Genomic DNA, 71,855 nt, shown 5'->3' with positions numbered 1-71,855 from the left:
TTTCTATCTTAAAATCTTTTCATGTGGTCAATTATGTTCACTGACTTACATATGTTGAACCATCCTTGCATCTCTGAGATGAACTTGTTAGTGGGTTGTATTTTTTTAATTAGAATATAATGTCATTTTTTTTCCTCTTCTATTTTTCTTCTTCCAGTTCCTGCCATGTATTCCTCTATCCCCTCTCAAATGCGTGGTCTCTCTTTTTTATTGTTATTGCCACAAAAATGTATAAATATATAAATACAACCTGATGAATCTGTTTTATGTTGGTTGTACGTATATGATTCAGGTCTGGCTACTTGCTCCTGGACAGACAATTAGCGTGCTCTTCCCTGAGGAAGACTATTTCTCCTACTCTCAGCAATCCTTAGTTGCCTGTAGTTCTTTATCTAGGAGCAAAGTCCTGTGAAACGTCCCCTTTCCGTGATAGCATGTCTATTGGTGTCTTCATTGTTCCATTCCTGTTTAATCAAGCTAGCTTTTTAGTCATAAATATCTTTAATCTGATTTTATCATAGAAAGATTTTATTTCTCTTTTAGTTTTGATAGATAGTTTTTCTGGGGTTAATAGCCTGGTTTTATAGTTTATATGGTTATACTTGTGGTGTTTGAGGGCTTGAAAGGTATCTTTCCAGGCCCTTTTATAAGTGACTTGACCTTTCTGCCATGCATCTTTCAATACCATTTCTTTACTCTGTGTTTTTAATGTTTTAACTACATTATGCTGCAGAGAATTTCTTCTTTGATTTTTTTGACTACAGTTACAATCATTTTGAATTCTTTTTAAATTCCTCTAGATTATTTTCCTTTGGGGTCATTACTATTAGATTTGTAGGTTTTCTTTTGTTGTTGTTTTTTTTGTTTGTTTTTGTTTCTGTTTTTGAGACAGGGTTTCTCTATGTAGCCTTGCTTGTCCTGGACTCACTTTGTGGACCAGGCTGGCCTCAGACTCACAGAGATCTGCCTGCCTCTGCCTCCTGAGTGCTGGGATTAAAGGTGTGAACTACCAAGCCTGGCTTAGATTTGTAGTTTTTGTAGGTGATGTTATTTTGATTTTTTTTCACTCCCCCCTGCCCCCGTACTGGAATTTGTCATCTTGATTTAGTTTGTTGCTTGAGGTTTTTTTTCCTTCAGTAAAGGTGTTTACAGTGTTCAGGATGGGGCTAATTCATACATTTGTAGCAGGGTTGAATTTTCTCTGTCTAGTATTTGGGGATATAGCCTTTGTTCGGGTCTTCTGTTTCTCTGCTACAGTTGGGTGTCTTTGGCAGTTAGATTAAAGATCCTGGAACTAGTTTTCCCTGGCAATGTGGACTCAAGGCCCTACAGGGCTACTACAGTGTTTCAGTCAGGAAGTGGCATGGCTCTGGGAATCAGGATAACATGTGAGGCTGGAAAGTCCTTGGTGGACTTCAGGAGTGAGATCTAGTGAGTCCTAGGAGAAGGGAGACAGCCTGAGAAGATGGGGGCTGTTCCTGGCAAGTAGCTGAGGGATGTGGGTGACCCAAATGGTGGGACAAAGAGCAGGAGCGCAGGTAGCCTACTTGAGTCCTTGTTATGAGTGGTGGCTACAAGGCCCCAGTAGCCAGTGTGTTGGAATCAGATGAGACCCAAAGGAAGAGAGATGGACAGAGAGGAAGTAGCTCTCTCTGGCAAGCAGCCAAGGAACTTGAGCAACCTGAATGGAGGAGAGGAGGAGGGGGTACATCCCACTTGCATCTACACTGCATATGGTGGTTAGAGTTTTAAACAGTTGATTATTTTGTATCAATTTGTTGATTATTTACTTGTTTTGTGACAAAATGTCACTATATAGCTCAGGCTAGACAGAAAGTCACAGTCCTCCTACTTCAATAATGTCTTGGGAATTCTTTATTCATATATTTTTCTTTATTTACTTGTTTGTTTATTTTCAAGTAGGATGGTGGATACATACGCTGTTACTACTTCTTAGCCAGATGAAAACATTTCCATAATTTTAAAATTGAAGAAATTGAAACCAAAGGCAGTTAACAGTTTTTTGGTTTTTTTTGTTTTGTTTTGTTTTGGTTTTGGTTTTAATTCACACACGTTGCTGGCAAACTCAAGAAATTAGCTGGAATTGTCTATTTCTAGTTTGAGATTGAAACAAATGTCTTCCTTTTTAAGTCAATAATTTATTGCATTTGTTTTGTATGCATGCTTGTGCATGTGCATACATATATGGGGGGTTCTCACATGCCACTGCACACATGTGGGAGTCAGATGACAACTTACAGTTGTCAGTTCTTTCCTCTCACAATGTGGGGTTCTAGGGACTGTAGCTCACTGAGGTCATCAGGGTTGGTGGCAAAGGTTACACTAAGTAAATGTCTTTGACTTGAAAGTCCCTGAAAGGTTTTGATCAATTCTCTTGTAATCTCAGTCTGTTCACTTATATGGCAGTGCCTCATTCCTGAGTAGGTGGCTACATCTATGCCATTCAGGACCTCAGAGTCTGTTTGGGAGAAAACTATGCATGAAACCATATCTGTGACTCAAATGGCTCGGGCATATTTGCCTGTAATATCATGAGTCACTCATCTATGCAGCCAAGGGAGTCAGAAGAGGGTCACAGCCAGCATGTAGGCTTGCCTCAGGAATTGCTCCTCAGAGGACAAAACAACTGGGCCTTTGAAAGAAAAGCAGTGTTTCTTGATGGGGGCAGAAAGGCAGGCCACCATCTCTGCAGGCCCATGGTAAGGTGTGCACAGGTCCTCATGGGTCTTTGGTTGTAGGAGAGGGATGGAGATGCTGTCCTGGATAAAAGGCAAACAGAAGAAGATGTGGCCAGTTCTACTTGATATGCCAAGGCGGGTCGATAGACATGGGAGGTCTCCCCTTCTCTGAGAAGAAAGGAAGGGGAACATGCAGGAGGGGAGGGGGAGAGAGAGGAACTGGGAGGAGAGGAGGGATGGGAAGCTCCCATGAGAATGTAAAGTAAATAAACTGATTAATAAAACAAACAAAGAAAATTTGATGGGGGTTCTGTGGTGATGAAGAGTGAAGAATGGCAACCTTCTTAACTTACCACACCACTGAATCCTCCTGGGGAGATTGCTTTTGATAAGAAAGCAAGTTTCTGTGCAGGTCGGCAAACGCTGTATTGTCCACTTAAGGCAGTGGGGCAGACATTTCAGACACTAGCAATGCAATCATGCAGTGAACGTGTATTGAGCACCTACTGTATGTGTGGATTTTGCCTTAGTTCACAGGCTCAATGAGAAGACACATGGATATGATAACAGGCCTCCTTAGGGAAGGGTCTTCTTTCCCACCCCATTCCCTCTGCTGCTCGCTGAAGTTGCCAAAGGTAGACCTACCTTCTGGCCAGGGTGGAGCAGGGAAGAGATCCCAGAGCATACAATGCAGAATACTTTCCATATAGTGTCAGGAAAGACAGGGAGCAAGCCTGGAAGATCAATTAATTGAAGCCCCTCTTTTGTAGCATGGCTGAAAACAGACCAGGTTTGGCAGACTTTCCTGCACATGCTCAGTCCTCCTTGCTATATTGAATTAAGAACAATGTGATTAGGTCAATGTTTCACTTCTCTGGGAAAGCACAGCCCTTTGAGGGGTCATGCCCAAGACTTCATCAAGGTTTGTATCACCTGTGGCACTTGTCATGGTACTCTGCACAGGATGAAACGTTTTAAAATGTGCCTTGAATAAATCTGGGGCTTTGGAAACTCTATCACCCTTAGTGTTCTTTCTCTTCCACCTGCACAGGGCCTAAGTGTGCACACAGACCTTCCTACGCCATTTATTATTTCTTTAGATGCCTTCAGGCGTGTCAAACGAGATGAGTGCCTTTGCCCTCGTGACTAGATATGATTGCCCTGGGAGGCTGAGACAATGATGATGTCATGCTTGCAATGTGAGCCTGCCTCCACACACGGCAGGAAGTCACTTGACCTTTTGCTGACTTTCTAGTTATCATGCTTCAGCGAAAGGGCACTGGAGGTGCTCCTCAAAGAGAAGCACGCGTACAGGGGGAGGGGCTCCCCAATAGAAGGGAAGTAAAAGAGCCCAGGGTTCTCAAACACAGCCTCTCCTGCTTCTCATGCAAGCCATGGTAGGGCAGCAGACCTTAAGAAACGCTGGCTTCTTCCAAGACTCAACCTTGATTCTCATATTCCAAGGACACCACCTTCACAGGCTCTGTGACCTATACATCTCAACTGCTGGGAATGTTGCTGCATTTGACTGCTTCATCCTTCCCATTGAGTGGGAATTGCTACCCCAGCACTTTGTAGTCCTGTGTGGCTTGTATCACCCAGATCTCCTTTTCACTCACAGACTTTCTTAGCTGTGAAAGAATAATGCTGCCATCATCATCCTCTGCTTGGGCCGTGTCTTGCCATTCACTCAGACAGTAGTCCATCATCTTGATGCCTCAGGGTAGGTACATTAGGTGGAGATTCTGTAAGTGAGAACTTTGCCTCCTTGTTCATTTTTCTTCTGCCGGTGAATTTTTCATCCTTGCCAAAATAAAATCTCCTTAATACAAGTGTCCCAGATAGAAACATACCTATGTATCTTGGTTGACAGTTTGGGTTTGATAACACCATGCTCAGCAATTCCAGGACGGGGACATAGTCCCAAGTGAGCAAACAGTAGAGTTTCAGAGAAAATCCCTATCAACTCCAAGGGCATTAGAGAAGGAAGCCCATTTGCTGAGCAAACTGATAGACGAGTATTTACTCAGTTTGAAAGCACAATTATTTTTAAGAAGCCTTCATAAAGTTATTGAATTTGAGTGTCTTTTTGGTCTATTCTCCCTTGGTTTTTCAGCTAGGAATCTATGAGGCAAACATCACTAGCTGTATCTCACAGTTATTTGTGGTTGAAGCCAACTTTTTTTTAATATAAATTTTCCATTATCACTTCTTGGCCTTTTGGCTACAATCAAGTGATCTCTTGTGTTAGTATCTATTTATTGTACATTGTGATGAATTTCATAAAGGCTTTTTCATGCACAGAGTGCTTTGACTAGTCTCCTCTGCCCTTTCCCCTCCCCCTCCCCCTCCGATTATTCCTAGTCATTTCCCTTCAGCAGCCCCATTTCTGTTCTCAGGTTCTATATTGTACATGCGCGATTGTATATAAATTGGTGAAGGGATGTGATGTTGGTCTATGTATGATTTCACTTAATATAATTATTGCCAGTTGGGTCCATCTTCCTGCAGATGACATTATTTTATGCTTTCTGGCTTTTCCCAGCCTGTTTATCTGAGCCTCCCTCAGATGGAAAGGTTCTCTTGTAGGCTTCTTACTCACTTAACACTCAGTTAGATGGAAAGTCAAAGAGTGATCTGAAGGTTAAGGCTTCAAAGCCATAGCGCACTGATAGACAATCAACAACTTACATTAAATCCCTTCTGAAATGACATCGTTTCACAGCAGCCACTGGGGAAACGAGGCTTGGGGACTCAATAGGGATTTACACATGCACATCTAGGCACTTGTCTGCCAGCGTCATCTCATGAATTGAGTGAGCGATGTCAGCATGCAATGTCAGAGCTCTATCTGACAGAATGGACTTTGTACCAGCTACTTGGCCTTCCTCAGGTCCCACTGCTCAGCTTGAATGAAACTGGAATAAGTCTCTAACTCCAAAAGTGTCATCCAAGGCCATCCACTCAGTCTCCCAACTCTGCTCCTGTTTATTTGAAATGTCTCTTCTTTCTCTTCTCAGCTATATTCTAGTCTCTCCACAGTGACCAATGAGATCTTTCTAAAAGAGAAAAAAGTCGTAGCACTCCTTTTTAGACAGGATAAGCAAGTCTTCAATAGTTCCTGCCTCACAAATATGTCTGTCAGATATATTGGGCCAGAAGGATGAAGATGATGCTCCATCATTATTGAGAGTTTTGGGTGACTGTTCAGGTAGAAAACTGTCTCAGTCATCTTTTCATTTGGAAAACTACTAACCTGTACTCCCGGCATACTCAGGTAATCAATTTTATTCCTTCTCGGGTCTCCGATGGAGTTGAAGACCAGGTAGCTTAGTTTTACAATGAAGCTTAATTGTTTAAGGGTGAAGATGTTTTTAGGTCTAGATAGGTGTTCTAAGTTGATAATGACAATACGTGATGGAGATTTATTTACATTCCGAAATTTAGATGCATCAAGATAGGAAAAATGTCTTCTTCAAGGCTGTCAAATACAAATAGCCAAAACACTAAGAATGTAACATTTATATAATTCCTGATTGTATCGTAGCTCTTCTTGCTATAGGTAATCTATGCTATGTATGTGTAATAATATAAATGTATGTGTAAAAAAAATTCCAAATCCCATAGCTGAATGTAGCAGCTCATGTAGGCTCTTAGAGGATCACAGTAAAGGCCAGCTTGCCTTACCTAGTGAGGCCATCATGTTTTAAAGAGAACAAAAAGGTTACAACCTCATACTCTGACCTAAACAATTTTTAATGACTGACAAATGTTTCACTTTTTAGGTTCACCTACACCACTCTTTGCTTAACTTTTAGACTGCAGTCATGACAAACTAATAGTTCTTTGCCAAGGCAGCTTCTTTCACCTCTAGCCTGTGTGCTTGCTGTACCTAGAACACTCAGTTGTTCCAATTTGCCCGTTCTTTCCTTTAGCTTTTGAATTATGCAGAGTTCTGTGCCTTTATTATCTTCCCAGGATGTCCTCTTCCAATCAGAACTGTTTTCCTTTGTGCTTCCTCCCCATTCGTGCTTCTGTCTTCTTAACTGTCATCAACCTGATTGAAACTGCCCTTTTCCTGCTTTATTTCTCCCACTCAGCTCTGTAGAGCTGTGTCTTATTCATGATTATGTTCTCATCAGAGCTTGTTGAATGAATGATACATGTTTAAATGTTTTTAAAACTGCAACTTGCTATACTAGTATTGAGCATTACATAATATTATTGTGTTCAATCTGACCAAAGAAGACCGTGTACCGCCCACTTAGCCTTCTGCAAACCCCACTGCTCAGCCTGAATGAAACTGGGATAAGCCTCTAACTCCCAAAGGCAATCACTCTGCTCCCAACTCTGCTCCTTTTTATTTGAAAGGTCTCCCAAGTACTATGCTTCTTTCTTTTCTCAGCTACCTTCTAGTCTCTCCCCTGTGGGAAAAGAGATGGTTCTTTAATATTGGCTATTTAATATCATTAGATAGTAGAAACTTTTTGGTAGTAACAAATGTCCCATTTGGTTATGTCATTCTGGTTTTTTCTGAAGTTTGATACTAAACAGGCCTTCCAGTTATTGAACATTTAAAGTGGACTGACTAGGTGGAGGTAAGATTTGATGTGATGCCATTTATTCATTATATCAAGAGTATAAGCCAGGTTCTCCTCTAAGTAACATCCCAATTTTTCAGATTAAAAAAAAAAAAGCTAAAAAATAAATAAATAAATAAAAAGCTAAGCTCACAAATGTAGGTTCAAAAACATTGAGACCATTACCCAGTGTCTTATATCTAGGTGGTTGTTGTTGTTGTTGTTGTTGTTGTTGTTAAGATAAAGTCTGACCCTAGAGGCCAGGCTAGCCTCAAATTTACTCTGAACTCCAGGCTGGATTTGAACTGGCAGTGTTCCTTGTGCCCAATCTCCTAGATTCTAATTACAGGCACACTCCACCATGGCCAGATTCATAGCCAGAGTTTGCATCTAGCTATTGAAAGTTCAAAATCCTAGTCCTGACAAACTTTTCAAATAAGGAAATCATCAACCTAGTGAAATGATCAGGAAAATATCTGTCAATTGTGTATTTGATGAGCTATTGATAGGCTGCATAAGTACTGTAACTCAATAATTTGAGACAATTCCAAAATGATATTAAAAATTAAAATAGAAACCTGAATATATATTTCTGTAAAGAAGACGCATAAATTTCCAAAAGCATATGAAAGTATGTTGAACATCATTGATAATCAAAATATTAATTCAAACTAGAAAGAGATAACACTTTATAGCCATTAGGGTGGCATCTATTTTTAAACTGTGTTGATGAGGAAGAGGAGAAATTAGAGCCCTTGTGCATTGCTAGTGGGAAGTGTAAAATGGTTCAGTTGTTGTGTAAAACACTATGGAGGTTCCTGTAAAAATAGAAGTACCTACCACATGATCCAGCAATTCCATTTGCAGTGTTAATCACGGGATCTCAAAGGGACATTTGTTTACCTCAGTTTAAGGGCATACTATATGCTCAAAGGTGGTGTAGTGTAAGTGTCCATTAATGGAGGAATAGATAAATGTGAAGACAGCCAATGGAATATCATTCATCTTTTTAATGTTAGGACATTCTTATATAGGCCATAATATGGATAAAATCAGAAGACATGGTGCTAAATTGAAATAATTCAGCCATAAAAGAGAAAGTCGTATGAGCCCTTTTATAGGAGCTACTATCAATACAGTAGATGAAGACAGATAATAGAATGGTTATGCCAGTAGTAGGGGATGCGGCATTAAATGCTATGTGTAGTACTTTTCACAGTAGGGAAAACTCTAGCTATTGATAGTGGTCATGTTTTCTCAACAGTGTGAATGTACTTATACCATTGACCCACGTCCTTTCAAATGATTAAAGGATAAAACTTTACATGTCTATTTGACTGCAATTAAAAAAGCTAACCCCTAGTTTAACCATTTCCCAGTCTTGGCAACGTTGGGAAATTTACTCCTGATCAATCTTTTTTCTTTTCTTTTTTTTCCTTTTTCTTTTCTTTTCTTTTTTCTTTCTTTCTTTTTTTTTTTTTTTTTTTTTTTTTGTTGTTGTTGTTGTTTGAGACAAGGTCTCTCTCTATGTAGCCTTGGTTGTCCTAGACTCTCTTTATAGACCAGGCTGGCCTCAAACTCACAGTGATTCGCCTGCTTCTGCCTCCCGAGTGCTGGGATTAAAGGCATGCTCCACCACACCTGGCTCTGATCAATCTTTTAATCTGAATTTTATTTCTTCCCTCCTATTGCCAGAAGGTTTTCTGCCAGGGCCTCTGGAGCGTCCACATTAGTCACTGTTCTACTGTGTCCTAAGGTAGAACTGAGCCGTAGAAGTCTAGTTCCTTCTCTTCTTGGAAAAAGACGTTTATTCTGAAGGTGGTACACATGTGTTTTTCTCATAACCATTGGCAGATGGCTATGGATCCCTTCTGTTCCCAGGAATGACATCAGGACTGCCTTTTCCATCACAGGGAGCTAATCCTGACAGTGACGTTGGACATCATTATTAATAGGTAAAGAACAGTCAAAGAGAGGGGGAAAGTAGTTTGGGCTGAGTCACACAATGAAATTAAAACAGCAAGCTCCCAGCAACAAACCTCACTGGTGGCTTTCCTATGTGGCTACAACCTTGCTCCCTTTATGTCGTTTGGACAACAGATTCACTGGCTGTGGAAGCAGGTCTGAATTGTCTTGTGATAGATGAAGAAAACCTTCCTTGGTTGACTATTTTATGAGCTTGCTTTGTTTCCTGCTTGGCAGGAGGCCTCACCATTGAAAAATCTCTAGACTTTGAGTTTGCCCTCCACTCAAATGTAGCAAAGAACTCTTGCTATCCCAGGGTCCTTTGGGGGATATTGAGGATGAAATGGGGGAAAGACAGATCTGCTCCATCCTTTCCAGAGACTAAATGGAGAGCTTTTAAACCCTTGAATGCTTGGGCAGGGAGCGCAGTGCAAAGGTAGAGCACCTGCTGAGCTCAGCTTGGAATGTTACCCCCTGCCCCCAGGAAACCCAGCTCCAGATGGCAATGGAGCCCCCTTTGAGTTCAGAAACAGCTGTTCAAATCCTCTGTCACCTAGCTGCCAGGCACCTTCTTCGTGAGATGAGAAGTGCCGCCTTCTGTTGTCTTTGAGCATTCCCATGAACACAGTGTTCCCCCAGTCTTGGTACTCTTTACATCCCGCCTGCCTGTTGTCTTCCCTTAACTGTTGCAGATCTTTGCTTCTCAATTCCTCAGGGAGTAGGGAGTGTGTATATCACATCCTTCTATTATTGCTAAAAAAAAAAAATACCCAACAACAACAAAAGAAAACTGCCAGCTTCTTTAACACACTGCGCACACTCAATGCACATTGGTTGAACTGATGAAAGTCTTGTAGATGAGAAATCGGACATAATTTCTTATTTGGATGGATACTCTGTGTCCTCTGGAAGCAAAACGGTCACATAGGAAAACCCACATAGAGACAGCAGCCTTGGCTTCCTCTCCTGGCTCTGTCCTAAACTCCCATTGTGACCTGTAGTAAATAACTAGTTTTCTCTGGCATTTACTTTCCTCATTTGTGAAACGAGGGCTGATAGTTAAGCTTCGTGTTAGTGCTAGGCTTGGGCTATTCTACAGAGCAATGGATAGTCTTTTTGTTATGTGAAGGTGTGACCATCTTAAAAGAGGATAAATTCATCCCAGGTTCTGAAATGAGAAACTTGGCTAGAGAACAAAGTATGTGATTTGGCCAAGCTCCTATGCATTGTGGTGTGTGTGTGTGTGTGTGTGTGTGTGTGTGTGTGTGTGTGTGTGTAGAGGAAAATACTGCTTATTTCTCATCTATGCCCATGGCTTTGACTGAACTCTTCCTTCCCAGGAATGTCAAATGTTCACTATCTACATGCTTGCTCTGTCCTTTTTATGAATGAGCTAGTGCAGAGGTACAATTCCAACTGGATTTCTGCTCTCCCCTCTGTATGCTTCTAGTCTGGACTAACATGTTCATTATCAGGTTCGATAAAATGTATTCAAGTAATGTGTTCTGAAGAGGACAATAAAGACACAAGATGACATCATCATCATCATCATTATTATTATTATTATTATTATTGGTTTGTTTTCCCCTCATGGATCATCTAGTTTACTCAGAAAGTCAGTACACAGACATTTGGGAAAAAATGCACTACTATCCAAAAAGAAATGCCTGGGAGCTAAGGGTTGTTTAACAAAAGCTCCAGTACCTAGCATAGAGTCTGCTACATAGGCAATACTCAATGTAAATATATGAAAATGTCCATGACTCTCAGATTTTTACTGTAAAAAGAAAATTTTAATGAAATTGTATCTTGAAGCTCACTATATGAATGAGGTGGGTGTGATGTTGCCTTGGTTGAGGGGAGGAGCTAGGGGGTCCAGTTCTGCTTAGTTTCCCCTCTGGGACCCACAGAGGTTCCTCAGGGCCCACCTGGAAAACTTTCCTTGTGATCAGTAAAAATGAAAAGTCTTTCAATTCTCCCCCTGCCTCCCCAGTTCATTTTGGCCATGTGCAAACTTCATAAAATCAGTAGAATGTGATCTTTCAGTGGGGATTTGTGTATCTGAAAAGAAAATGTTGTCAACTCCCTCCACCCACCCTCACTCCAGGCATCCCCCCCAGTTATTGCTAAGAGCATGGAAGAGGTTATTTTCAGTAGGAGGCTTTCATCTTCATCCACAAACATATATGAAACTAGTGTTTGTTTAACTTAAATAAAAAAGGAACAAAAAACACTGTGGTAGTTTCCCCAGAATTCAGTAAAATGCTCATTGGTTGCAGTCTACTACAGTGGTAAAGCTCTTCTGTGGAGTCCGGTCTGGTCATCAACCAGCTAGGCAGAACTATGTTTTAAACCAGAGCCCCCTGTATTGCCCGGTCAATCAGAAACATGGTCAGCATCCTGTATACACAGGTGTCCACCAGGGCCCTGGAGAGCGCATCCTTCCCCATGCATGCAAGACTGTGACCCTCTGCCCATCCTGGCAAGACATCCTTGTTTCCCTACCACCAATAAGTTAAGAATGGATGAATTCTAGGAGCTTACTTGATAGAGTGGTCTGAGAAGCAAGGCACATCCTCATCTCTGCTTTGGGAAGACAATTTGGGCTTATGCTTTGGAACTATCAAGGGGAGGATGCTTTCAAATTAGGAATTTTTATTGTTACCAATATCCTGGCCTTGTCATATGACTCTCTTCATGTCCCACAGATTGTCCTTCCTTATAGAAGTAGTAGGCATATTCTGGGAATTCCATTTGACAGCAGAGTAAACTAAGGGTCAGGGAGCATCCCAGTCAAAGACAACAAGCCACCAGAAACTGCAGCTTCTTCCCTACTTACTTGTCTCCACCTCCTCAGGCTCCTAGTTAGTCTCCTGATGGGCAACCCTAGCTTCAAATCTAGCTCTGGCTGGACTCTGATAGGGGACAGCCTTCCAGTCACCTGCCCTTCCTCTTCTGCTATGCTGCTGCATTCTGTCACTAGTCCCAAGCATGCTCCGACCTCCTACCCCGACACAGAACGTAGAAGAGTTATTTGAGATTCAGTAGGTAAGACCTGAAATTCCATCTTAGGAACAAGAAGACACAAGGTTAGGGCTGGCGGAAGCTATAGGACCCCAAGAATTTGTTCAGGGTCCTGTCCGGCAGCAAATGATGACAAAGCTAAAACTAACTAGACCAAGTTCTTTTGCTTTCCTTGTTGGACCCTGAGCCCACTTTCATTTCTTGCTCTTTTTCTAGTTTATGAATTACATCGTGCTCTTCTCTGCCCCTTCCTGTCCTGTCTGGTGGGGTGGGGGAGAGGAGGGTGGGGGGGCAGTGGTGGTGGCTGGCTCTAGAGTGTGTTTCACAGTATCCATACTTATTCTCTGGAACCTTGGTGTGTGTTGTTGGCTTAAGGCTGGATTAAGGACCTCAATGCTTGGAGAGAGTCTATCATGCCAGCTCTGAAACAAGATTTAATTCCAGCTAAAACCACCCCAGACATTTGTTTAGAAGTGAAAACAACGGGTATAGATGATATTGCCCAAGATCCCAAGGCTAAAATGGCCACCGCAGGAGCCAACTTGGTGGCACTGGGCTGGGAATCTTACTTTGAGCACTGTCCAGGACCTGTAGGCACTGGAGAGGGTGGGGGCAGTTGAGGGCAAGCCTGAACTCAGCCTTCCTTCTCAGAGCAGTGCAAAAGTGAGGTACCTATCTCCTTTATGTCTGGAACACAGTCTCTTCATTTTGTTCATGGCTTTTGTCTGAAATGCAGGGGCCAGCAGTAAACAAACGTCGGTGTGGTTTGTAAACAGTCTGACATTTCTGAGGGGTGCCTGGTGGAGAACTCCCGGCCTCCAGCCCAAGCCAGGTACTATAAGCAGTATCCAACCTAGCCTGAGAATGCAAACCCTATCTATAGCAAAGCACCACCGCCAGAAGAAGTCAGCTCTAGTGAGCCCGCAGGCTGTTTGGTAGCTGGGCTGCGACTGAATTCTCTGACTTTCTTCTGGATTTGTTCTGCCTTGGACCTGTATCTTCTGCCTGTTACTCTCTCACGTCCACTGAACTCAGCAAAACTCAGCTCTTAAAAGTTGTGCCCATCAGCAGCCAGGTGTGGTGGCGCCTGCCTTTAATCCCAGCACATAGGAGGCAGAGGCAGGTGGATCACTGTGAGTTTGAGGCCAGGCTGGTCTACAAAGCAAGTCCAGGACAGCCAAGACTACACAGAGAGACTCTGTCTCGAACCCCCCACCCTCCAAAAAAAGTTGTGCCCATCTGGTCTCTGGGTTCTGGCACCAGTGAATCTCAGGCTGGGTGACTGCTGCCTGCCTTAGCAATAGTTCCTGAGTTAGGAGAAGATAAAGAGGAGGGGGGCAGAGGGTGCCTCCTTGGAGTCCAAGTAGGCAATCCTAACTTCATTCTTCCTTGCTGCTCAGCACAGGCTACCTAACTTCTTTCATTCACTGGACCCTCTGCTCCTAAGAAGGAAAAAAGGAACTCTCTCCAGATGGTCCTAAGTCTCATTTGGGGGAATCACCTCAGGAAACCCAGGAGCTTCAGTGGGGGCACTTAGGGCTCTTCTCGAGAACGAAGGGTGGGGGCTTTTGGGGTACCCCTCAGCCATAGCTTCCCTTTGCAGACCGCAACCATTGTCCCCCTGGAAGGGAGTCTGGCATTCTAGGCTCCTGTGCCTGGAGCCTATAGGGGCCGGCTTCTACGGGGCAGGGGACTCAAGCAAGCGGCTGGCAGAGCGGACCTGTTTGCTGGCTACTTTGGAGGTGGGATGGGCTAGAGTTTAGAGACGGAAAAGCGTGGAAGAAGAGGTTATGTTCCTCGCCCCAGTCTAGAAAGGACTCAAGTGGCGAGTGGGAAAATAAAAGTAAACACAAACAACCTCAAAAAAGAAGCCAAGAAACGCCAAGCCAAAAGAAGCAAGCACAACGCTGTTACAAAACTGTCTGGTTTTGTAACAATTTTCCCGCTGCCGGCCAATGAGCGGCGTGGTGGGCCGTCACGTGGTGGCATTTTATGTAACACTTTGCTGAGACAAGACAGTTATTAGGCGGCGCGGGGCAGCCGGCATGGAGCTCCCTGAGGCGAGGCAGAGTGGCGCGCGCGCGGCAGTCCCGCGTTCAGGGCAGCGCAGACAGCTTCCAGCCAGAGCTTCTTCCTGGTAGTTCCCTGTTCGTAGACGCCTCTCCTGCCCCCTGCCCCCAGCCCGCCCCCTACCCCCCAACTTCCGCAGTTCCCTCTCTTGACGGATTCGCTTCTGACCGCACAGATGTTGAGCTTGCCTGCCGAGCTCGGCAGCAACAACTTAGAACTGGCGGCGGAGCCGGAAGAGCGGGCGACAGCAGTGGCTGGAGGAGACTCGGCAGCCCACCGGGAGGCGACTCCTGAGGGCTCCGACGCTCCCCCGACTCCAGAGCTGGAGCAAACACAGCCTCCTCCAGGGACCTCCGTGCCGCCGCCAGAGTGCAAAGTCCTGCTCACACAGGCGGATGCCCTGGCGTCCGGGGGGCGCCTTCGGGAAGCCCTTGAGGTGTACCGGCAGCTCTCTGAGAGGCAGCAGCTCGTAGCTGAGCAGCTGGAGCAGCTGGTGCGCTGCCTGGCGGAGAGCGTCCCGCAAAAGGCGCCAGATGCTTCAGCCCAGAGCGGCACTTCAAGCTGCTGCAAGGCGGCTGTGGAAGAGGCTGGGGAGGCTGCCGCCGGAGTCCCAGAGGTATGGGATGGCTTTAAGTGTCGCAAATGTCACGGATTTCTCTCAGACCCCGTGTCCTTGTGGTGCGGCCACACTTTTTGTAAGCTGTGCCTAGAACGTGGGCGGGCCGCCGATCGCCGCTGTGCCCTGTGCGGGGTCAAGCTCTCCACCCTCATGGTGGTCAGCGGGAGGGCACGAGAGCCACGACGGGCTGGGCAGCCCGTACCACTGCAACTGCGAGTCAACGTGGTCCTCAGCGGCCTTCTGGGCAAGTTGTTCCCGGGCCCGGCACGGGCATCACAACTCCGGCACGAGGGCAACCGGCTGTACCGCGAGCGGCAGGTGGAGGCGGCTCTTCTCAAGTACAACGAGGCAGTTCGTCTGGGTGAGTCCTCCGAGCCGCTGGCGGGCCTTGGGGGCTTGGTCACGACGTGAGGGGGCGGGAAAAGGAACCCGGCTGGGCCGGGAGAGGACGGGTATGGACTAGGGCAGAGTTGGGTGCGCGCGCCTGGGGCTGGGGGTGATGAGGTAGAGGTGGGGAGGGAAGGGTCGGCGGCTCAAGAGGAGGAGAAAGGACATTTCTAGGAGTTTTTCTTCCCTAGTTTAGGTTTCTATAGCTAGCTGTGCCTAATCAATCAATCTCTCTCTCTCTCTCTCTCTCTCTCTCTCTCTCTCTCTCTCTCTCTCTCTCTCGCTCTCGCTCTCTTTCTCTCTCTCTCATTTCCTCCTTGCTTTTCTGCTTCTATGCCTCCTAATCCCAGTTTCTATCTGTTTCATGCCGTCCCCCCTTTTTTCTTCTCAGCTTTGTCACTGTTTCTGTCTCTCTCAATGTCACCATCTCTATTTCTCTGTCTTTCCCGGACACTTTGAAGCTCCCTTATACACCTGCCGGTACCTTCTTTGTCAGGAGAGAAACTTGGCACTATTTAACAAACTCCTGAGCGGTCCTCCTGGCTTTTGCCAGCCAGAGATGGCCCGCTGGCGCCCGAGTCTGAGGCTCCAGCCTCTGGGAGTTGTCCCTTCCGGGGCCGCGGCTCCCCGTGGGGTGGGTCCGGCCTGGAATTAGGTCAGGAGAGCACTGGTTGCATAAGGACCGAGCCGCCCGGGCCGGCTGCCCCTCCTCCGCGCGGGCGGGCGGGCGGGCAGGCAGGCGGGGATTGTGTAACGCTGAGGTAACCGAAGTGGGCCACGCTCGCCTCGGAAACCATCCCGCGAGCGTGTGCGGGGGGCGGAGGGGGGGCTCGCTCCCCGCTGCCCTGTGACTCATTGTCACTGCTTCCTATCACAGGATCCTTGGCTGAAATAGATGCAGTTGCCCCGCCCCCTCCACCCGCCCGCAGTCAGACAGCCTGTACCCTGACTTCAAACCCTTTGACCCCTCTAACCAAAAGGGTAGCAGGATCAGGCAACTGCTCAGGATCCCCAGGGAAACAAGGGGCTGGCTACAAAGGTCGGGGGTGGGGCGTCGGGGCGGGGCAGGGCGGAGGCATGGCTCTGTCTACCCTTTCCAAGAGTTGCCTGAAGAGGTAGGGTGGGCTTTGTAGCTTCAAGGGCAACCAGGACAGTCCCACACATCTGCTGGACTAGAGTTCTCTCAGAGACCTGGTCTGCACTTCCTGCCTCCTCCCACTCTGACCCAGGAAGTGGCCTTGAAACCACAGGCAGGTGCCAGCACCTCTGCAGGCCGGCAGGGCACCTTGTCCAGGGAAGCTAGCTGGGGTAGAGGCAGTGGGGCTAAGCCTAACCTGGCTGCGGGATCCTAGGGCCTTCTAGGCCAACTCTGATGGGTGGAGGAGGGATGGGGTGGAGTCTCCACATGTTGAATCCCACTCAAGCCAGCAACAGGTGATGCAGACAGGGTGCAAAACCAGGCCTGACATGATGACTGAGAGACACAGACCTCCTCAGGATACACACCCTGCCCGCGCCTAAACAGAGCAGGCTGTGAGCTGCCAATGGGCTGGGTTGTGTTTCAGAAAGGTGACAGAGAAGACCATGAAGTCTATGCTAAAGTCAAGAGCAAGTAATGGGTACCCAGGTCACCCCAGAGCATAGTCCTGTGGGATGGGGTAGAGGCTGACATCAAAACCTGTTTCTGGGGGGGGGCAGAAGCTGTAGCCCAGAGTTTGAGAAAGAATGCAGCTGCATGAATGGAAGGTCACTTAAGTATGGAATTCTAAGCGAAACTGAAGTCCTTTCACCCAGTCCTCAAAGGCAAGCCAGAAAACCCCCTTCCGACCTTTTTCTTCTATCACTGTCACCACCTCTCCTAGGAGAATCTTTTCCTATACCTTTGTTAATTTCCTCCTCAGTGCAGTCAGGGTCAATGTGTCGATACCACTTTCACCATTCTCAGAGGAAAAGGGGCCTTTTTAAACAGACTATGTTTATCCCAGAAATGGCTAGTTTTCTATTATTCTAAAATGCTGTAGGCACACTCAGAAAAAGGAACTTTCCTTCACCCAAGCCTCAAAACTTTAACATCAACTAGTGATGTCTCTAACCAGCTGTGCGACCTCTCACTTCACCTCATTGGCCTTGTTTTTATTCCTATCTAAAGAATGGGTGGTCTGCATGTCCCCTGGAGGGGGGACCTGGTGGCACTCAGAGGAAGGATAGCAGGATACCAAGAAGAGACTTGATACCCTATGATCATATACAAGGGGAGGAAATCCCCATCAGGAACAGTCATAGGGGAGGGGGAATAAGGGGAAAATGGGAGGGAGGGAAGAATGGGAGGATACAAGGGATGGGATAACCATTGAGATGTAACAAGAATAAATTAATAAAAAAATTTTAAAAGAAGAAAAAGAAAGAATAGGTGGTCTGAAGACATGTTCAGGGCTGGACTCTAGTGATGGTGAGAGTAAGACTCTTATGAGTCTTGTCAAGGTAATTTCTCATTTGGCCATCAATAAGGGGATGGATCTTATACATGCATATCTGTTCCCTCCAGGAAAGCTTCATATGCACTGGCCACTAGGGAGAGGGGGAGGTATTGCTAATGGTGCAGGTCATCTCACCTGGGAGACTAACACGGACTTGTCTTGTTGAGGTTGTCAAGATAGGGATTGCATCTGACTGCCTTTCTTTCTCTTCTCTGGCCTCATTCTTTTTGGATGGTAGCTCATTCAGAAGCCAGGATGCTGGGAACTAGCAATGCACATCTTCAGAGCAGTGCCAGGTCTTCCTCTAGGTGAAAATTTCTAATATAGCATGGACACTACACCTCCTAGGAACTGCTTGAAAAAAAGAGGGCAACATTACTGCTTTGTGTGGAGAAGCTAGGCTGTTGGTCAGTACAATATGAGGAACCAGAAAGGACACTTAACTCTTTGGGTCCAGTAGAAAGAGCTTAGATAACTTTTCTTTCCTCAAGATCCATCCTCATATAAGACATGTCGTGTGCTTGTGCTGTGGGCCATTAATGAGGGCTTTTTTTTTTTCTCATTTCGGCAGCTCCAAATGACCATTTGCTTTACAGCAATCGGTCCCAAATTTATTTCACCTTGGAATCTCATGAGGATGCACTGCATGATGCAGAAATAGCATGTAAACTCCGGCCAATGGGTTTTAAGGTGAGTGTGGGTCAGGAGGGATGGAAAGGGGCTATATTGCAGACAGGGATTGGCAGGAAGGGCTGCCCCTTTGGGGCAGGAGGTGCTAGAGCTCCAGCAGAACAGAGAGAAGGCTTTCCAAATTAGCTAGATGGTGCAGGGCAGCAGGGAAGGCTAAGTCTGCAAGGGATTGCAATAAATTTACATTCAGTTGGTAACCTTCAGGATAGCCTGGTCTTCATATTTCGGTTTTTCAAACATGGACTCAGTAGCAAGACAGCCTTACTTCATGTCTCTGCTGCTTTTGTCTGTGTCTAATGCCCTCATCTATAACATGCTTATATTCAAAGCATCTTCTAACTAGGGTTTATTGTGAGGATTATATAAGATCATGGAGGGAAGATGCTTGGAACAGTGCATGTAACATTATATGAGCATTATATACCACCACCATCATCACTCATAATTGTCTAGGGATAATAGGGAGAAGAATATGAGAGAGATATTTCTACTATGGTCCTTCAGAGTATCTACTGATAGCCAGGCTTCTTGAGAGCTTAAACAGCTTTTTTTTAAGAGAGGGAGAGGGAGAGGGAGAGAGAGAAGAGGGGGGGAGGGATCTTCATATTTACACAACTTGGTTGTGCCATTTTGAATAATTAATACAGTCATCTGACATACCAGTATACCCCAAAAATCTAGGTGATGTGGGAGAGATGGGAAGAAAGACAGGGTAGAGAAGATCAAGGATACCTGGATACAAAATCTCAACTTCAGCATCTTTGCCTGGCCTCAGGACCAACCTCTTCCTCCTGTCTGCATTTTGTTTAGAAGATTAGAATTGGGTCCCAGCTTCAGTGTTTGCAAAGTGTGACTGTGGGAAAATAGTTACACTCTCTGAAACTCAACTGTTCTTATTTATTAAATGATGCTATTGCTATCTGCCATGATTATTTCACAGGTTTGTATAAGGATCAAAGGTGAGAATGGCAGAGAGACCATGCTTCGAGCTATAACCATTGCAGTAAACGGTTTGCAACAGTTTAGTTCAGATGTTGCTGCCCGTAAAAGCATTGGATAATCAGAAGTTTTCCAGATCTGCGAACTTCAGATAAGGCCCTGTGAAGTTCGGTGTGGTAGCATGAGCCTGTAATCCCAGCAGGACCATGAGTTTAAGGCCAGCCTGGAGTATTACAGAGAGCTCTTCTGGGGGAAAGACCATGTGGACTGGTATACTCTGCCTAGAATATTAGAGTGAATCTTATTGGACTTTCATGGATGGTGATGGATCAGTGTGCTCTTTTTCCCAAGGAACACATTTACAGCTTTATACAAGTCACCCAAACCTTAAGTTGCCATGGGGATGGGCTGTCTAACATAAACATCAGGTAGATGGCTTGGGACAACAGAGGCTTCTACTGCAGCTGTTTCCATTGGAAAACTAAATCTAGATACCATGATGGGAAGAGGACTGAGGAACATGTTCTGGGTACCACGAGAAAGGGGATTTCTATAGTGAAGGAAGAACTAGTGTGAGTACTTGGCAGGGGTGTCATTTCCCACAGCTGGAGAGAACTCTGCCATCCTAGGGGCTGAAAGGGTCTAATGCATATACCTTCATGCTCTGATTTTTTTTTGTATTTCCCACTATTTCTGTATGAAATGCCATAGAGGAGCAAGTCCAGTAGGCAGCCCAATTCCATCAATCCATCCAGGGTTTAATATCATTCATCATACCTTGCTGGTAGTATAGCTGTCAGTGGGGTAAGCTGGCCACCCTGAGAAAGTGAGGTGTGTAAGTTGCTACTGTGTTGATGACTAGGGACCCAGAGGCCTCTCCAGTTTTCCAGTACCTATTAGTACTAGCCTTTCTCCAGAAGGCCACTGGTAGCAGGAACAAACAAGGGAGTGTGACAGCCAAGATTAGACTTCAGAAAGAAGTGAGGGCATGGAAAGAGGCCCACAAGAGGTTTGTGGCTGTGCATTATTCAAGAAGGCAGCTCTTAGCCAGGTCCTGGTGCCATACGGCACATGTTAGAAGAGGGAGCAGAGAAATCCCGGTCAAGTGACAAGTAGGCCTTTTCATTCATAGGAGCCAAGAAGCACAAAGAGAAGGCAGCCCTTTATGCTCTTCTGCTTTCTTGCCTCTCTCAGGATGCTGCTTAGGCTTTTCCAAAGAATTTATCCCAGAGCACTTGGGTTTGATTCCCAAGTCCCTAAAACTTCCTGATATCTGTAAATTGTGCAGCAACAGAGGGAAAGACAGCTAAGTTTCTCGAAGCAAAAGCCCTGGCTCAATCACTGGCCAGCCTTCTGGAAGGTGGTCTGCTTTTGTGGGGAAAGATTGCTCTAGAAGTTCTGAGGCCACAATTCCAGTTCTAGATTGCTGCTAGTGACCTTTGAAATTGTGGAGGGCCCATGTTCCTTCTCTCATGCCTTTGTAGAAATGACTGGCTCACTCAAGCCACTACTGTCTTACCGACCAGTTCAAAGGCAGCGGAGTCATCTCTGGATGAACACTGAAAACTGGGTTATTATAGTCTGTGGTTAAATGGAGACTGGCATGTTTGTGATTCTCATATGGTTGTGGGGTGGACAGGAGGTAGCAAGCACTGTAGCTAAGTAAGGATGTGGGCTTGGTATATCATCGGTCCCAGGTTTAAACTCTGACTTCATGGCTTACCAGCTGTTATACTGTGGTCAAGCTGTCTTTCTAGATCTCCCTTTGGTTTCTTCAAATAAAGATTTAAAATAGTTTGCCATTATTATTGGAGAGGGAATAAAAATCTTTTTGACAGCACTCCACCCTATAGTGACTGCTTGGTAAGTACTCAGTGATTGCTGTTAATAGTAGCTACATTTTTAAAAAGTGACTAAGATGTGCTTGACTGCAATTGTTTTCTTCCAGGCACACTTCAGAAAAGCACAAGCTTTAGCCACCCTAGGCAAGGTGGAGGAAGCGCTCAGAGAATTTCTCTACTGTGTATCCCTTGATGGAAAGAACAAGAGAGCCAGAACTGAAGCTCAAAGGGTGAGTTGCGTGACTCAGTGTCAGCTGCCTAGTGGACCCCCACCACTCTGTTCTCTCTAGGGAAAAGGATGCAGATGCTACCCTACCCTCCTCTGTATATGTTGTCCTGAGTGGGTGCTTTTCTGGGCTTAAGGTGGCAGCTAATTGCCCAGAAGCCCCGTCATTCTGGTATGTACTATCAAATTGGCAGGTGCTACCTTTTTTGGAGGAGTCAGTAATGAATGCTTTGACTTGGAATCAGTGGTATATGAAACTAAACTGGATCATGTAAGCTAACCCAGGGATGAAGGCTCACTGAAGAGCATCTGCTGGTCCATAAAAGATCAGGGCCAAGGAGGTAGGGGCTGCTTGCAGCTGTATAGCTTTTCTTTGACTTAATTACAAGTTTCACCAGCTACACATGGAGGACAGCTCCTGGGAAGGGACACTGATGATTTCCATATTGCTTGCCACATACAGAACTCAAACCTTCACTTCTTCTGCTCGAAAACTAAACCTACTACTATCTCACAAATGCAAGTCAGAGACCATTATGAAACAATCTAAGTAGTCCTTCCAACATTTTGGTCTGAGGAGACTGGGGTTGTAAAACAAATATCATGAGAAATACCAAAAACTTAATTGATGGGTCAAGCATCCTCATTTGATGGGCTTTGTCGTTTATTTATTTTAAAATTTACTCTTTTGGTGTCTAAATAATTGGCCTAGAAGTTGGATGCTGTACCCATACACTATTCAATACCAAGCAAGCCACAAGCCCTTCTACCCCTGTGCAGTGGTTTGGTAGAGGAGGGGAGGAAGAAAAGGAGAAAGAGACAGGACTGGGAAGGAATACCTAGCAAAATGGATAAATCTGGCAGAGGCTGGACTCTGGATTTTCTGACTGTGGCAGAGAATTTCCTGTCTGGAAAAAAATTTGACCTGGGTGTGTGTGTGTGTGTGTGTGTGTGTGTGTGTGTGTGTGTGTGTGTGTGTGTACGTGTGTGTACATGTGTATGGTTTTATTAAAAGGGGCATGGATTGGGCACAATTGTTAGCAATCTATGGACCTTTCTTAAAATTTTAGTGTGCTAAGGTCATGGTATAGCATTACCTGAGCATTGCCTATATACTAGCCACTTGCTTGGTTATTTCTGTAGAAGGTTCCACTTAGTGCCCATAACCTCACTGTTATTTCTCACCATTTTATAGATGAGACAAATAGTCAAGAAATCTGGCTCAGTGACTTTCTTGAGGCCACCTGCTTCTTTGCCTTTCTTTTATTGATCCCTCAGGAGACTCAAGAGGTTCTGGTATCATCAGTTGAGCTACCACTCTGTCCAGTTTGCTTTTATAGCTAGGCCGTTGTTGTTTCTATACTTGCCTGATGAAAGGCAAGGCAGTGTGTGAAACTCTGGAGACCAAGGAGGCCTAAGTTCCCAGTGGAACTTACAATCTGTTGTTGGTTAAGATGAATGCCAGGCAATTCAGGTGAAAGTGTGCTTACAGTAATTGTTACAAAATTCTGAAATTAATGTAAGAATTTGGAGGCATGTTTCTGCTGAGTGTGATGGAGCTATGACAGCCATTTAAACAGACTGAGAGGCCTCAATTGTGTGTATTAACTGGATTATTCCCATTTTAGGGCTAAACATTTGACATATAGTCCAGGTGCACTAGGTATTAATAACCTTCTCCCCGCTTCCTTCTTGACCCAGTCAGGCTTTTCTATGGCTGAAGTTATAGCAGAGTTGACTTTCATTCATGTGGAATAATTATTCTCACTAACTGTTGTTTTCAAAGCCATGGAGAAGGCCTACAGAGAGATCATTGGCAGTAAAGCTAAGAAGGAAACTGCTGCATTATTCCTACCTTGTTTCTTTTGGTTTTGACTCCTAGCCTCCTTTTCCTCATGCTACCTTTCTGCTTTTTCAACCTTGTACTTGGAAAGTAGGGGTTTTAGCACTGCAAGGAAACATAAACATCTTTCTGAGGATTTGAGATACCTAAGTGCTAGACTTTTTTCCTTGATCCCCTGGCTGCATAAATGCCTTCATGATTTCCATGAGTATGATGCATACTAATTAGGCACTTATCTCTTGCTGGAGAGAAAGAATTACTCCATAACACACTTCCAGTGCAAAGTAAGATGATGGAGTTTAAGGTTAGGTATCCTGCTCTGTAGAAAACGTGAAAGAGCAGGTGAGATCAGAGGGATGGGAGTGTTGAGGCAAGTTCAGCAAGGCAGCTGAACTTTAAAGGCTGAATAGGGCTCGGATGCAGGGAAAGTGCTGATGCAGGAAGGAGCACCATGAAGAGACCTCAGAAGACAAGCAGGAGAGTAAATCAAACTTTGAGTTTAGTGTTCTTTCAAACTCTTTTGATAAATTAACACTACTGACTATGGGGTCTGAACAACAGTGTGGAACATTCTCTAGTGGGATTCCAAACATGGCAGGGTCTCCTAGGTGGGAAACATTTGAGTATGTTCTAGAAGCCCAGTGATCTGTCCTTTTTCTTGGTGTTACACACACACACACACACACACACACACACACACACACACACACACACACACACTCACACACTCACATACTCACCCTTATCTGGACAGACAGACAGACAGACAGATGCATGCATACTTACATACAGTCCCTAACCCCTGATGGCATAGGGGAGAATTGAAACAAGAATGTAGAGAGCAGCAAGTGGTGCAGCCAGCAGTTAAATGTTTATCTTTGACTCCTAGAACTCTTTGTTCTTCTCTCTTCTCTCTTCTCCCTTATCAGTGTATCCAATTGGAAGGGAAACTGCCTGCCCCTAGGCACTTGAACTTAACCTGACATTTTCTGCAGAGATGACCAAGATGATAAAGAGGCTGGAAGGGGAAAGGTAGTTTGAGCTCTGCTTTCTTAACACTTCACTGCTTAGGCCTCCATCCCTGAGGTGATTAAAGGCTCAGGGGTGAAGATCTAGGGGAGGGGGAACAAAATGGATAGATAGAGAAAAACAGCAGCAAGGAACCCAGTGTGGATTTGTTGCCTTCTCTGCCCTTTGAGTTGTTATGGACTTGATTCTCCATTCTTCAACTGAAGAGTCCTAGTTTGCTTCTGTCTTGCTGTGATAAACACCATGACCAAAAGCAACTTCGGAAACAGAGAGTTTGGTTTCCTTACACATCCCAGATCACAGTTTATCACTAAGGGAAGTCAGGGCAGGAACTCAAGATAGGAATCTGGAGGCAGGAACCTGGAGGCAGGAACTCAAGCAGAGGAATCTGCTTACTGGCTTGCATCACAAGGCCACATTCAGCTATGTTTCTTATACACATCAGGACCACCTGCCCAGGGGTTGTACTACCCATAGTGTCCTGGTCCCTCTTACATTAATCATTAATCAAGAAAATACTCACACAAACTTTCCTACATGACATCCTAATAACAGGCATTTTCTCAACTTAAGCATCTTCTTCCCAGGATGACCTAGTTTGTATCAACTTGACAAAAAAACTCAGCAGTACATGAGGTATCTATTCTGATTTCACCTCTGATTCCTTCAGATGGATTTTTGGAGCCCCACTGCAGATATTTCTGCAGAATGGTGCCACCATAATGGTGGCTCTTAACCTTGGCTAAATAACAAAGGCATCTGTCACGCCTTCTCAAAACCCAGATTCCTGGATCATATTTCAGACCTGAGGAGATTGTAGTGGGACCCAGCAACCTGACATTTTCATAAGCTCCTGCATTACTTTTTAAAAAAAGATGTATGTTATATTTTTAATATGTGTATGTGTTTGAGTCTGTTTATGGGTATTTGCACATGAATATTGGTGCCTCTGGACATCAGAGATATCAGAGATGCCTGGAGCTGGAGTTAGAGGTGGTTGTGTGCCACCCTACATGTGTGCTGAGAATCAGACTTGGATCCTCTGCAAGGACAGTATGTGCTCTTATTGATTAAGCAATCTTTCTATCCCCTTGCTCCTAGATGATTCTGATGTGTGTTGATGCAACAACCTCTCCTTAGTGTGTCTAGGGACACTGCTCCAAGGCTTCCTTCTCATTGAGGTTTTGCCTTGAGAGCTGTGCTCTCTGGTTCCCCATCCCTCCCCCCTTCACCTTAGTCTAGCACCTGTAGAAACTTGAGTAGTGAAGTCTTCTGTTTTATGTCACAGCTTCTCTTTAGTTTCTTTTCACCATCAGTCCCGGGGGATTCTCAGGAACATTCTCCCGATATCCTGAAGCTGTTGGCACCTCACCCTAGATTAAAGGAACACGTAGAGTCAATGGCTACTGAAGGCACCAGCCATAATCTACCAAAGTTGTCACAGGTAAAACTCAACTCACCCAGCTCGCTCATGATGCTTCGTTTGGCTCTTTTGTGGGGCACACTAGAAGTGAGTCCTACCTCTCCTACTCTGGTTCCTGAGGGAAAAAGAAAGATGGAGTCAATAATGGCTGTGTCCTTTGCTTAAAGCTACAACTGGGAATTTCAGGCATGGTCTAAAGTTTATGTACTTACTACATTTTTGTAGTCTCGGTCAGATTCAGAAAATAGAGAGATTTAATAGAAGTGTAACAACATTGGCTCACTTCCCCTGAAACCCTATAATTGGGGTATGTTTATTGGCTTTAGCTTTGGGGGCAGATTCAAGCTGACAGCCTTTGAGCACCAGGGAGATCCTTGTGCAAGGGTAACTCCAGTTGGGGACCAAATGGAGAGAACTTTTTGTTCTTTCACTGTACCTTACACATAAGTAGGCTTCTCATGCACATCTTTAGCAAAATAGAAGCACGGGAGGTGAGTACAGCAGGAAGATGAGAATTTTTGGTTTTCTTTGAAAACAAGGGAACAGGACCCAGGCTTTAGGTGCTGGCCTTTCTAGCACAGGGTAAGTGGGCAGAAGTTGAGGCACAGGAGAACAGACTTGAAGCAAGGTTTAACACTGAATAACTGGGCACCTTTGGGGAGCAGTTTCTTCTCCATTTGTGCCTGAAGTTCCTCACTTGTATATAAGCCCTGGATACTCACATCTTCCCAGTTTCTGTCCCTGCTCTAGAGAAGGAATAAAATGCAAGGTACCTGACTTTTCTTAGTGAGGGCAGAACTCTTAGAGTATCTCCTGAAATCAGAGAGCCCCCAGTAGTCATTAGTACATGACTAAGACAGCTAACAAGAGGCCCAAGTGCCTGGAGTGGGGACTTCTACTTGCAACTCAGTCTGAAATGAAGGAAACAGAACCTCTGCCTTTCCAGTGTGAGCAGGCTGGACAACAGCGAGTGCATTTTCACCCAAGCTTTGCTTTGCAAGGCCTGTGTTCCTGTGTGGACAGTGCCCTGGGCTCATGGAAAGTCAAGACTGTCATATTGTTTTCTTTAGTACTTGAAAGCCCTGATCATCCAGGGACATAGACTGAGAAAACCCACATCCTTTTCTGTGTTCTTCATTGTTTCCTCTCACCTGTGTCTACTAGAATTTTTGGCAGGGGCTAGAGGGGAAATAAAGAAGGAGAACCTTTTGCTGTCAAATATGGATTTAGATTATGGAGAGGTTCCCCGGAGCAATCTGTATAATCACATTTTCCAGAATTATTTCCAGTTACATTTTCAAATATCTGTCTCCTGGACAAAATCCTGTAAAAGGCTAGAGACAACCTATTATGCCAAATTATTTTTGTCTCCTTTTCAGACTTTTCACCTACAATTTAGTGAAAGGAATCAATTGTCCCCTATTCCTTTTATGAAAATAGCATATAGCTCTGGAGCATGAGCTGCTTTGGCAGGCCTGTGCAGAGCTGGCCCAGTGCCTTACTTAAAGTCCTTTGACCAATGCCTGTGAATGACAGTGAGGGTGAAGGGAAGTATCCAGTAACAGGATATCCCCTCACAGAATGCTTTGACTTCCTTTCAGACCACTGGGGAATGATTTGGTGCTTCCCTTGCATTTCCCCCTTCACCTCTGCCCAGGGAGCTTTTCCTCTCATATGCCTCTTGTCCTTGCTTAGGGAGGTCGCCTAACTCTACTCAAGCTAGGTGTGTGTTTGACATAGATTAGACATGAGAAGTAAGCCTCATGACTTGCCCCTCAGTTGAGTTTTTGTAGCCACTGGGTGTTCAGGAGTGAGTGAGGCTCAGGATGATGTTGCTTTCTCTTTGTCCCCTCAGGGTAATGCTATTGGAGGACAAGATTGGTTCCAAGTAGCTTCTGATCTCTGGTTTTTGCTTCATCTAGGAAACTCCAGAGCTTCCGCATTGTTCTAGTCAGGAGGAAGCATCAGCTGGGGAAGACAGCAGCAGCCAAGAGAACTCAGCTCAGGTAAAGGTGGGTAGTCAAGAAGACAGTGACAAAGATGAAGAAGGAGAGAAGCAGGATGCTGCATCCATCAAGGCCGGCAAATGCCAGGAAAAGAAAAGGAATCATTGTGAAACTGAAGCCCAAGAAGACATGGGATTGCCTAATAAAGTCTCCAGACAAGGTACTAATTCTACCCAGGGAGAAAGCAGTGTAGTGCAGATGATGGGGCTCACTGATATACATAGTTTCCCTCTGTCTGGGAGCGCCTCTGGCTCTGAGTGTATGGCCTAGCTCTGGCACTAACCAACTGAGAAACCCAAGGGGCTGCTGGGAAGTTTCATGTGAAAGAGTACATGGTAGCTATCATGCTGAAAGTGCTGTGGGATAAGTGTCATCTATAGTCAAGCACCCTATCAGATGACATCCCAATGCTTTTCATCACATCACTTTCTTCCAGGCCAACCACTTTCTGCCCTCATCCCTGTTCTGGGAATTTAGGATGGGAGAGGTGTACTTAGGCCTCATTTAGTTGTGCTCTGAAAAGCATCAGCGACAGCCTCCTATCTTTCCAAGGGAGATTGGCAGTGCCAAGATTCACTCTCAGCTTTGAAGACCTGGCTCAGTCCGTGAAGTTGCCACTGCTGCTGCTGCTTAGTGAGGTGCCTACTGAATTTCAATGAGGTCCCCAGGAGTTCCTAGACTAGGACTTTTCTGTCTATAGGGGCTGCTATAACACTGCTGGGAGTACACTTCAAGGAATCCCATGGGCAATTGCTCAGGCAGCTGCTAAATTAAACTCTGGGGGAGTTTGAAATTGAAAAAAAAAAAAACCCAAAACAAAACAAAATATTTTTTTCCTTCAAAAGTACTGTCTGTAAAACCAAGTTGATCCAGCTCTGAGTTGCTGTTTTCTAAATCACAGATCTTTCTGATAATAAGGTGGCCAAACCAGATCTCAATATTCCAGTTGCTTCGTTTGATGCGTCTGACCTTGAATGCTCACTGTGTATGAGGTAGGTGATGTGGGGCGTCGCTTACTACCTGGTATATCCCCCTCTTTGGTACTTGAACCTTTTTGCTAATGACTTAACTACTGAGTTGGTTAGTATGTAAAATCATGGTACAGAGGAAATAGAAACTACATTGTCACATGAGACAGCTGGTGTTCCACCTTACAACTATGTCCTTTACATGCTTAAATACCAACTTAGAAAGACCTGGAGAGTGGCAAGGCAAAGACAACTCAAAGGTCAAAAACTGATGGGCCACAAGTTGAACATACCTACTATTTGGTTCTCATTAGATTTGACTTTGTTATATATGACTGTACTGAAACAGGACATCCACTTTCCAGCTCGTCATGACCCTATTGACCTAACCAGCCTGTCTTACATTATTGTTTGATCCTTAGAGTTATTTGAACTTGTGACCCTAGCTCTAAGCTCCTAAGTTAAGAACTCAAGATTTAACGTGTTAATATCAATGCAACAAGCATTTTCTTTGGAAGCCAACTATAAACCTAAATTGGTTTGTATTTATACTACCTAGTAAACAGTACATGTGACAAGCGCTTGGTCAAGTACTTTTCTTCCAGCTAGAATGTCATCTCTGCTTTCTCAGGTATCCATATATCTCACCTCAAAAACAAACAACTAGAAAGATTCTGTGATTGTGTTCTGAGTGACCACCTTAAAATGTAAACATTTATTTCATTTTGTAGATGTGGCTTAGTGTCTAAGAGAAGGGGTTCGGCAGCCAGTGTCTGAACTTTTGACATACAGATTCAGTCTTAGAGCTAGTGATACTTGCTACCACTTTCTTTTCTCTAGTAGAATAGAGGACAGTGGGATCTACTCCATTAGTTGTGATAATTAATTAAAACTATTTGATGCTTAGAGTAGTGCCCAGAAAACAGGAAGTACTTTAAAAATTAACTAGTTTTTTCTTCTCACACAGTGGCCTTCAATGGTACATCTACAGACCTCAGAGGAAGCTCTATGTATACATTCAAATAGATCCATGAATTCACTAGGGTAATATGTAGAAGTGTGTGTGTGTGTGTGTGTGTGTGTGTGTGTGTGTGTGTGTGTGTGTGTAGGTGGGTGTGTTTCTAAGAGAACAACATCCAGATTTCATTAGATTCTCAAATGTAGTGATTTTCTCTAAAAGCATGAAGGAGGAACTGAGATACATGAACAAATGTTTGCCTGTTCTTTGAGAGCATGTATTCTTCTTCTCTCTGTCATGTGTGTTTGTATTCTGAATGACTTTTTGTCATATGAATAATAATAAGGCAACTAGTACCTGAAACATGGACTTTTCTTAGAAAAAATATCCTTGGGTCTTTGGGAGTAGTTCAGTGGCAGAGCTCTTGGCTATCATTCCTGAGGTTCCGAATTCATTAACCAGAATCACAACAATAATAGTAACAATAATAGCAATAATAGTAAAATAATAATACATAAAAATCTGTAATAGCAAGATTTATTCATAAGCATAAGCAGGTCTCAGATAGCTCAGCAGGTGCAGCATAGACACAGTTAAATTAAGCTTCGCACATACTGTCAAGAGTCTGTTTAGGTAGTGTAGACAAGAATGGGATTAATGACAGAAGCAGATTCTTTTGACCACTTCATCCAGCCCCCCACTACAGGGTGGCAAGTGCATCATGCTAAAGCCAAGGTATGAGAGAGCAAAACCCTGCTTTCAAGCAGAGACTGGACCCTGCAGCCAGCACACCAGTCTGCCCTGACAGGCGATGGGAAGTAGATTTAATTTAGCTTACTCAGAAAAAGCAGGTCTTTGTTCTGCTTAACCCTCCTTAACCCTCCTGACAAAATCCAGGCGACACAGAATCCAACATACAGGCTCATCCTGTTTGTTATTTTCTCTGTGGAATAAAAATCCTGACGTTGAAATTCCTTTGTTCTTCTTCCTTTTCTTTTCCACTTTCATCTTCTTTGTCCCTAATCACAAGGGACTTTGTAGAAGAGCTAGGAATTCGGTCCAAGCAATAAACACACAGAAAGCGTAAGCACCCCTTCAAGTTTGCACCCTCTGAGCTTAAAAGCCATTGTGTCTCTCTTCCTGACCCCTTGTTCCATCTTTACCCAGAGGAGCTGTATGGCAGCTACTAAAGTATAGGTAGACTCTCAATGTCTCGCGGTATAAGAAACTTACCCAGCCTAGAGGGCTTTTTGATCTGAAGCTCCTGATACTTCAGCTCTCGGTAAGAAACCTGTAGCTTCCTTTCCAACAGGGTTTGTCTGTAAGCTCCACATCAGTTACTGACTGGCTGAATTCATTTGCCTGTATTTTTCTAGTCTTGAAAGTCCGCCCCCCCCCCCACTTCCAGCCATTGCTCTTTGGGCTATGGTTGCCGTTCGCTTTTGTTTTGGCCCTCATGTGTCATTGGAAGAGAGGTTTTGTATTTTGGTTACTGTCCTTGTTGTTGGTACTAAACGTTTATCCTGAAGCAATTTAAAGGAGGAAGTGTTTGTTCTGGCATACCACTGGAAGGGATCACAGTCTCAGGACTCTTGCTGCTCAAATTGATTTCACAATACACAGGAGACCGAGTGCTAAATGCCAGCGCTCAGCCCACTTACTCTTTCTTTAGCCACTGTAAGATCCCAGCCCATGGCACGGTGCTGCCCACAGTTAAGGTGGGTCTTTTCTATCGCAAACTAAACTAGAAAATCTCTCTTAGGCATGCCCAAAGGCTGACTTCATCTAGATCATCTCTCCCATGTGTCAAGTTGCAATGGATATTAATCATCACCGGGGCTAAGATCACAAATAATTTCAAGCTGTTTGACCACGAACTGAAACATTTGGAGCACCCATGCGAGTTGCTAGGCTGAAATCTAAGCCCTGGCAAAGAGAAGTTAGGCAGACCAGTTTTTAAAAATTCTTTTTAATTTTTTATTTGTTAATTTGATTCTAGGGAGAAAATTGATTGGCGTTCTAAATTTCACAGGGAAACAGTAGAAAGTGTGAATGGAAGCCAAGTGTAGTGGCTCACTGCAATCTCTGCACTTGGGAATGTAGATGTAGAAATTTTAGGAGTTCAAGGTCATCCTTGGCTACACAGTGAGTTCAAGGACATCCTGGGCAACTTTTTTTTTTTTTTTAAGGAAGAGTAATTGGAGAGTATATCAATGAAATCTCTTTTTCTCAGTCTCCAAGTCTCCTTTGCTGAATTGGAAGAATTCCACTGAATCTTGCTGTGCAATCCTTAGAGGCAGGAAATCCTCCTTTAGGTTTGCCTGGCATATATCACCCTAGCCAGTGAGGTTCATCTCTAGATTGCTATAAAGCAATACCTTTGGAATAATAAAGAGCTTGTGAGATATGAAGTGAGAATATTTTCTATCTGAACTAGTCATCCAATGGCCAAGTGACATTGGTGACAAGCAGAAGGATCAGTTTTATATATAATCTAATTATAGCTCCCTAAGTCACTAGGTATTAAGACAGTTTACTTTTCTTTCTTTCTCTCTTTCCCTCCTCCTTCTTTTTTCCCTCTTTGCTGTAATCTGATAGCAAAAGAACACAATGCAAGGATGTCACTGGTGGGAAAAGCTAATTCCAGAGAAACCAGACATGTTATCTGGACTGACATCTAACAGAAGGCATTTATTCTTCCTATTGTTTACTCCATCACCCTGATAATGTGAAATGCTTTCTTGTGAGACAATCTGACCCTGCTCTGAATTAAAAATGTCTCCCTGAAGTGTTTTCAAAGTCCTTATCTTCAATAGAAAAAGGACAGTCATTCTAGTATAGACCTCTGTTGTCATAGGTAAGAATCTTTGTTTCTCTTTCTAGAGAGCAGAGGAAGAAGAGAGAGTGACAGAAAAGAAAGGAGACTTGCATCTGTGGAAATGTGTACATCTAAATATAAATCGCTGGCTGGCTGGCTGGCTGGAATGTATTTGAATATATGGATGCATATAGTCCTGGCTATCTTGTAGACTAAAGGAAGAAGAATAGCTGGGAAGTCAGATTTGATTATACCTTACAAGCTTTCTGCCTACTAGCTAGCTGTATACTCTTGGGCATGTTATCTCATCTGTTTGAGTTTTAATTTCCTCAGCAGTAAAATAAAATTAAGAGCAATTACCACTTATTAATATATAAAATTATTTTAATGAAGAAATAGTATTGCACACAGCCAGAAATATAACAAGACAAATGGGCTCGATTGTGAAGTTCTCAGGAAAAATAGTTTTGTATGTTAGTAATAGATACAGATTCATCAACTGTACTCATATACTCATATAATCAAATAATATGTAAAAGTATTCAGATATGCTGAATATGATAGTATATGTCTGTAATACTAATACTCAGAAGTTTTAAGCAGGCTAATTAAGAGTTACAGGCTAGCCTGAGCTACAGAGTAAGAACCTGACCCTGAAAAACACCATGGGCAAGGAATCTAGAGGAAGTGGCACATACTTCCAATTCCAGTATTTGAGAATCTGAGGCAAGAGGATTGGCAGGGATATGAGGTTAACCTGGGCTACATCACAAGATCTTGTCTTTAAAAACAAAAAAAGATTTGAGGATGTGGTTCAGTGACATAGTACTTTTCTCATATGTGTAAGGCCTTGGTTTCATCTTCACTACACACACACACACACACACCACAAAACAGTCAGATTCACAGAATTCAAGTATTGAAGAATTAATTGTTCTGATTTAACATTTGTCATGGTTTGACCACCACAGTGGTTCCTGAATCAGCCCTGAAAACCCATTTCATATGGTAAAATATATATGTTCTGAAGAAAACATGTTAAAGACTCATGTAACCACTTGATTTAAGAAGTAAGACATCTGAGGACCCTAGAAATTGTCCATGTGCCTTTTCTCAATCAGGACCATCATTAACCACTACTCCTATGATGGTTTGAATGACATGTCCCCCATAGTCTCTGGCATTTGAATACTGAATCCACAGTTGGTGGTCCCGTTTAGGGAGGTGTAAGAGGTATTTATGGCCTTGGTGGAGGAAGTGCATCTCTCAGGCCAGCTTTGAGGTTTTAAAGCCTCCTGCCATGCCCAGATCACTTTCTCTGGTTCCTGCTTTGCGGTTTGATGAGTGAGCTCTCAGCTTTCAGCTCCAGTCACTTTGTCTGTTACCTACTATTCTTGAGGGATCCTAAGCCTCTGGAACCATAAACCTCAAGTAAACTTTCTCTTCTATAAAAGTTGCCTTAGTTGTGTTCTCCCGCAGCAATATAGCATTAACTAATACAATCCCAAAGCTACTTTCTTGAGTTCTATTTTAGTCCTCGTAATTTTACCATACACACACACACACACACACACGTATATGTATGTGTATATACAGCTGTAAAAGCTATTGTCTAGTTTGGCCTAAATCCTAAACCTCAGACAGATTAAATTCTACTGTATTTCATCAATCTGGTTGCTTTTTCAAAAATTCACTATCAACATGTAAGTGATGTTTGTTTATTTTCATTAGCACATAGCATCCCATTGTGTGAATGTGCCAGTCTCTGTATTCTAGTCTAGATAGATGCTTGGGTTGGTTCTAGTTTGGAAATACTTTGGATGGCCACTGTCTTTGTATGTGACAGTGTTTGCCTGTTTTTATACTAGAATCTTTGTTTCTCTTACTGCTTTAGGTGTCTTTTTTTTTTTTTTCTTTTGAGCTCTACGTATGTTTTAGATACAAGCCTTTTCTTACCTACATATTGCACACACTTCCTCCTACTATGTAGCTCGCCTGTTTGCCCTTTCAGTAATGCTTTTAGATGAACTTAAAAGCCCTTAATCTTAGCACAGTTAAAATTAGCAATCTTTCCATTTATACTGTTTCTTTGAGTTTTCTTTGCTTTTATCTCTGTGTCATAAAGATCTTCTCCTATTTTATGTTCTGAAAGCTATATTGTTTCTCCTTTTAGTTTTATTTTTCAGAACACCTGGAATTGATTTTTGTATATGATGGAAATGATGATCCACTTTTATTTCCTCATATAGATAGTCATTATTGCATTTATAGAAGATGCTATTTAGGCATTAAAAATATTCCCGTGGCCCTGTTTTAAAATGTTGCATTTGTCATAAGTCAAGAATCCATGTCTGGGTCTATTCTTAAGCTTTCTATTCTGTTCCATGGATCTATTTGTCCTTGTGCTGGTACACCCTGTTTTAATCACCACGGCTTTATAATAAGTTCTGATGCTTGGTGGAGCAAGTCCTCCCACATCCCTGTTCTTCAGACGTGTCTTGGCTTTCAGCCCTTTGCATTTCCTTATTGCGTTTAGAAATCAACTTGCCAAGTTTTCCCTCAAACAAATCAACAAATAAAATAACTCATTGGGATGTGTTGAGATTCACCAGATGTTTATAATCTTTTTTTAAAATTTTGTTATTTTTGAAAATTTCACATCTGAATACTATGTTTACATAATTTTTACCCCTCCTTTCCCACCCCCAACTCTTCCTGTGTCCCCTCCTTCTCCTTCCCAAATCTTTTTACCTCTTCTTTAATTAAATATGGTATATATGATATGACATAATGTGAGGCTGACATACTCTTCCTCTCAACTGAACACTCTTGTGAAATCAAAATAAGCTTATCAAGATTTGTCCTTCTTTTTCTGGCTCATCATCTTGTTAAAGGTGAGCTCCACTTCTTAATTGTCATAATCAGCTGATCTCTAGCTCCTGGTCCTGCTTCAGGTGAGCCTGTCTTTATATAAGTAAATTTGTCTTTGAATGTGCAGACCATTTTTCATTAAGGGCCCTCAGATTGTTCTTAAAACATTTTGCTTTCCCAAAGCAACTAAAATAAGATCTAATAGAATTATGGTACACGTGAACATATTTTTATATGTAGATAGATATATATACATATTTTATGCATCTATTGATAGCAGCAAGTGCATTAACAATATTACTTATTATCACTGGGGAAAGTATCCATCCACACAAAAGGCAGTCACATGTTTGTTAGAGTTGTAAGAGCCTTCGGGCACCAAATGTCACTTAAGTGAAGAAAATTCTCAAGGTTAGCAAGCAAATGGAGTTTTTCCCCATAGCAGTATGATGCACAGGGTCTAAGTGTGTGTATACATGTATGTATCTCTTCATGTGTATCTGTGTGCTTACAATATACTCAGGTAAACAGGTTGGCTAAATACGTTTTTATAATGGAATTTATTCAGACACTCGGAGCACTAATCTGAATTTTCTTGGACCAAATAGGAAAAGACTAGAACTAATGTTACAAAATTATTTAGTTATGCCCTAAATATGAACCAATGCATCTTTCTATATATACTTCAGGAATGAGAATAAAATGCCCCCCCCAAGGTGTAGCAGCACTAGTGATGAAATCTAAAAAGAGTACCTGCCACAGGTTTTGACAAACAGTACTGTGAAACCTTAACCATGAATGCCCCTCTTATTTTTGATCTTATTACAGTTTTCTCCTGTTTCATTTCCTAAATTTCAGATTGTTCTATGAGCCAGTCACAACACCTTGTGGGCACACCTTTTGCTTGAAATGTCTTGAGAGATGTCTAGATCATAATGCAAAGTGTCCACTGTGCAAAGACGTTCTTTTACAGGTAAACCTCTCTTTCTTCTTTGGTTGCGTTAGCTTATTTTGTATTAATGCAGTGCTCAACTGGATCCTAAGCCACTGTATTGTGCTTGACGAAACTATGCTCCCATCCCCACCACCGTCTGTTTATTTTTGCTGTCTCCTAGACATCCTTTCTCTCTCCACAAAGTCCTTCAGGAAAATGAGGCAACATCTAGCTTTTCAATAATTGTCAGTAATGAAGTTCATTTGTGCTAGAAAGAAGCAAAAACATGAAATAGATTATAAACACAAGTCTTGGTTCATATCCCATTGCGGTACCTCATAAACAATAATCTTGAGTGATTTTTTTTGTTTCCGCTATCCTTGAGCTAGATAGCTCTGCCTTCTGCACACAATGATGTTTGTGCTTCAGAGAGGTTCAGCTGCTAAAGGCCCCTGCCACCGTCCCCTCAAGGAACCCTCTCAGATCTTCAAGGTGCTCTTTTTACAACTGCTGAGGAGCCACTGTTCTTGCCAGCAGACACTTGGCTATTTGTAAAGCTCTGAGAACTTCAGATTCTTTAAAATTAGCCATACAAGCTTCCATCATCAATGGGCTCTATGGAGTTTATTGTGGAGAAAGAAAGGAATCTGTCTTATTTGCCTTCTTCACAGACTTATGGATCTCACCTTAGAACCAGTATTAATGTTTCTTTACTCTTATCATCCTAGAACTGAGGTTGCAGATGCCAGCTTTGCTCTAGAGAATGGCAATGCATGCTGGTAGTCCCAGGATTTGGGAAGCTGAGATAGGAGCATTGTGACTTCAACGTCTACCTGAATCATGAAGGAAGACCTTGTCTCTGAAATAAAAGACACTATCTAGAGGTTCCTATGGGTCAAGAGAAGTATATGTTAAGACTTTCTTAACACTGATATTGACAATGAGGAGATCAAGTGAGCCTATAATTCAGGGTAGCCTTGAGGATGTGTAGTGGGATTGGGAAAGGGTTAAAGTCACAGCTTTCCTTAGATTAACGAGGTGGTATTTGCAACCTGATTGTAAATAAGAATTCCATGGTCCTATTTAAATAAAACATCTATGCTGTGTTAACATGACAAAGTTCAGCTCAACAGAAGGGAAAAAATGTCTACCATGTGTTCAGACTCTAGGGAAAATCACTGTTACCACTTTAGGGTGTCTGCTTCCTGGAGGTTTGTTTTAGCATCCACTTTCCTCCTTACATGGGCTACCTCCTGAGCCACTGCTTTCCCCTAAAGCCTGGGACTGGCCATTGTGGGGTTTTCCCCTGTTACCAAGAAATGGCAATAGCTGATAAGGCATCCAGTAGGAAGATGCTGTGGAGTCTCAGACTCAGAGGCTAGAAGATATCCCATCTATCTCAGTATTCATACAGGGCCATACTTAAACCATTTCACAAAACAACAAATATTCCAGTTGTGTCTATTGCAGAATAGAGACGCCTGGTGAAGAAAAAAAAAATTATCTAAACCCAGCAATTTGGTACTCAGGAGCTCCCTCTGCTGGGTCTGTCTCTGTAGATATTATTTATTTATTTATTTATTTATTATTAGTTGAGAATTTCATATGAGTACTGCATTTACTTCCTTTTCCCCTCCCACTCTCCATCCAATTCTGCCTGTGTCTCCCCCACTCACTGCCAATTTTGGGACCTCTTATTCTTTAGTGTTTCATTTACATATGTACATAAATATGTAATATGACTTCCTGAGTGCATTTAGTGTTGCTAATATGGATATGTTCTTAGGGCTGACCACTTGATACTGGATAACCAATTAGGTGGCTTCTCCCTGGGGAAGACTGGCTTCTCCCTCTCAGCAGTCATTAGTTGCCTGTAGTTCTTCATCTAGGAGCAGGGCTTTATGAGATTTCCTCCATCACATTGACAAGTTTTCTGGGGTAGTGATTTGTTCAGATCTTGTTTAAGGAAGTGTATTGCTGAGATTTTATGGAGAGAGCGTTCCTGTCATAATAGAGAAGAAAGTTACCAGTATCTCAAGGGATACACCCTGATCCTCTGGCTCTTTCAATCTTTCTGCCCCATCTTCTGCAATGTCCTGGGCCTTACAGTAAGTAGGTGGTGGGTTGTAGTTGTAATCAATTGGGGATGAGCACCACACAGTGACTTGTTCTCCGCATTTTGGCCAGTTGTAGCTTTCTATACTGGTGTCTGCTGCTTCTTTGGTGAGGGGTAGAACTACACTTATCTGTGGGTGTAAGGATAAGTATTTAGAATACAGTTAGAAATATAGTATACTGCTTTAGAAAAGTGGTTGTAGTTTGTTTCCTCTGGGTTTAATTGCTTCACCAGCAGGTATTTTAACATTCATTGCTTGGTCCATATTATTAATTACACACTATTTGTAAATATCTGGCTATACATATGATGGGGATGTTTGGGAAGGACAAACTAAACTAGTGACATTTTAGCCTGAGTCTTATTCTGAATTTCAGCGATACCTAGATGGTGTTGATACAGGTATCAAGACAATCGCTTGTATTTGGCTGTCAGCATATGTGTAGTATTTATTTTAACTAAAGTTAAGACATAGAGACTTGGTAATATAGGCATTTGATTGGGGTGGAGGTGAATGGGGGCAGGAAAAGATACATGAATATAGCCTTTCAGTTCCCAGAACCCTTGACCAGAGTCTTTCAGCACTTCCCAGATAAAGCTTGTAAACAGAACAATAAAGAAAGTGAAAATGAAATATGATCCACTTCCCTTTAGTTCAAACCTGAACATGATCTCAAATCCAAAGCTTCAGGCCATCTGTGAGATTTTCAAAGAGTTAATGCAATTATTCTCTTTGTTAAAATAATTTTTCTAATTATAAATGTTCCATTGCATTTTCTTTCTTTCTTTTCTTTTTTTTTTTTTTTTTTTTTTTGGTCTTTGGTTTTTTGAGACAGGGCTTCTCTGTGTAGCCTTGGCTGTCCTGGACTTACTTTGTAGACCAGGCTGGCCTCAAACTCACAGAGACCCACCTGGCTCTGCCTCCCATTGCACATTTTTTTTAAAAGAGAAGCAAAACTCCAACAGCCAAAAGATACATATGTTATGGCTGTTTTATCTTGCAAATTGTGAGTCCAAAGTACAGCACATGAGTGATTTGATTACTCTCTGGGCTATATCACAAGTTCTCTGTGTTCTTCTGTGAGCCATATAATAGCTCATTACTTTGCTTCCCTTCTAGTGCTTGCCATCAAGAAAATACAGAAAAAACGTAATAATGGAAGAACTAATAGCTAAATTCCTGCCAGAAGAACTCAGGGAACGAAGAAGGCTTTATGAAGAGGAAATGGAAGAACTGTCTAAGTATGTGCATGCGTGTTTCTCTTTACCATTTCATGCATACCAGCTCACAAAGCCCGACACATTTCTTACCAGGTCCTTAGTCAATGATATCATGTTAATAGTTTGAAATAACCATGGTGAGCATATTTACACGTGGAAGTCAGCTAGTGCTACAGACGGCCCCCTCCCATTCCTCTCTGAAGCAGTTGTTAAACCTTTGCCAGCATGCTTCTGAAGCAGCTCATCAGCCAAACAACAGAGCCACCGTGATGCAACTCAGCACTGCGTGGTATGGGCAGGAGTGAATTAAGGAGTAGCTTAATTAGGAGACCTCATGGAGCAATTGGAAGATGCCTTCAAGTCCTAAAGCAGGTGATCCGTAGTTAAACAGTGCTGTGAGCCACACCTGGGGTTAAGACTCAGCTTCATCACTGAGTATATGTTGCGGTCCTAGACATGCCAGTTAACCTTTCTGGGACTCATGGTCCTTGGCGGTAACTTGAAGATGACGGCTTATATTAAGGGCTTGTTCTGAAGACCCAAATGAGTTTGTGCACGGCAAGCACTGAAGAAGTGGCAATAGCGCCTATACACGCTGTGTGTATTTCCTTTGCCACACACAGTGTGAGAAGCGAAGGGTCAGGATGAAGAGATAATTGCATCTTCAAAGGATCTGTTTGTTGTACAGTTAGCAGAAGGGGCAGGAAATAATACCTAAATCCTGCCCCACTGACTGCTGCCCTCCTCCCTGCATCCCCCAGAAGAGTCCTCACAGCATTCTGAAGAAGGACTGCTCCCTGGGAGGAAAATCTCTTCTTATATGCCCTCTGGGAAGAGACCATTTTTGGAGCTATGTGTCCTGTTGGTTTGGATATTCTTTTCCCTTTGCATAGTAGTGTTCTCAGGGGCTAGAACTCTTTGTTTCTCATTGACTTTTATGTTGAAACTACTCTGTACACTTTTAGCTTTTTCCCAGTTCTTCACTTAGCCTTCAAGGTATCTCAGCTATCTCTTAAGGCTGTACTAATCAATTCTGGAACACACTGTGGGGCTTTCTGCTTGAAGGCATCTCAGACCTAGCCCCTTTAAAAATGTAGGCAGATGGCCTTACACTTCTTGGCCCACTTAGGCGCAGTGTCCCTGCGCTGGATTTACTAGATGATTCAGAGGACCAGGATCTATGAAGAGCTGGCCCAGTTGGGGATTCCCCAGTGGGCCATGTGCCTGAATTTTCGAGGGTATTTATTGAAAAGCAGATTCTTGTGTCCCAATTCCAGAGTGAATACATAAGTATCTCTGGAGGTGTATTGGCCTAGTCATCTAGATTTAAGGGTCTCCCATTATTCTGATGTCCAGGAGCCTGTGAGCATCACTGGGATACAGTACTCTTGGCAGTCTATTGCTGGCTACCCCTCCTAGCTGGGTCTGCTCTGAATGGTCTGATAGGCTTTGCAAACTTGAGATGCATGTAAGGATTTTGGTAGGAGGATTTCTAATGTCCTTCTGGAAAGCTGGCTGCATTTATGCCATCAGTGCCCTTCTTCATGCCTCAAGCGAAGTGCCTGAATCAGTCCATTTGGGCAGAGAAAGGAAGGGAGGGAAAGGGAAGGAGAGGGAAGAAAGGGCGAAACAGCACAGCTGTCACCACGGTATTATTTTAATAGAGAACTCATCAACAAACTTCAAGTGTGTGCAATGCCAGTTTAGGCTTTCAGCCTCGAGCTTGTCTCTGCACTGGATCATGGAACCTGGCCAACAGCATCAGGTGCATTTTAGTGTTTTTCTATCAGCCATTAAACCATATCGTGACATTTGTCTAACCTTTCTGTGTTCTGCCCCTTTGCTTTGAGATACATCTCATCTTCTCTTCCCGACAGCTTAAACAAGAATGTGCCTATTTTTGTGTGTACCATTGCCTATCCCACTGTTCCTTGTCCCTTGCACATCTTTGAGCCTTGTTACCGCCTGATGATTCGGAGATGTATTGAGACAGGCACGAAACAGTTTGGCATGTGCCTTGGAGACCCTGTCAAAGGGTAAGTAAAGTGACTTAGATAACAGAGATGTCGAGCAGAGAGGGATTTCTCTTTTACTTTGGAGGACTCCTGGAGGTGGAGATCAACAAGTCCATGGGGTTAGCCAGCTCAAACCACCAAAGCACCTGTGAGGGTCACAGTCTCTCCAGTGGCCACTTTACATTATGAAGGGCTTGCTATTTAAACTAATGCTAGAAGCAGTCTTTTGTTCAGCAGGTGGCATGCAATATGAAAGTTGTCTTGTAGGCTAGGGCTGTAGTTCAGCCTTCCTACCAGTCACAACACTTGGCGATCGAGCCTCAGGACTACCTAAACCAGGAGTGGCACTGCCCACCTACAATCCCAACAATGGGGAGGTGGAGGCAAGAGAACATGGACTTTAAGGTCATCTTTGACTACATATGAAGTTCAAGGACAGTCTGGAATACGTGAGAGCCTGTCTCAAAACAAACAAAACCCACCCCCCCCCAAATGTTAATGAGTGTTAGCCCTAGAGTTAAACCAGCCACCATGTTTTCATTTGAGTGCTGGCCTTGGAGCACCTTCGACATTGGGCAAATCATTTAGCTGTTCTATCACCAGTTTCTTTGTCTGTTAAGTGAGCATGATGGTACACCTACCTAGCTGGTCTTGCTTATTGGGAGAACTGATGAGTTACTGATACATACCAAGCACTAAGTACAGTTCCTGTCTAAAAATGTCTATTTGGGATATTGTAACGAGGGCTGTATTGTAAGTATTTTATAAGCAATAGATTTCTCTTTTGAGACAGGGTTTCACATTGTAGCCCAAGTTAGCCTGGGACTCACTGTATAGCCCAAGCTGACCCCAAACTCATAGCAAAACTGCTTCAGCCTCCCCAGTGTTAAGATTATAGGTGTGAGCTACCACATGCAACATTAATCAATAGAAATTTATGCCTATAGTTATCAAGAGTGTGAACTCTACAGCCAATGTGCCAATATGTGATAATAGCCATTGTTTGTACTGAAGACTGAATCCAGAGCCTCACACATGCCTTGACCATATTCCAAGCTTGTTTTATTTTATTTGGATACCAGGTATCACAAACTTACCCAAGTAAGCCTCAAATTTGTGATTCACCTGTTATCAGCCTCTTTTGTAGCTAGGGCTGTAACTGTGTTCTATTATGTCCATGATGTGATATGGTCTTGTTGTGTTCTAACATGGCAAAGAGGAAGTGAGAGAAAGTGACTCCAACCTTCCTCTTAACAATCAATGCACTCTTGCAGTGATTAATCCACTCATGTGGGCAGAGCCCTCGTGGTCTGATCACTACTTAAAGGTCCTGTCTCCTAACAGTGTTAAAATGGCAATTAAATTTCAGCACAAGCTTTGAGGAGGACAAATATTTAAACCATAGCACTAGCACATAGTATGTGCTCAACAAATAGTAGCAGATCCTTTTTTTCACAGATGCTGCCTGTTGTACAGCTGCAGTCTTAGACCTTGGCACAGAAATCCTCTAGGAAACAGTGCAAGGTGTTAGCAGTGGGTGGGGTCCAGGCCAAGAACAATAGAACTTATTAACAATCTACTCTCTTGACTTGACTCTCAATGAACAGGTTTGCAGAATATGGGTGCATCTTAGAGATCAGAAATGTCCAATTCTTTGCTGATGGCCGATCGGTGGTTGACAGTGTAGGCAAGAGGCGCTTCAAGGTGCTCCATCAGGGTCAGCGGGATGGCTACAACACAGCTGATATTGAATACATCGAAGATCAAAAGGTGAGGGTGGCCAGTGCCAAGTAACCTAAAAGCCAAATTATCACTATAGCTTGGTATAAAAAAAATGATTGCAAAGAGTGTCTCAGAATTGACTTGGTGTCTTGGGATTTCTCATCAAATTGCCACTAGATGAATGCTGCTGTTCTGTTGCCAGATTACACCCATAATCTTCTCTTTTCTGCTCCCTCTCTCTGCTTAGCTGTTGAATTGTAGTTATGTTTAATGCTTATCCAGACTAATCCCTGGGCCCATTCAGCCTCAGTCATGTCTCTGCTATGGACACCAAGTTCTAAATTTAGAATATGGTCTACACATAAGTGTTTTAACTATGGATTGATTTATATTTTCCAACTCATTTCTTTTGAGATTATTGTATAATTAAATATAAATTTGCATTTAAAAAATTTCAACCTGACCAATAGCACTATTCTTCAATCAAAGTTATTCACCATCCCTGAAAGCAAAAATGGTCACATGTCCAACTAATCCTTGATTTTTTGAGCTAACAGGTAGATGAAGAGGCCAATAGTCCTATGTTCAATTATGGGATTTATGTAGTAGATTAGTATATGATTAATGGATAGATGCATTTGACTTTGAAGACATACTAAGACACAGATATATTTATATCCAACTTCCCAATAAGTAAGAAAGAAACAGATGTCAAAATGAAAGGGGCAGAGCAGAGGTATAACATAAATCAGTACAATGTACTTTATTCATATGCCTTCACCTGGGCCAGCTCAAGCTTCTGGCTATCTCTCTGCTTGCTGTTTTAGGCATTTTTCTCAGTTAAACTTTTTGTCTTTCTGCTGTCTCTGCCATATTGGTACACCGCCCAGCATCTGGATGCTGGGTGGTCCATATTTTACACAGGAGGAACCCATATGGGTGAATGAAAGGCAATTCAGAGTCTCAAAAGATAGTCAGGTGTCAAACACAACTCTGAGATGCATGGAGAGGGGAGAGGTTGCTTCACTTTCATGCTGATATTTTCAGGTTCAGGGAGAAGATTGTGCTGAACTCATGGGATTACATAACTGTGTGTATGAACAAGCATCATCATGGTTTCATTCACTCAAAACATCTCTGAAGAATCGGATACTAAATCATTTTGGTCCCATGCCACAGAAGGATGAAGATCCCCAGGTATATAAGAATATCTCTTTATAGCAGGTTATCCAACCAGGTGGGAGTTTCCAGGGTTTGTGATTAGGCGAGCGTGTAGTTAGTTGTCATCCAGCAAGTCAAGTGCAGAGAAGAGGGCAGATTCAATACAGTATCTTGTATGTGAGCACCATGGATGGGTAAGACCCAAAGTCAGAATTTCAGGTAAAGTCAATAGTAGGAACTCAGAACTAAGACAAATATTGAGAAATTAGGAAAGGAATACAGGTACCACCAACAGAATCTTCAATGTCCAGAGCCACACTGTGGTAATGTTGAGGTGAAGGGATCCATGTGAAGGCCAGGAAGTAAGAGAGATGATACCAAAGGCTGCTACTTCCAGCCAGCTTCATGCCTGCTTCTTCGCTGCTGTGGGGGCTTGGAGGTAGGGCCACTTAGCCTATAAGAAAACAACTGCAGAAACCTTCATATCCAGCCCATCTATGCTTAGCTCTGCAAGTCTGAACCCTCGCCATTAGTCCTAGCTTAAGCAAGTCCTAAGAAAACTGGTCCCCAAGACATAGTTTATTAGGTTCTCCTGGATTGCTCTTCTTCCTTGAGAATCAGATCTCTGTGAGCTCAAGCTGTAGATCCAAAGCCCACTAGGAAAGCAGAGAGAGTTTGGTTTCACCACACCTCGTCTGCCTGGCTTCAATCAGGCAATGTCTGCGGGGAGTTCCAGTTTGAAGATTAGATGGCCTAAGCAGATATATTCTCTTAATGCTACCTTTTTTCCATATTCTAATCTGGCTCTCCCACAGAATCATTCCTGTAACTTCTTTGATTTCCCTTTTAGTGTACGCTTCCTGATTCTATCACAATAGAAAAAAATATATATATATATATATACACACATATTCTGATTGCACACCTCTGCCCTTTCTGCTAAGACTGTGCTGCCTACTTTTCTAACAGTGTGACCTTGGGTAAATCCCTTCCCCTCTCTCAGTTTTTCCCTAAAACCAGAGAGGAGCATTAAGAGTCTCTAAAGTTCCTCCTCCTCTTACATTCTGAGGCTCCAAAATGCCATTCTGTTTCCTAATGAGCTAAGTGTTTCACTTCCTTCGGACCACAGAGTGGCTCTTTTCCCTCCCTCTGTACAAAGGCATCACTCAGTTCTAAAGCGAGCAAGGCCAGCAAGCGCTTCCTGATGACCCAGCTCTTGGCTATGGTGATTCAAGAAGACAGCATAACTCTGAACAAGGTCATGTTCAAGCTTACTGTTCCCCACCACCTGCAGGGGAACATTCTCTCCCTGTCAGGCAAAAGATAGAGATCAACAATGCTCACCATATCTTCCACAGGAGAAAACACAGATGAGATGCCTCAGTGTGATTCATAAGGCCTTAATGACATAGCAAGCCCACATCATTTCCTTTCTTATTAGTTTTGTCATCATGTCGCCTTAGTGGTGGTGGCAGCAGCAGCAAAAACTCATCCAGTTTGCCAAATGTAATCCTGCAGCCCCAAGCAGTTCCACGAATAAGAATGATGTGCCTTAGGGAGAGGTTTCTTAGAAACAGCTACAGTACTAACATCAGCTTAATTATCTATTGGTGATCCTAGGAAAGTTCAGAGCATCAACCTGGTAGCATCCAAATGAAGCAAGTTAGAGGCACAGAGAAGCCAAGAGGTCAGGGACATTCAGGGAGAAACACATGAAACCATTCGAAGTCAAATACTCTCATTCAGAGGGAGTTAGAGCAGCGTATGCTTCTGTACAAGCTGAAAACTGACTTGTTTTGAACGTTGTGGGAAGAAAACTCATTTGAGGTTTAGTAATAAATGTGTAAAATGTTTGTTCAGGAAGCTGATGACAAAGAGAATTTGGGTGCAGGATTGATAAGGAATGGGAAAACCGAAGGATTGACATGAATGTGTTTTCTGATTGCAATGTTTGGTTGCTGTTCTTTGAGACTGGGAAAGCATAGCTCTTGGCTTAAGGGAGAAGAGAACTATGGCTCTATTAGTGACATGGTATATTAAACTACAGCCTTCTACCAAATTAAGAAAATGATGGGAGTTAAAAGACATGCCAAGGCCAAAGAATCGCAGGATTAAAGGCTTCAATTTTAAATGGATCAGTCCAAAGGACCTAAGCAGACCCTTCGAAATGGAAGAGACAAAATGGGTATTCCAGCTCATAAAATCACACTGCCTAGGGAGCATAGGACATGTGTTAAAATGTTGATTTGCTTGGTTCAACAGGTAGTAAAGATGAGTGTAGCTCAAATGAGAGAGAAGACCTCAGTCCTGGAGGGCTTAGGCAGTTAATTCTATTCCAAGGGAGCATTCAGGAACCCAGGCACTTCCATTACTAAGCTCTGCCATCTTTAGAGGGTTACTTTTTCTTGACTGAAGAAGACTGATCATTATCATGTCTTCAGTTGTGTTAGACAAATGGGGAGGAGCTGAAGAGATGGCTCAGAGGTTAAGTCACTGGCTGCTCTTCCAGGGGACCCAGGCTCAATTCCCAGCACTTGCATGGTGGCATACAACCAGCAGTTCAAGAGAATATGACACCCTCTTCTGACCTCTGTGGCACAGACATACATGCAGACAAAACAATATACACATAAAAAATAAAAATTGTTAAAGAAATAAATAAAAGAAATGGGGAGAAAAAGGAAGACAGAGGCTTCTTTCTGTTTCCCCATAACATGACCCAGGACTTACACATATCACTTTTCGTTATAGCTCTCTAGCCAAAATTTTATCTTTTGGCCTTACCTAGCTGCAAGGGAGCCTAAGGAATGACAGCGTACCTCACTATGTGGCTGTATGCTCAGCTGAAATAAAAGAGGAAAATATGTATGGAGGCGCTCAGCTGTCTCTGCCATATACAAACACAGTTCCATGTGGGATGTTTACTTTATGCATGTGGACATCTGTACCTGGACTGCACAGGAATAGGATCAATGAACTGTGTTTCTCTGTTTCAGGTTAATCCAAATGGTCCAGCTTGGTGCTGGTGGACATTAGCGGTTCTTCCCCTGGAAAGCAGAGCTCAGCTTCCCTTCCTAGCAATGAGGTCCTTGAAGGATAGACTGAACGGTATTCGTCGAATTCTGGCCTTTATAACCAGAAACCAAAATTAATGGGAGTGGATTGCAGAAGAGGAGTTTCCGCCCTCCCCACTGCCGGGGGAAATGTTCTTGTAAATACATCTAATTGCAATAACACCTTAACAGAAGAGAGTACCCTAGAGAGATGTTACTCTGCTTTTTGACCACACAGAAATTGAGTAGAAAGGATATGACCTGTTTGACTTTCTGTCTTTAGATGCTTCTTGATACACTGTGCTACCACACAAACCACAGAGGTGGAAGGGCCCCCCAAAAAGAGGATGTTTAGCAATGGTTTTTCTGAGCGTTGAAAGTGACGGTGTGGTTGAAATGTGAAGCAGAGATACTAATGTCACTGCATTTGTTCACTGACTTGAGGTCTCATTTCAAATGGTTCAGGTTTTATAGAACATTGTGTAAAATAATGTTCATACTTATTTCTGTTTTAATAATTTATTTTTTGCACTACTGTATCCTTTTTCTATATGTATGTTTGTAACTATTTAAGTGTACATTACTGAAAAGTCCATTGCTTTATTTATTGATGTGGTTGACTGTGTGTGTAGGGGGAATAATAGTACTAAACATGTGCAATGTTCTTTCTTTACTCAGTTTTTGCTGAATTAATCCCAGTTCTTGGGCTACTTTTATATAGTTTGTGTTGATCCTAGTGGACTAAGTTTAAAAGAACTTCAGAAGGATTCTAAGGCAATTTATCTTCACAGATTCCACTTTTTTGGTCTGAATTAAGCAATAGAAAATATTTAATTGATTTGGCATCGATTATGACATCTGCCAGAGTAAAGTAAAAGAGTTCATTTTTTTGTGTCTAATGCAGAATAAGGTTGAAAGAGGGATTCAAGAACAGAGAGAAGAATTAGAAGTATCTTGTGTTACAATCTATTATAGGTATTTGTTTCAGGTAATCTGACTAGAGGTGTGTTAATTTCTCCTCAGTACAGTTAGGGATAAGATGAGTATTTACCTGCTTTTCCAGGGAGAATGGCTTTCAGTTTGGCCCGCCTATCCCACATCTTCTCAGAGTTCTGAGGATCAAAACCTATACCCACATGTGCTGAAATGCTCAAGACTAATCCTTTTTTAAGGTGTAAAGAAGTCAGATAGGTTAGAAATTCTTTTAAATCTCTATAAAAGATCCAGAAGATGAATCCATGACCTTATGTAAACACTGCCTTCCCTCGTGGGAACCATGGGCCAAAGATTTCGATTCAGGGGAGAAAAGACAGGAAAGAGGTAGGAATGCCATTTTTGAGGTTGCTTAGTGCTAGTTTGAGTCCTTTGGTGTCAGAAGAGCCTGGAAAAATAGAGTGTGGGAGTGTTATAATGGCAAAGGAGAAAATGAGAGTCAGGAAAGGTGAATTGTCACATTTTGTTTCTTATGCAAACCACTCCCTGGTGATGTTTAGGCAGCTTCAGTGTCATTTGGTGTTATTCATATTTAGCCCTTCCACTCTGTTAACAGGAGAGAGAGAGAGAGAGAGAGAGAGAGAGAGAGAGAGAGAGAGAGAGAGAGAGAGAGGAAGAGGAGGATAGAAGAGAGTGTGTGTGAAAGAGATGATCTCTAAATACTATAAAGAAACTCATGTAAGCAGAAAGCAAATGATCATCTGCACTTCTGCACTTGCTTAATGGAATTGTGTGGGCTGATGAAGAAGGCAGGTGTATGGAATGGAAATACAGGAATGTTTTTGACACTTGATACTACCCAAGTTAGGTCTAGAGGGCCCAGAGAGCGGAAAACTAAGAGTAGGCTGTTCCCTGCCACCTGACATCCAACCATATGATCTTGGCAGTCATAGTAGTATGGTGGCTTCTCAATCTATAGTGCAAACACAGCAAATATCAAAAGCTTCTTCGCTTACTACATGTTACTTTGACAAGTAATTTAGCTTCCCTTGAGCCCCAGTTTTCTTATACATGAAATGGGACTGGTGCTTGCATTAGCAGCACATAAACTAAAATTGGAATGAGAAGATTAGCATGACCCCTTCGCAAGGATGGCATGCAAATTTTGATAGTGTTCTCTATATTTTATTAAAAGATGAAATGGTGGTGCTAATAATAGCATATAGGCTCGTTAGGAATACTAAATGGGGCATGTCGGAAATTACTTAACATAGTGCCTTGATGATGGGAGATACTTGATAAACTATAACTATTATCAGCCATGTTGCAAAATATCATCAATGGTCTACAGTTGCACGAAGCACTGTCTTTACTTGCAATACTCATTTGCAGCCTTTGGGAAAATCCAAACCACTGAATCTTGGACCACAACTTGATAGTTTGCAAGTAACTGCTATTGGGGTTAATACTGGGAAAGTAGGGCTGGGGACACAGCTCAGTTGTTAGTGTTTGCCCTACATGCATAAGGCACTGGGTTCTCCCTCCAGTACTATAAAAATAAAAGAATTGTAAAGGAAATGAAAAAACTGGAGCGCAAATAAGTGTTAGAGGTAGGGCCTAATTTCCATGCCAAGAAAATAGTCCCCCTTTTACAAAGGGCTAAAAAATAGTGTTATAGTGGTGACATCTAGAATTCCTGATAGAAGGGAAACTGTGAGCTCTGACTCCATAAGAATAATCCATCCATCCTTCCCTGTTCTTCAAAACGGTGTTGGGACTCTCAACTAGATCAGAATAATTAGGTTTCACCATCTATGCTTTTTTTGTACATAGCTTGTGGTATTTCTTTATGCTGCCCCCAAATAACAGGTTCTAAAATGATGTGTTGAGAACATATCATGTACCAGGTACTAAACTGAGTGGTCTTATTCACCTGAGCACACGGAATAATCTTTTAGACAGCATTGTTAACCCCATATATAGATAAGAAAACAGAGGCTCAGCAATTTTAAAGGCTAGGCCTATGTAACCTGTTCATCCACTAAGTGGCCAAGCTTGACGCTGTACTTATCACATAGCAGGTCTTTTGACACTGTGAACAGTTCGTGTTATGTATGTCTTATTCAATAAGCAGGTCAGTCAAATCAGAGAACACCCTAAGAACTCAAAATGAGATGCCCCAGGCAAAGTAAATTGAAGCTGCCCGAACACATCTCTTGTTAATCTAAGGGAGAGGGAGTGTTTGGCTTCTTAAAGAGGGTACCCACTTGGAGCACATGGAAAACTTGGCTGGGCTAAATAAGCACTTTTCTCTGAGCAGCCTGGATCCATGTTGCATTGATCTAACCTAACATGCCAGCTCATGTCGCATTAAGGGCAGGAAGTGGCGTAGTAGGCTTTGGCTTTCTTTGGGCTGTACGTGAGTAGGATAATCCATTGAACTTGACCATTGTAAACATTTGCAGATGGGTTCTGCTTCTAAGTGCAGTCATGAGGAGTACAGGTACAAAAGCTAAATCTTAGCCAGCAGGACAAGATTCCCCCCTGTAGACAGTGCCAGTTTCTTGGGTTAGTCTTATTTTCTATGTGGCTTCATGACTGACGCAGCCCTTTCCTTGTAGAGTATTCTCTCTGTGTCTCTCTGTCTCTGTCTCTGTCTCTGTGTCTGTCTCTGTCTCTCTCTCTCTCTCTCTCTCTGTGTGTATGTATGTATGTATGTATGTATATGTGTGTGTATGCACACACACACATACACTAGGTAGCAAGCAGACCTTATGCCTTTCTGCTTTGTACCGTACTACTGCTGCTAGCTAAAAACCAGCAAAATGTAGAAAGTGAGAAATTAAGAAACTACTTTTTAGTGGATAGTTTGAAGAAAAGGATGTTTGCTCCTCACTTAGGGGAGCAGAGAACTATTCCAATAGCTTGCCTTTTCTGAAGGCCAACTGCTTCGATTAGAGTGTGGCCTCAGTAGCAGGGTAGAGTTAATGATGGCACATGTGGTGCTGCCATCTCTGCCTATGGAGCTGACCTGGGTTTGGATAATCCCCTGTGACAAGCCACAGAAGCCTCAGAACTGCCATGGCTGAGTCACTGCGCCCAGAGGTCTCTTACTGTCAACAGGTTGTGTCCTGTTGATAGACTGCAACCCCCTGGGGCCTGCATTCCCTGTGCCAACTACATTTCCAGCATGTGAATTTTAGCCATAGACCCATTCCTTGAGTTCTCACCTTGTTGACTGTGTATCTGTTTTTATTCATCGAGGTAGAAATGGGCAGGCTGTAAGTCCATTTTGGAGTCTAAGGAATGAGGTTTTAATTCTGGATGGAAGACAGCTCTGAAAAGCAAACAGGGCATAGGCTTGGCTTTGTGGTGTTTCTAATGTACAGAGGGCAGGAAGGGAAAGGAGCCATGCACAATGTACACAGTCAATTCCTTTTAGAATGACAGATCCCACTCACTCCACTACTTATAATCCGGATTATGCACATCCAGAGGCAAAATGAAGAACTTTTCACTTAGAAGTGGGTGTTTCTAAACATGTTAATTACTCTCCAGCGAGAAGTGGAACCTGGAACCACTGTTCTGGGTGTGTTACCTTAAAGCTTTTGCTTCATGACTTTGTAGCACTTAAAAACTGTCCGCAGCCACAAATGTGATTAACAGAAGTTTACAAAGCAACACTGTACCTTATGCATTATCTTAAAAGTCTGTGGACAACCATCTCTTGTTCAAGCAATGATGACAACCAGTGAGATAAAAAGACAGCCAATAGTTCAGCGTGGCGCCTTTGCCTGATGTTAGATACACTAGTTCCTAACTGTATACAGTTCTTTGTGATGCCAGGATTAAAACATCAGGCAAGCCACTTAAACAGTGGCCAGTGTGTACGTGTGTTTGGTTTCCATTTGTTTGTTAAGCAGCCATTTTACTTTTGCACAGTCACGAGTTGAAGGGGAATTAAGATAACGCTCCCTCCCCCCACCAATGCTATTCAACTACCTCTATATGCCTGATTTCTTTTAAGGGGTTCCCTTGTTCTAAATCTGTACAAAATAGTTTCAGCTCATCTATGTTGTAATCGCAATGTGATAGAGACAGTCTCTGTGAAAATTGTTCATTAAACAAAACTTTCCTGTTGTCTCTGGATCTACTAAAGTGTATTCTATCTTAGAAAAATGTATTAATCGATTGGGATGAGCCTGGTGATATAAACTATAGTCCTGGCTACATAGGAGGCTGAAGCAGGGGGATTGGAAGTCTAAGGGCTGTGTCAGTTACAGAATGAGTTTAAGGCCAACCTGGACAATACAGTGAGATCTTCTTTAAAACACACACACACACACACACACACACACACACACACACAAACACGCGCGCGCGCACATGCACTCATACGCAAAGGGGAGATATAGTTCAGGGAGAGCACTTGCCTAACATACACAAGTCCCTGGCTTCCATTCTCCCTATCACAGAAAGGTCAAAAAGAAAATTAATCAACAAACTGGTTTCAATAGCACTGGAAAGGAAGCTGTGGTAGCACACATCCTGTTCTCCCATTGGCTCTAACATATTTTGATGACAAGAACCTTTAAAGAACTGGGAACAAGGCTCAGTGGTAGAGCACTTTCTCAGCAAGTGTTCAAATTCAATCTACAGCACTCCAGAGATTAAGAAATAAGTCAATACAAATAAAAGCAAGACTTTATGGAACCAGGTCTGCATCGCAGCAGCAAACACTTTCATATATGACAATGAGGCAGGTGTGAATGGGTTAATGTGATTATATGTTCTGAAACACTGGCTATAAATTGAGTGTTTAAAACAACAACAACAAAACACTGAAAAGGTTTGCTTGTATTTAATGACTTATTTTTGAATCACCTTTCTTTTTTTCTAGCTATCCCACTTCTGCCTTTGTTGGGGGTTTTCTTTTTGTTTTTGTTTTTTTGAGCATTTAAAAATTCTTTGATAAATCCATAGATGAATCCAACATATTTTGATCATATCCATCACCCACACCCTATGTCTCCTCCAACTCTTCCTGGACCTCCCCTGGCATGTTTCCCTTCTAACTCCAAACCTCACTTCCTTTTTTTCTCTAACCCACTGAGTACAATTCATGCTGCCTGTATGTGTATAAGTGTGGGGCCATCCACTGAGTCATGGGGAATCTACTAGTGCCACACATCAAAAAAAAAAAAAAAAAAAAAAAAGGTTCTCTTTCCTCCAACAGTCAGCAGCCCCTCAGCTAAGAATTTAAACAGTTTTCAATAATCTGCCTCTAATTTCTTTGTAAATGAAACAACATTACTGTATTGTGTTTGATTTGAGCAGATAACCCTACCTGCTGTTTTGATTTTTTTGTTATTTTGTCATCTCATGTCTAATATTTTTATGAACTTTTTAATCTTTTTTATTTAATTTTTAAAATTTTTTCATTGGGTGGTTCATCAAGAATAGCTTAAAGTGGGTTGAGGAGGTGACTGAAGTGGTAAAGGCACTTGCTGCCAAGCTTGATGACCTAAATTCAATCCCTGGAATCTTTACATAAGCACACACACACACACACACACACACACACACACACACACACACACGATATAAACAAAACATTTTTATAGAATATCTTAAAAGTGAAATCCAAATCTTACGGTGCTGAGGATAGAACCTAGGGTCTCACAAGTACCAAAACAAGTACACTACCATCCTCAGCCAGCACAAACTGCATGAGAGGAAAAGTGATAAAACTCACTAGGCCTGGGCCCAGAGGTCCCGCTCAAACTAAGGCACCAGCCAAGGACAATACAGGAGGTAAACTTTAAACCCCTTCCCAGATCTAGCCAATGGTCAGAATATTCTCCACAGTTGAGTGGAGAGTGTGGTATGACTTTCTCACGTACTCTGGTGCCTCACATTTGACCATGTCCCCTGGAGGGGGAGACCTGGTGGCACTCAGAGGAAGGACAGCTGGTAGCCAAGAAGAGACTTGATACCCTATGAGAATATTCAGGGGGAGGTAATCCCCCTCAGGAACAGTCATAGGGGAGGGGAATAATGGGAAAATGGGGCGGGAGGAATGGGAGGATACAAGGGATGGGATAAACATTGAGATGTAACAAGAATAAAAAAATAAATAAATAAAATAAAATAAAATAAAAAACTCACTAGGCCTGCTGGGTGTGGTGGCACATGTCTTTAATCCCAGCACTCCAGAGGCAGAGGCAGGTGGATTGCTGTGAGTTTGAGGCCAGCCTGGTCTACACAGTGAGTTTTAGAACAGCCAAGGGCCAAGCCTACGCAGAGAAACCCTGTCTCAAAAAACCAACAAAACACAAACAAACAAACAAAAAACCTCAGTGGGCCAATGTTTGGTATTAACCAGACTGGACCTTATAGTAAGGGAGCTTCAGCAACATGTTTCATCTCTGTGGTGCTGACTTTTGTGCTGTGCAATTAATGTCATTTATGCAAGTTCTATTTTACCATTGCAAATAGGCACAAGACTGAAACAATCAAAAAGTGAACTGAGGCTAGGGATGTAGCTCAGTCGGTAGAGAGAGTGCTTGCCTAGCATGCATGAAGCCCTGGGTTTGGTCATCAAAATTATATACATTTGGCATGGTGCTGCCCTACTTGTAATTCTAGCATCTGGAACGTGGTGGTAGCAGGAGGATCAGAAGTTCAAAGTCATTCCCATTACATAACTAATTCAAGACCAGCCTAGAATTCATGAGACTTTTTAAAAGAAAAAAACAGGAGGGAAGGGAAAAAAATGCAGAAGGGAAGAAAGAAAGAAAACCTTAACTGAAGGACTGGGATGTAGTTCAGCGATGGATTAGCTGCCTGGCATATGCAAGGCCTGGGTTCATTTCCCAGTAAAGAGAAAATAACATAATCCAGGTGCAGCTACACACACCTGTAATTCCCAATAGAGAGACCCAGAAAGGATGATTTTGAGTTCAAGGCCAGTTTGGACAATATAATGAGAACCCCCTCAAAACAACAACAACAACAACAAAATAGTAGAGAATAGCATAAAACAAAAGGCCAAGCATGTTGGCACACACCTATAAATAACATCAGTTGCTCAGGAGCCCTGATGCATAGGGATCATGAGTTCAGGGTTAGCCTGGGTAACATGATCCCCTCTTAAAAACAATAAAATAAAATGATGAGAAACCTCTATTTACTTGGCCCTGACCTGGCTTGTTCTAACAAGATCTATGGAGTAATGGGAGAAAACTCAGAATTCTTGGCCAATTAAGGCCCAGAGGGGATGGCTGTCTGTGTTTAATTGTGCCATTCTGTGTCCAAGCTGACAGTCTCTGATCCACAGGAGACACGGTCCACTTAAGCCAAAGGCACAAGCTCCCTTTCCTTTCCAAGCCAATGCTTCCAACACAGAATGGCTGCATAGCTTTCTCCCTAGAGAACTGGATTGGGCCATTTTTTAAAGAAAGCCAGTCCTATTTGTAGTTGTTCCAGAAGCCTTGAGTAAACAAACCCGAAGCTGTCAGTTTCTGCTTCCTCTCCTCTGGGATACTTTCTGGCTCCTTTGAGTTTTCCAGGGACAAATATGGTTCCCTAGAAAGTTCTCCCAGTGGCAAGATGAAGGTCTAGGAAAAGCAGAGAAGTGCCTTAAGTCCACAGGCTCCCTGAAGCCAAAGCCTTACCTTCTTATGCTTTGATTTCTTCACACCCAGGAAGGGTTGAGGTAGGGAGAGAGGGAAGGGGGCTTGTTGGTGGTCATCTCAATGTGTAGATGTGCCCTAGTCCAGAAGCTTCGCTGTCTACAAACTGCTTTCTACCACTCTCCAGATTTTTGCTTACCAAGTTCCCCATCCCAATCTGTATTCACATTGATTGACCACCTTGGTTTCCTTTCCACTTATACACATTTATGTACTAGTAAATTTCATTGATGCATTGAAAAGGACTGGAAAAGAACACCCTTCCTCACATGGGTTGACGTGTAGCCCCGCCCCACCCCACCCGAGCTGTACTTCACTGCACATACTATCTACCTTCTCAGAAGTATCAACAATGTCTAAATGTTTAAAGTGTAGCGTAATTAAGCCCTCAAAATAGCCTATTTGCTCTAAATTCAATGATTCTATAAATATCTGGTTTCTTTTGAATGCTAGGGGATTAGTATAGCTCTATTCAATAACCACAGGAGGAGGGAGGATCACTGCCCCTTTGGGCCACTGGGATGTCTGCTGACACGTTGAGCATGTGACACAGGACAGACATAAAAGATCTAGATTTAATGGTTACTATTTGTGTATGTATGCACATACTTATATGATATAAGATAAGAAGTCTATTAGGAGGGAAGAAGAGGTTTAAAAGGGAGAGTGAACAAGAGAGTGTAATGGTAGATGTGCTGGCTAGTTTTATGTCCATTTGACACAAGCTAGAGTCATCAGAAAGGAGATAGCCTCAACTGAGAAATTGCCTCCATAAGATCAGGCTATAGGCAAGTTTGTAGGGCATTTTCTTAATTAGTGGGTGATACAGGGGGGCCGAGCCCACTGTGGATGGGGCAACCACTGGGTTCTACAAGAAAGCAGGCTGAGCAAGCTATGAGAAGCAATCCAGTAAACAATACTCCTCCGTGATTAGATTCTCTCTCTCTCTCTCTCTCTCTCTCTCTCTCTCTCTCTCTCTCTCTCTCTCTCCTCTCTCTCTCTCTCTCTCCTCTCTCTCTCTCTCTCTCTCTCTCTCTCTCTCTCTCTCTCTCTCTCTCTCTCTCTCTCTCTCTCTCTCTCTCGCATTTACTGTCTGGGGCCCGCCATCATAGGACTCTGTTGCTCCCCTTGCTTCTTCAGCATTACCCTGCTTTGCCTCTGTTCTCAGCTCCCTCTCCCACACGTAATCCCTGAGTGTTACATACCCATTCACTCTCTGACCGTCCCTACTGATGGCTCCCTCCATCTCCCTTGGATGGGCCTTGTTTTCTAGTCTTAAAGGATTTTACGATGTTGCATGTGCTTCTCCAACCTGATCCTCAAAGATTTCTGCTCCATAAAAGCACTCCAAATAGAAGGTGCTCTAAAACCCCTCCTACAACTATGGAAGCCATGTTAATATGGGTGTTACAGATCTGGTTGGGATGCCTTGTCTCCTCCAGGGGCTTTCTTCTTCAGAATTAGAGTTATATCTCCTTCCTGCTCTCCCATTACTTGACTATAAGCTGAAGAGGAGAATGCTCTATTTGGCTGGTAAAAGAATGAATATGGAGGTGTATTTTATAGGCATCTAAGCAAAAAGGAGGCCACTTCTGCCAATGGCCATCTATCGGGGGAAATTAACAACAACAACAACAACAAAAAGTTTTTGGAACTTTACAAGGTAGGAACACTCCTCAGTGTCTTAGAAAATTATTGAAAGTGCATTTCTGATCATTAAAACATGGCACCGATATGTAACTTGGCCTTTCTAGATCAACAGTGGTACATATCCACTGTGAAATTCTCAAAGGAAATGGAGTGGCTACGCTTTCTGGATCATTTCACCCAAAGCTTATCTTGAGGAAAGTAATAGTCACCTGATGTTTAGGTCCTGAGTTATCACTTGTGTGGGAGTTAACTGCCATTTGATGAATCAGTTTGAAGTCCAGAAGCTTATCTAAAAGGCTGCCACATCTAGAGGTTTAAGAACTCTAGATATTTTAATCTGGTTAAAAACAGCCACAAAGTATTTTGGGTAAGATGTAGCTGGTGATGGGGAAGTTTATAGGAGGGTAGATGGCCTGGTTTGCCTTCTGCAGATATGGAAATAATGAAGTCGTGAGCCATTTCAAATGAGTGGTACCCAAGGAATGGCAGCAATCTCAGGGAACTAAACATAGGTCCTTATTAAAGGGTGAATTGCATCACCATCTTCAAATTCAGTGTTGAAGTCATTAACCTGTAGTATGTTAGAATGTGACTGTATTTGTGGATAAATCCTCAGACAAGGTTACAGTAAAAGAAAGCCATTCCAGTGGGTCTTAATTCAATCCAATCCAATTGCTGCCCCTATGTGAAGACAGAGTACACAGCAAACAAGGGGGGGGGACAGAGGGGGCGGCAGGGGAGGGAGAGGGAAAGGGAGAAGGAACGACCTTAGGAGGAACTGAAACCTGCTGACACCTTGATCTTGGACTTCTAACTTCCAAAACTGTGGGAAAATAAATGTTTGTTGTTAAGTTCAGTCTGTGGCATTTTGTTATGAAAAGGCTAACATACCAATATCCTTCTCTAAATATAAAGGAAATACTTCCTTCCAGAATTTGGGGAAGTCCCTACAGAGGTGTGATTGTGGAAGGCAAAACCTCCCTAGCAACAGAAGCAGCAGAGAGGTCAAAATGAAGTTTCTGGTTCAATGCTAAGAATAGTAGTGTGGCAGGCTCCCTGGGTAAAGCCCAGCGAAGGATGGTGCAGTAGCATCATGAATGGACTAGATTTGATATGTTTCTACCTTTCTGGCTAAAGGATACAGGAAAAAAACTTACTGGAGGAAGGATTTATTTTTGCCCATGGTCACAGAGATGTCAGCCCATCAGGCTGGAGAAGGCATGGCCAAGCACTTCAGTTTGTATCATGGTGAGTCAGAAGGCTAATACATAGGAATGCCTTTTCCCATAGTTCCCAGCCCATAGGACAATGCCATCCATATTTCATGGTGCACTAACACCCCTCACTCAATTCTCTCTAGAAATCTCTTTAGAAGCATACCTATCAGTCCCTCGGTCTCCCAGGTGATTCTGAATCGAGACAAGCTGACAATGAAGACAGCGAACACACGCTGCCTTTGCAGTGGCTTGGACATTTTTCTTGCATGAACTTAATCTTGGTTCTCCAGCTCCTCTAGGGACTCTGAGCTACCAAGAATCTTTAAATGGATTCCTTTTCATCCTAAATCCATTAGTGACAGGGTCCAGTCCTGACTGCTTTACTGTAGGTCTACATCTTGGGAGTGACTGCATTAGAAATACAAGTCAGGGCATTCTGTGTAGGATGGGTGATCACCTCGGGGCTCCCAAGACTTGGGTTACTTTGAGCAGTACTATACACATCAAATATGCTGGTGGAGGTGACAGTTAAATCAGGGTGACATATCTTGTTAAAGTTCTTACTTCCTACCTTCCTTTGTTCCTTTTTTTTCCCCTTCTTCTTGGCTAATGTTTTGGCTAGACCACGTGGCATATTGGGATCCCTCCTTCGTGTGAGCTCTGTTGGGAATGAAAGCTGTTTAAAGTGGCCCTCAGAGGAAGGATAGCAGGCTACCAAGAAGAAACTCGATACCCTATGAGCATATACAGGGGGAGGAGGTTTCCCCCAGTTACAGTCATAGGGGAGGGGAGTGGGGGGTAAGTGAGAGGGGGGGAGGAATGGGAAGATATAAGGGATGGGATAACAATTGAGATGTAATATGAATGAATTAATAAAAATGATATTTTAAAAAATGAGATTCTCTTGATTCACCTTAGCCTGTCCTGCATTTAGCCATAAGAACTAAAGGATAATAATAACTTCACACTACTTTTTTTGTAAACTGTGATTCTCCATTACTTGGAATGAAAGGCTAGCTTGGGACACAGTGAAAGCTCTGGAATGTACAGGAAGAAAACCAAGAGTAGCAAAGGGGCACGTGGTTATCAGTGAGAAATTGTTGAAGAGGGAGACACTGACCTGCTTAGGGGACTATCTTGAAGCTGAGTTCACACAATGAATACACTATTTCTATTTAGATAGTATTTTATAGAAAAACAGAAATAAAAGTCTGTGCTACATTGTTCTCTGACATTGTAAAGCACATGCTGTCATCAAGTGATAGTGTGTGTTGGCAGAGGACCTGGGGATTGAGCCTAGGGCCTCATGCATGCTAGACAAGCATTCCTACCACTAAGCTAAGTGTCTAGACTTCTTTTTATTTCTTTTTGTTGTTTTGAGACAGGTACCCACTAAATTCTCCAGGGTAGCTTTGAAGTGACTTTAATAGCCTAATCAGGCCTTGAACTTGTGAGCTTAACTTCCTGAACTGCTTGGCATTACAAGTCTGTGTCATTAAGCCTGGCAAGAAAGTTATATTAATTTTTTTATTTAAAGATTACTTTCAGAGACTTAGGGAAATAATGATGTCTGCATAATCCCCCAAACAACTCCTCAATACTACCACTCCTGGGGCAGTTTCCCAATCTTATCTCAGAAAGAATTTATGCTGTTTCTCAGGAACTTACTTGGGGTCTTACTTTCAGTTGCCTAGCAACCTCATTGCATAGGATTTTTGTGGCCTCATCTCTTGGGCCTGGAGTCTAGCTCTTAGCTGATTTGTTTGTATGCATGTATTTATGCATGTATCTTTGTATTTGGGTTTTGTTTATATATATATATAAGTTTCAATTATTTTAGGCAAGACCTTCCCACATAGCACAGGCAGGTATTGGACTAGTGATCATAATGACCCTCAACCTCCTGAGGGCTGGGATTACAGGCAAGCACCATGCCCAGCAGCTGTTCTTATTAAATTGTGACTTCAGATCTGTCAACTTCCAACTCTCCTTTGTAGGTATTGCCAATTGTTTTTGTTGCGATTTTGTAGGCTTATAGAATATAGGCATGACTACGGAAATAGCCTTTTAGCAATGACTTATGCAGCCAAGGAATAATTCCAAGGTTTTTATTTTTCCTTTTGGAGAACTCAATTAGTATATGTGGCTAGAAATATAAAAATACAAAACACAACATAAAACACGAGGAAACCAATTGAATTGGAAGTACAGGTTTCCAAGCACTCCCTGGAGTGAAAGAGAACATTCCACTTAAAATATGCCCAATTCCTTGTTGAATTGCTTGGCTTAAGTTTTTTTTTATTTAACTTTTCATTAGGGGGAAAAAGGTCACTAGAGCAAGGGTTTCTATAGCAACCTGGCAGCCGCACCTCTGGTAACCTATGAAATCATAAGTAGAGAGGTGTGCAACCAGGTCAGAGAAGAGCTTGATGGGAGCTGGCTGGCCAGTGGTTAACATAGGATAAGTGAAGATCACAGCCCACCCCTGCAGGAAGAAGTAAATAGGATTGTCAAAGGCCCAAGGCTGCATCCTATTACCCTACTGTTAGGAGGACCTTCATCTTCCTGTCCTCAAGGAGTCAAAGGACAAACCCCAAGAAAACAGAAAATAATATTTGAGTTGGAAAACTGTGACCAGGTGAGCCCCCCTCGCTGATTTGCTACCTTGGCAAGAGGGCATAGGCCTCTTTGTAGGGGAGCGGGAGAGTCCATCTTACTCTTTCAAAGCCAACTACACATTGGGAGTAAATGATGCATGAGAATAAAACAAACCTACAGGCAAACCAAGATGGGCATGGTAACTGGAACAAAACTCTCATGCCTTTGTTACAGTCTAAATGTAGACTGTCCCCATGGGCTCATGTGTTTGAGCATCCGGTCTCCAGCAGGTGGTGCGATTTAGGGAGGCTATGGGAGCGCTGAGGCAGGAGGCATGGAGGGTGGAGGTGGATCACCAAAGGCAGGTCTTTGAGGCTTATGGCTCAGTCCCACTTCTGTCCAGGCTTCTCTGCTTCTTACTCTACCAGGATGTGAAGAAGCTGAGTCCAACACTCCTATTGTGCTAGGCATCGTGGTGCACACCTTTAATCCCGGCACTCAAGAGGCAGAGATATTCAAGGCCAGCCTGCTATACATAGTTAGTTCCAGGCCAGCCAGAGCTACATAGTATGACCTTAACTAAACACAGTGAAACAAAAGCAAATCCTGCTTCCATGGAGCTACCTAGTTGCTTCTTGGCCTGGATAGACTGCTATCTCCTTGACTCTGTGGTCCAAAAGATATCCTTCTTCCCTTCGGCTGTTTGCATTGGGTAGTCTGCCTCAGTGATGAAGAAAATGACTAATACAGCTTAGAGAGCTGATGGTTCACCCATATTAAGAGACTAAATCTTTGTGGTCCAAAAATATCCCTTTGGGTTGTTATTCTTCCCATCCTATAACCCATTGCAGCAACTAGACATTCTCATTCTCATTATGCCTACAAGTAGAAAATTAGTGGCTTTACTTAGACAACACCTCTGTAAAACAATTGTAGATAGTTCAATCAACCCAGTTACACCCATTGTGAGAACAAGCTTCAACTTGGAAAACTGTTTCCAGGCTGGATCATAGAGCAGAGAAGAAACAGATGTATTCTATATTCTCAGCATCCCAAGGGAGGAAAGTCTGTCTTTTGCTTAACATCAGCCCTATCATCCGGACTAGAATCCTTACTTTCATAAATTATGCAAATGCTGACAGGTAGGTTTAGGATGATATTCAATTCTTCGATGGTGGAAATGACATTTTTGGCAAACTCCTTTGTGTCTTAGAACCCATTTCTTCCCTCTCCCATCTCCAAACAGCACACTTAAGTACCTTGCTTGCTACCTTTGATCTCACTTGTAAGAGGAAGGAAGAAGTAAAGGACTGAAGAATACATAATTTTGGGGGAATGGTGAGGAGAGGAGTCAATTGGGGACAGCAACCATGTTGCAGTGCTCATTCACTGGCTCTAAAGTTCAGGGTGAATGTGACTTGCTGGTGACCTTCACTGTTTCATGTGTCACAGCTTTTGCTGAGTCACAGGCAGAAGAGGCTGTTTTCTGTACATGGGACTTCTGTCCATATTTTTCCTAGTTAACTGAGGAAGGAGCTAGATTGTATTATTATTATTATTATTACTGTTTATGAATTCTGAGTCACAGACTTGCCATTTACCATCTGAGGTTTGCTTCTGTCCAAGGCTTAATTTCTTCATCTACAAATGAGATCAAATAGTACTCGGCAACTTATCACATGAGTATTATGACATTTGGATGGAATAAGTTATATAAAGAATTTCTGCAGGCTGGAAATTGGTTCAGTGGACAAAGTACTTGCTTATGTAAGTTTGAAGATCTGAGTTCATATCTCTGTCATGTGCACATGCCAAGTTGATTCAGTGTTGCGCCTAGAAATAAAGTAGTCAGTAGATAGGGATTGAGCATCTCCAGGACAAGAGTCCTAGACAGACCATCTGATTCAGGAAGCCCTAGGTCAATGTGAGAGACCCTGACTCAATATATAAAGTAAATAGCAGTTGAGAAAGACATGCAACATCAACCTTTGGTACACACACACACACACACACACACATTTACACATACTCATACATACTGTGTGCCCACACACATGAACACACATACAAACTACACACACACATGCATGCACATGTAAAGAGAAGAATATCTGATTTGCTATCGTATTGTAAATACTCAAAGAATATGAATTGTTACTCCAGAAATTTAATTGGTTGATGAGATCTCGACATCTGTAACTTATTGCTGTATAGAAACCAGTGGAAGATTATTCTCTAATATAAGTTACTAACTTAGACTTTGGATCTTAAAGATCCATTCCCCAGGAGTTTGGTTGATGAGGATCTTTATTCTAAGAACTCATCACTCTACAAGAAGAGGCAGATCTTGAGCTAATTTCTAAATTCTCAAAGATAAAGACCGAGTACTCATCACCTTTAGAGGCACAGGCATTGCATCTGCTCTACAGGAGACAGTAGACGAGCTTCTCAAGAACCCTTGCTAGTGGTGAGTGGGACTTACATGATGAACACATGAACTTTTCAACTTGCCAGGCTTTTGCTAGGGGCTGGAAGTATCTTTAGAGTCCTGTATTACTTACTGCTCATGGAATGGCTTATTTGGCCAATGTAAAAGTTGCTTGTCACTGCCAGTAGAACCCAATCTTTGGCCATTGAGTGTCTTCTGGTTGCCTGGCATACTTGATCCTGTAGCTCTCAAAATGAAGACTACTTTTCTTTCTTTTTCTCTGGAAATAGCACATTCATCAAGATTTCTCTATTGCTCTATGTTGAGTTTCCTTATTTTTTCCTCCCAAGAAAGCAGAGACCGTAGTAAACTTCTATGCAGTATTCCAAAGTGTCCCACAATAGATTCGGAGAACTGCTTTCAGGACAGAGTGTACTTTTAATATCTCTGGAAGTTGATAAGGACTGCTTTGCCATATAGTTGTTCCTTTACAGATTGTGGTTATATAAGATGGGAAAGCTGCCAGGCTCCAGAACACGACCCCTTCCCCCCATATGCACAAAGCCAAAGACAAGATCAATGCAAATATTATAATTGTTCAAGACACAATGATCAAAGAATCATCTTGTGGGTGCAGAGTTGAGCCCAGTAACCAGCTCCTAGGGGAGTGTGGTGTTCATCGGGCCTCATGGAGCTCACTGATGCCATCCTCAGTCTTGTGCCATCTTTCCCAACAGGTTTTTGCAGAATTCTTGCCCTGCTACTCGCCACCAGATGACAGATGTGGGGCAAAGAAATCCACGTGTTCTATCACCTAAGTTATTGAATTTGTGAAATCCAATGAGCACAGATATTCACCTTAGAAGTGAACTTTTCTGCAACAAGGGATTTATAAATTGTTGGGGTGGGGTATTTAAACTTGGCTCTTAGAAACCCCTCAGTCCAGGGTTTTCATTTTACACATTTCATTTTGCTGAGGTTCAAGGAGATTCTGTTACTTATCCATTATGTCTATTTAATGCCCAAACCAGAACTAGAATCTGAAAATCCTGGCACTGATTTCACTGAATCTTCAAGTACAGCATGTTACTTTCCACTGTAATGACATTTGTTTTCTCTTAAGTAATGACAGCTAACACTTAGCGATCACTTCCTCTATACCAGAGAAACACATTACCATACATGGCCCACAAGACAAGGCTAAGTGGTAGCAGATTTTTTTGGGGGGGGGTTTTCGAGACAGGGTTTCTCTGTGTAGCCTTGGCCATCCTGGACTCACTTTGTAAACAGGCTGGCCTCGAACTCACAGTGATCCGCCTGCCTCTGCCTCCCGAGTGCTGGGATTAAAGGTGTGCGCCACCAGGCCCGGTTTAGCAGATTTTATTTTATTTGTTTAGACATAAAGAGATGGAAGCTTAGAGAGGTCAAGTAACTGAACCAAGGTCATACATTACGCATGGAATGCCTTTAAGATCTAATTGATCTAACTAATTCAATCCAAGGAGAAGACTATTTAGACTAAAGGAGATATTTATACACGGCAAAGAGTATAAAGCAGAACGTCAGAATGTACATTTGTTTATTTTTGTCCTGACAAGATAATTGCATTAGCACTTACAAGTCTATTTCTGGGAGCCTCTTCCAGTTTCTGAATGCTCTCGTCGATATTCACCACTATGTTTAGGAATGCTAATGAATGCGTATAGGTCGAAATGAAGAGTGGCTTTATAGAGACTGGAGACTAAAATAGTAATACATAATAAAAAAAAAACCCTTTGGTCTCATAGAAGTTCAGGGTAGAATGGGAGTTTGAGAATGGGAGAAGCATAGAAATCACGCCCACATACTCCTCAAATAAGAGTTCTCAGGTTGTCACACACTTAGGATTGATTCTGTATATCTCAGCATAGGAAAATGTATGTCAGAAGTCAGTGCAGTTGGCTGCTGGGCAATTTTTTTTTTTTCAGGAGAGATGATTTCATTAAAATGTGACCATTTCACTGGTTTGGGGAAATGCCTTTCAGTGGCTCTAGTGGTCTTAAAATTATTTAACAATCTTAATTCATTTCTTAGGAAAAGACAAGTTATACTCTGCAATGCTGTTAGAACAGAGGGAGCATCTTGAACCTAAATTTTGTTTTATTCTACCCTTCTTTCTCCACAAATGTTTCCTGGTCTCACCTGAACAACACGGAACTCCTCCTGTGAGAACGCCTCCTGTATTTAGAATTGGAGGTGGCCTTTCAAAGACCCATGGAATTTATCCCATTCTTGCGGGTTATGTCCTTGCTCTAATTATTGTTGATCTGCTGTCTCTTGATCTTGACCAATAAGGCTATCTGCACTGAAATGAATGTTTCAAAATACAACTGAGAATGGGCTGAGGGAGGATGTCATAAAACCTGTGTCCTTATTAGGCATTTAAGGAACTGCTAGAAGTGAGGGGGTGGCGAAATGGCTAAGTGGATACAGGGGATTGCTGCCAAGACTAATGAGGAGCTCGATCGCTAATACCCATACGGTGGAAGGAGAGAACCAACTCTGTAGACTGTCCTATAACCACAACACACGCACTGCAGCACACACCCACACGCATCTTCACAAATAAGTAAGCGTGGGACATAAAAGAAGGAAAAGGCAGTAACGAATCAGCCAGAGGGAGTTCCTTTCATGAGCGTCAGCTGTGATTTTTCTGCAGGCGCTAAGACCATAAGTAAATTACACTGAGCTCCATATTTAACCAGACTAAAATCTGGACCATTTTTCCCTGGGCCCTTTGCCATAATCACAGAGAAAACCCAGCCTTGGATGAATCTCTGTTGGGGGGTGGAAAGACGCAGCCCAAGTGTTGGTGTGGGAACCGCAGCGGAGGATAGCTGAGTCATCTCCTTCACTGGAGGGTGACCAGGAAAATAGGAAATTACTATGCACAGTGGATTGTGGGATTGTGCGTTGTTGGCAGCTAGTGAGTGGCAGAGCTGGAATAAGAACCCAGGCAGCTGGCTCTCCAAGCTGTGTTCTCAACTCCGGGGCTAGCCATCCTCTCCGGAGAGTGCAGAGACTCTCTGTCTCTGTGCCTGCCTGTCTTTGTTTCACTCCCAGTTCCTAACAGACAATAACTGTTTTTTTTTTAACTTTTGCAAAGAAGTCCTTCTTCTGTCCCTGCAGTACCCTGTGATTGTCTCTGTCATTTTACATGGCATTGTTTCTGGAAAATTTTCAAATGGGCCTGTCCAAGAGGTTGTCTCTGCACCCCTAGTCATTTGGTGACCCTGTCACCACACACACACACAGACACACACACACACACACACTCATGTATTCCATTAAATTGAGTTTCTTGCTCATTGCACTGACGGAGAACATACAGCACACACTGTGAGTCAGCCCAGCCCCAGGATATTATGGGATTTGGACTTTGGTTGGGTGGTTTGGAAGAAGTGAGCTGCAGTTTGCTCTAGACTGGGCGTGTCAGAAGTCACAGGCATTCTGAAATGGAGTATCTTGATAACATCTTATCCAGCGAGAGGACAGACTAGAGTGGAGCTAAAGGTCTAGTTGGGCAAGCAGCGGTGGGCACTCACGGCAGCTGGGAGAGCAGTGTTGTGCAACTGCTGTGGCTTAGGCAGTATTCACAGTCTGTCTGGATTCAGACCTTACAGAGTGGTCTTGCTTTTGTCTGGATCCGTCATAGTCACAGAGCTGCCTTGTCTGATGCTGGCATCCTGTGTCATTATGTTCCGCAGAACACCAAGACCTACTTTAGTGTTGCAACCATTGCCAGAGCAGCTCCTAGCAACCCCACGGCCTAGCTGATAGCTCTACTTCTACTCCTGAATGGGAAAAAAAAATGCTTTTCTCTAACTCAGATCACCGTTTTCCCAGAAAGCCGTGTGCAGGGGACTTTCTTAGGTGTGTTCTCTGAGTGGGCTCCTGGATTCTTTCACTATGTAGGTTTGCGTACGTTCAAGCCTTTGCTCTTTTGTCCCCACCAAACTATGTGTCACTATCTATCCAGCCTCTGGAATATTTTCTGAGCTAACAGCCTAGCCGAGTTCACCTTCCTGTTCCTGCAATGAACACCAAGACCAAAAACCTCTTGGGAAAAGGTTTCATTGCAGCGTAAAAATTACAGCCTATCACCGTCAAGGGAAGCCGGAGTGTAAAAAATCACAGCCCATCACCATCAAGAGAAGCCGGAGTATAAAAAATCACAGCCTATCACCATCAAGGGAAGCCGGCGTGTAACCTGGAGGGAGGAATTGAAGCAGAACCCATGACGGGACGCTGCTTACTATCCTGCTTCCAAATTCATGTTCAGCTAGGTGTCTTAAGACGTGCACCCTAGGTTACCTCCCAGAAGTCTTTGTAGGTCAATGGTGTGATGAGGCAGTATTTTGCCAAGCAGTACCAAATGGCCTTTTGAAGGTGAATTAGCACAGGGCATGGACTGGTGGGTGGCACTCCACAGGGAGTTATCTGATTACTGGTTTAGGGCTTCCTGAGCAGTCATTTTCCTTAGGGTCATCTTTTTCTTCTTCTTTTTCTTTTCTTCTTCTTCTTCTTCTTCTTCTTCTTCTTCTTCTTCTTCTTCTTCTTCTTCTTCTTCTTCTTCTTCTTCAGATTTATTATCATGCCCACATGCTAGAAGAGGGCATCAGATCTCATTATAGATGGGTGTGAGCCCCCATGTGGTTGCTGGGAATCGAACTCAGGACCTTTGGAAGAGCAGACAGTGCTCTTAACCTCTGAGCCATCTCTCCAGCTCCTCTTAGAGTCATTTTCATTTGCAACACCTCCCTTAATGACTCTTCTGATAATCCACTCAAGACAGCCAAGAATCCCTTCTGGCCAGGCATGGAGATGCACAACTGTTATCCCAGCACTGGGGAAACTAAGGCAGGAAGAGGTTGGGTTTGAGGCAAGCCTGAATTATATAATGAGACTTAAAAAGAAAAAAAGATAAGGTGTGGTGACACAAGCTTTGAATAACGGCAATCAGGAAGCAGAAGTAGGCTGAACTCTGTGAGTTTAGGGCCAGCGTTTTCTGTATAGAGTTTTGAGTGAGCTAGGGAGATCCTGCCTCAAAATGAAAAGAAAAATTTAAATAAAAATAAACTAATAAAATAAAATAAAGACAGACAACCCCCCCTCTGCTAACCACTGGAAATGAGAGAAGGAAAATATTCTTCCTTCCTTCCTGTATGTCTGTCTGTCTGTGTGACCTGAATTTTTTTTTCTCATTGCTTTAAGCTGTGTAAAGTGGAAATGCTGAGAACCTTGCCTGGTTCTTTCTCCCCCTGCCTCTCTGTCCTACATGGGTCTCTGAGACGGCAGCGCAATGAAAGTTTCTGAAGAATTAACAGGCTGCTTGGCTCTCGAACACTGCAAGCTGATGGAGGCCCTGGACAACTCCTCCTCCTAGTTCTTTGTACCACCTTGTTTGGTACCTTCCCTATCAACCCCACTCAGAGGCCCGTAAGTGATGCACAGCATAAGGCAGAGCGTCTGTGCCTGTGGCTCTTCCCTCCAAATGTTATTTGAGCATAGTTCCTTTTATATAACACACTTCCGAAAATAGGTATGCCTGTGACTATGTTTGCTTGAACGAAGCAGCTTCCATTTCAGTGTGGATTAGAGTAGGTTGTTGTAAGAAGATACTATGCACCAAATCAGACCAGCGAAACATACTGTGTAATTTTTTTCACCACCCTTTTAATGATGCTCCCCTTGGCCTCATTTTACATGAAAGAAAACCGAGGAAGGATGGTTACCAGACAAAGAAGAAGAAGGGATAAGATGGTAAAATATAAGAAGAAAAAGGTCAGGGAAGAAAGAGGATCTTGTGGAGCTTTGTGGAGGGAGGTTAGGAAATAGGGGAAACTTTCGAGCAGGTATGCTTTTGTTATGAACTGAGGACAAGAAAAATAAACCAAGACCTTCACTGCCCAGGTCACTGTCTTAAAATGGGACAGTCTTCAGAATAGTCAAGAAAATTAACACACACACACACACACACACACACGCACGCACACACACACACAACTTCGATTATTTCTGTCTTTACTGTTGCAGTGAAGGCAAGATTCTAATTTGATATACAGGCGTAGTGTGCCATCTAGTGGCCATATTTAGAAAGTACACCAGAAGACTGCCACACCTCTAATGGGAAGCTTGAAATAGAGTGAAGTTATGCTAGTTTTTAAGCCTATGAGATGCTGATGTGCTACTACATTAAAAAATCGTTGAATAATCTTGTATCTTACATATGATGTGGAGACATTTGTGATGCCAGTCACTGACACAGAATGCCTCTGGACAAATCAGGAACTTCAACCTGCCTTCCTTTTTGCATTTTCTCCTCAGGAGGTCTCTAGTCTTTCCACTGACCACTTCACAGGGTGTGTTTTTATAGCAGGTGCTGGGGACACCGTGTAGCACAATATGAACAGTATCTGTGCCTGGTGGCACACAACTTTAATCTCGGTTCTAATGGAGCTTCCTGTGAGAAATGTAGAATAGTCAATGCCATTCTTTACAAAAACATGAAAGAAACCTCCATTTTCCTAAGGAAACATGATCCCAAAGGCAATCATGAGCAGAAACTGTATCACAGGAGACATCTCTGTATAATTTCAAATTATACAACAGAGTCACAGTAACAAAACAAAGTGGTACTGACACGAAAACAGATCATGGAACAGAGGACAGGCCCCAGATATAATCCTATACAACTGTATCTATTTGCTTTTTGACAAAGATGTAAAAAATGTATTAAGAGAGAGCGAGAGAAACTTTTAAACAAGTGGTGCTGTGAAATCTGGATGCCTACAGAAACAAGGAGTGCTGTGAAATCTGGAGGCCTACACAAACAAGGAAATTGGATATGTAACCTTTACCTTGTACAAAACTGAAATTCAAAAGCACCAGACACCTTAGGATAAAATACCTGACACATTGAAACTATGAAAAACATCCAGGATAAAGACGTTTTGAAATAGAACTAGGTGGAGCCTGGGTATCATGGAGCCTAAAGGAGCCAGTCCAGAGCAGGAGTGGGATCAATCCCTGTCCAACCCTGGAAATCTCATCTTGAGAGTGGTAAGAGTGGGGACAACTCCCTCCCCCACCATGAACCTGCATGTCCCCACCTTTACCCACACCAGAAGAGGTCATGTAGTAAAAACTAGGTTAAACTGCCCCTCTTTTTATAAGATCCTCTCCTGCAAGCACCTGAAATTCTCCTTCATGCAAATAAGGCATTCCCAGCACCTTGGTTCCAGCCAAGGATGAACAGTCACCCCAAGAGCCTCTACCCAACCCCCCCAAAAGTTTAAATAGCCTTTGTCCCTCAACCCTCAATGAAATGAGCTGCTCAGTGAAGCCTGCTTTCCTAGAGATTGCTCTCCTCACGCTCGCCCATTGCCTGAGGTCTCCATCATCCTCATAGTTCCCACCCTACCCCCACTGCACCCCAAACCCCCCCCCCCCGATCCACAGGCAGCAGTCATGAGCCAATCACACTGGGAAGGGCCTGCAATTGGAATCTGAATGGCAGGACTCCAATCACTAAAATGAAACCTACAGTTGACAAATAGGACCTCGAGAAATTAAAAAGCCTCAGCACCACAAAGGAAATTGTTAGCCAAGTGAGAGAAAAATCCTTGTCACCTATGCATC

At 43.0% G+C, this 71,855-nt stretch overlaps 1 protein-coding gene and 1 non-coding gene across 4 annotated transcripts; both read left to right on the top strand.

The window, feature by feature from the left end:
- The first annotated feature begins 14,298 nt into the window (after nt 1-14,298).
- On the top strand, nt 14,299-47,792 carry Lonrf3 (LON peptidase N-terminal domain and ring finger 3). 3 transcript variants are annotated; one of them, XM_051142424.1, is made up of 13 exons: nt 14,299-14,405; nt 14,514-15,318; nt 18,393-18,511; nt 21,399-21,521; nt 25,678-25,833; nt 27,735-27,978; nt 28,720-28,810; nt 36,292-36,406; nt 39,604-39,725; nt 41,582-41,740; nt 43,327-43,489; nt 44,489-44,638; nt 47,599-47,792. In XM_051142424.1, the coding sequence occupies exons 2-13, from the start codon at nt 14,514-14,516 to the stop codon at nt 47,752-47,754; spliced, it is 2,403 nt and encodes an 800-aa protein (XP_050998381.1). In that variant the 5' UTR covers nt 14,299-14,405; the 3' UTR covers nt 47,755-47,792. The 3 variants fall into 3 exon arrangements, with proteins under 3 accessions (XP_050998381.1, XP_050998380.1, XP_050998383.1); XM_051142423.1 differs by lacking the exon at nt 14,299-14,405 and having other exon boundaries at nt 14,451-15,318; XM_051142426.1 differs by lacking the exons at nt 14,299-14,405; nt 25,678-25,833 and having other exon boundaries at nt 14,451-15,318.
- A 1,881-nt stretch (nt 47,793-49,673) lies between these two features.
- On the top strand, nt 49,674-49,775 carry LOC127185983 (U6 spliceosomal RNA). The gene has a single exon (XR_007830247.1). It is a non-coding gene; the product is annotated as a U6 spliceosomal RNA (small nuclear RNA).
- Nucleotides 49,776-71,855: the final 22,080 nt, after the last annotated feature.

This window comes from Acomys russatus, chromosome X (genome assembly GCF_903995435.1).
Source record: "Acomys russatus chromosome X, mAcoRus1.1, whole genome shotgun sequence".
Lineage (NCBI taxonomy): Eukaryota > Metazoa > Chordata > Mammalia > Rodentia > Muridae > Acomys > Acomys russatus.
Note: the sequence above shows the minus strand (reverse complement) of the source record. Positions and strands in the feature narration are given on the sequence as shown.

Coding starts and splice junctions, on each gene's coding strand:
- Lonrf3 (XM_051142424.1), top strand. CDS start 14,514: ATGTTGAGCTTGCCTGCCGAGCTCGGCAGCAACAACTTAGAACTGGCG. Junction 25,834..27,734: donor ATCTACCAAAGTTGTCACAG/GTAAAACTCAAC, acceptor TGCTTCATCTAG/GAAACTCCAGAGCTTCCGCA. Junction 36,407..39,603: donor GCAAAGACGTTCTTTTACAG/GTAAACCTCTCT, acceptor CTTCCCTTCTAG/TGCTTGCCATCAAGAAAATA.